General features: G+C 38.1%; 5 protein-coding genes across 5 annotated transcripts in view; 3 read left to right on the forward strand and 2 right to left on the reverse strand.

Moving 5' to 3' along the window:
- The window catches only part of nwd1 (NACHT and WD repeat domain containing 1), a 14,315-nt gene extending 283 nt beyond the window's left edge, over window positions 1–14,032 (reverse strand). Inside the window, exons 1-19 of the mRNA XM_084723837.1 lie at window positions 13,825–14,032; window positions 12,573–12,658; window positions 12,377–12,493; window positions 11,632–11,986; window positions 10,246–11,557; window positions 9,619–9,822; window positions 9,374–9,527; window positions 9,076–9,193; window positions 8,565–8,729; window positions 8,276–8,473; window positions 6,753–6,875; window positions 6,461–6,666; window positions 5,584–5,847; window positions 4,450–4,540; window positions 3,705–3,853; window positions 2,885–3,158; window positions 1,981–2,534; window positions 1,325–1,430; window positions 1–61 (exon numbers count right to left, since the gene is read on the reverse strand). The exon at window positions 1–61 is cut by the window's left edge and continues 283 nt beyond it. Coding sequence (XP_084579963.1) covers window positions 1–61; window positions 1,325–1,430; window positions 1,981–2,534; window positions 2,885–3,158; window positions 3,705–3,853; window positions 4,450–4,540; window positions 5,584–5,847; window positions 6,461–6,666; window positions 6,753–6,875; window positions 8,276–8,473; window positions 8,565–8,729; window positions 9,076–9,193; window positions 9,374–9,527; window positions 9,619–9,822; window positions 10,246–11,557; window positions 11,632–11,986; window positions 12,377–12,493; window positions 12,573–12,658; window positions 13,825–13,972 — 4,685 coding nt within the window. The 5' untranslated portion in view covers window positions 13,973–14,032. The remainder of the gene's footprint in view (window positions 62–1,324; window positions 1,431–1,980; window positions 2,535–2,884; window positions 3,159–3,704; window positions 3,854–4,449; window positions 4,541–5,583; window positions 5,848–6,460; window positions 6,667–6,752; window positions 6,876–8,275; window positions 8,474–8,564; window positions 8,730–9,075; window positions 9,194–9,373; window positions 9,528–9,618; window positions 9,823–10,245; window positions 11,558–11,631; window positions 11,987–12,376; window positions 12,494–12,572; window positions 12,659–13,824) is intronic.
- Window positions 14,033–32,242: 18,210 nt separating this feature from the next.
- thop1 (thimet oligopeptidase 1) lies at window positions 32,243–48,974 on the reverse strand. The gene is made up of 14 exons (XM_084723838.1): window positions 48,842–48,974; window positions 45,811–46,017; window positions 42,856–43,004; window positions 42,420–42,527; window positions 41,987–42,089; window positions 41,598–41,755; window positions 40,660–40,795; window positions 38,901–39,043; window positions 38,579–38,802; window positions 38,290–38,491; window positions 35,247–35,433; window positions 35,029–35,157; window positions 33,967–34,103; window positions 32,243–32,545 (listed from the first exon to the last, which is right to left on the reverse strand). The coding sequence occupies exons 1-14, from the start codon at window positions 48,852–48,854 to the stop codon at window positions 32,384–32,386; spliced, it is 2,058 nt and encodes a 685-aa protein (XP_084579964.1). The 5' UTR covers window positions 48,855–48,974; the 3' UTR covers window positions 32,243–32,383.
- Window positions 48,975–50,390: 1,416 nt separating this feature from the next.
- sgta (small glutamine rich tetratricopeptide repeat co-chaperone alpha) lies at window positions 50,391–58,184 on the forward strand. The gene is made up of 12 exons (XM_084723840.1): window positions 50,391–50,549; window positions 51,762–51,918; window positions 53,194–53,297; window positions 53,399–53,489; window positions 53,610–53,709; window positions 54,338–54,442; window positions 54,855–54,990; window positions 55,086–55,148; window positions 55,278–55,315; window positions 55,404–55,616; window positions 56,122–56,245; window positions 57,476–58,184. The coding sequence occupies exons 2-11, from the start codon at window positions 51,819–51,821 to the stop codon at window positions 56,231–56,233; spliced, it is 1,062 nt and encodes a 353-aa protein (XP_084579966.1). The 5' UTR covers window positions 50,391–50,549; window positions 51,762–51,818; the 3' UTR covers window positions 56,234–56,245; window positions 57,476–58,184.
- Window positions 58,185–61,750: 3,566 nt separating this feature from the next.
- Window positions 61,751–65,285, forward strand: LOC146324478 (zinc transporter ZIP3-like). The gene is made up of 2 exons (XM_084723841.1): window positions 61,751–62,017; window positions 62,521–65,285. Exons 1-2 carry the CDS (start codon window positions 61,811–61,813, stop codon window positions 63,265–63,267), a joined length of 954 nt encoding a protein of 317 aa, XP_084579967.1. The 5' UTR covers window positions 61,751–61,810; the 3' UTR covers window positions 63,268–65,285.
- A 2,982-nt stretch (window positions 65,286–68,267) lies between these two features.
- slc1a8a (solute carrier family 1 member 8a) overlaps window positions 68,268–72,089 on the forward strand; it is a 14,063-nt gene continuing 10,241 nt past the window's right edge. The window contains exon 1 of the mRNA XM_084723847.1: window positions 68,268–68,646. Within this exon, the coding sequence (XP_084579973.1) occupies window positions 68,386–68,646 (261 nt within the window). The 5' untranslated portion in view covers window positions 68,268–68,385. The remainder of the gene's footprint in view (window positions 68,647–72,089) is intronic.

Genomic DNA, 72,089 nt, shown 5'->3' on the forward strand with positions numbered 1-72,089 from the left:
TTCCTGAAGGTCACCATCTTGACGACCGGGGAGTAGACGTACTGAACGTACAGAAGGTTTCCTGACGGGAGGAGACAGAACGATGTCAGGTGGATCAGGTTCAAGGATGTTAGCAGCAGTTAACATCTGTCATGCTAATAAAGGAAATATGTGGTTTTACAGGAGAAATCTGTCACATATTTATGTTAAATACTCGCTTCACCTGACAACAACTCTGCAGAATAACAGCTTTAGTTTGTCTGTTTCAGGTCAGTCAGACTTCAAAGTAACGCTGAATGTTCTCTGAATTAGTTAATGTTTGTTTATGAATCTTTAAATCTTTAATAAACTTGTAGAAGATGTAGATGTTAAATTGAGTAAAATGTTAATGGAGTTTGGCAGCAGTGTGTATTTTCAGAGCAATGGGCTTTTTTCTTCAGGATAACAGGCTGGAATCGACAGATAATTGACAGTGGATAACCTATTTTAATATAGAGATACAGTCTATATCTCCAACTATTATCTATTTGATAATATTGAACTGCTGCACGGACACATCATGTACAATTACTCCTTTAAAACCCTGTAAACCCAAATCCACAACAGCCTTTTGAGTATGTAACTTGTGTTCTTATGTACGTAATAGTTAACATCTAATAAATTACTGTTCATCCAAATTAAAATGTTGTTAATCCAAGTTTTTATAAACTTTCCTGATATTTGTTTTGAATGGGACGTTGTTATGTTTGGACATCTATAATGGAAATTACACAATTAATTTCACAAACTAATCCAAAAATAAATAAATAAATAAATAAATAAACCAAACAAAAAAAACACAACAGTTGACCCACCCAAGTGGATACATCAAAACCTGTCAGCTGCTGCTGCACAACGGGGAACTGAAGCCGTTATATTACACCAAACTCCATTGACAAAATCAGTCATTTTAGCTCGTTGGACACAGGAGCTGTTGGTCTGCTGCCGCCTCCATCTGTTAGTGTGTTTGTGTTACTGTGAGACTTTAGTGAATCTGAACTAACACTGAAGTCTCACAGTAACACAAACACACTAACAGATGGAGGCAGCAGCAGACCAACAACTCCTGTGTCCTACGAGCTAAAATGACTGATTTTGTCAATGGAGTTTGGTTTGTTTGAAGAGAATTATACTTGTCATATACAACAGTGGTTTTCTGTCAGAAAGGTCTGTCTGACAGAAAAGTGGTGAAAATAATCTAAATATAATGTACACTTAAACTGATTTGAACTTGAAACTATAAAACCTGAAACGGTAGGAAATCTTCTTCATGACGCAAAGAAAAAAACACCTCATCAGAACGTACCTGTAGCGACGTCCCAGACTTTGACGGTTCTGTCCTGAGATCCTGTGAAGACAAACTGGTCGCTCTCAGAGAAAGCAGCAGAGAGGACGCCCTCGAAGAAAAAACCCTGAAACGTCAACAACAGAAGAAGAAGAAGCTCTCATTATAAACTCCTGTAATTAACATCTATAATCAGTCTGTAACTGTGATGTCTTTAATTATAACTCCTCATGTGAAACATCCACAACATGCCGACATACAAACAGTAGATATGTAATTTATTCAATAAGAAATTAATCATTTTTTGTTTATATATATTTTTTCCAATTTCACTTAATTTATTTCTGCTTCTTTAAGAAAATAAAAGTAGCAGCGAGGTTACAATTTTTTTTAAAGTTTTCTTTGTGTCTTGTTTGTATTATTGTCATCTGGAGAGGAGAAAGTGATTTTTTAAACTGGTGATCTAATTTGGAAAATGACCTGTTACATAAAATCTACATCATTCGTGGTAATTTAGTAAAATCTCTTTTCAAACTCTGGTTTGTGGACCATCAAGGGTCCTTGCGTGGGATGTTGAGGGTCCTCAGCAACAAGACCATGAGAATATTTTAACTTCTTTCATATTTTTCAAAGTTATAACAAAAAAAAAACTGTGTTGTCTGATTTATCGCTCTGACCTTGTACTCCATGGTGTGGTCCAGGACCAGCGGGTTCAGGGCCCACAGTCTCTGGACAGCGTCCTCGGAGCCCACCAGAGCGTGCGTCCCCCAGTTACTGGCCGTCACGCAGGTCACTCTGCTGCGATGAGGCTCCAGAGAGGAGCTGTCGCCTCCGCCGAGGTCGTGGAGCTTCACCTCGCCGCAGCTCGTCCCGTACAGCAGCCTGCGGTCGGACAGCAGGGCCATGGAGGACAGCGGGGCGTGCAGCAGGGACAGGGGGAACCCCTGCAGAGGCCCCTCCACCGAGGGGAAGCTGTCTCTGGTGGTGATCTCGAACAGACACACGGAGTCCTCGTAGGCCACGGCCATGTGCTTCTCCCGAGGACTGACGGCCAGACACAGGACCCGGGACAGACTCTCTGGAGGGGGGATGCAGAGCGTCTCCTGAGGAAGGGACAGCGGGTAGATGAGGACGGTGCCGGTGGTCAGACCGCAGAGCAACAGGCGTTTGTGTTGAGCCAACTCCAGACAGCAAACCTCAGCAGAGACCGCCAAACGCTCGGAGAGAGAACCTGCAGGGAGGAGGAGGAGGAGGAGGAGGAGGAGGAGGAGGAAGAGGAGGAGGAGGAGGAGGAGGAGGAGGAGGAAGAGGAAGAGGAAGAGGAAGAGGAAGAGGAAGAGGAAGAGGAGGAGGAAGAAAAGGAAGAGGAAGAAGAGAAGGAAGAAAAGGAAGAGGAAGAAGAAGAGGAGGAGGAGGAGGAGGAGGAGGAGGAGGACAAGAAGGAGGTTCAGAGCTGCACAGCTGGAAGATCCAGCTGCTCTTTGAAAGTGTAGTCATGTTATTTTATGCAGATTGAAGAAAACTAATCAAACTAGTCGAGACTTTGTTGAATAAGTTTCCTGTAACTTCTGCTCGTCTGACCTGTGTTGTTGTTCCAGCTGATGACCTCCGTGTGGCTCTGCTGTCGGACGTAGAAAACGCGGTCTGTGTCTTTAGTGACGGTGACGTGGGTGCAGCCTGCGGGGATGTGGGCCTTGGGTTTGTGCTGAGTGTCGTACTTCAGACTCCACATGTGGACGCCGGCGGCAGCCGACGAGGCTGAAATCACGAAACCGTTATACAGAAGGACAGAAGTGACGGGAGCGTCTGAGCCACACAGAGTGTCCAACAGAGAACCGGTGGTCACCGACCAGATCTGACAGAGACAGAACGTCCAGAAGAACAGGAACACATGAATACAGCTGAAGTCTGTGTGACGGTCAAACCTCTGGATTTAACTTCAGTAATTTCATTTTTGTAACAAATACGTTTGTTTATCCTGTTTGCCTGCAGCTGCTTCACAGTAAAAGTCCAGCTGGAAGCCAGAAAGAAGCAAGGAGGCAACTGCAAGACTTTTATTGTGAAGCAGCTGGAAGACTTTTATTGTGAAGGAGGGCTGCATCACAGTAAAAAAAAAAAAGTATAAGTCCTCCAGATGCTCTAGAAAAAAATCTCCAGCTGTTTTACAGTAGAAACCTGTCCAGATGTTTCACAATAAAAGCCCTCCAGCTTGTGAATTGTGGATTTCTGTTATTGCTAACTTTTAGCTAACTGGGTTCTCTTAGATTCTCTGAGTCACTTTTCATATTTTTAAATCCAAAACCAAAAGGCAGAATCAGACGAGGTTAAATATGATTTTGATTGAAACAGAAGTTCACCACGTCCTCTACCGTCTACATCTACTGTCTTCATGTTTAGTTACTCGTATGAGTTGGTCGGCAGCTCCGGAGGCGAGCAGCCGGCAGTCCGATGAGACGCACACGGACAAAATGCTGTCGTCGTGTTGGAGGTCGAGGAATCTGTGCACAGAGTCTGTGTCGATGTTGAAGAGACTCAGAGTCCGATCACTGCCTGCAGGGGACAGAGACACAGATCAGCTGGAAGAATTTCATCTCAGTGTTCTTGCTTTCTTGTTTTGGCCTAAAAATACTAAAATGGTGAAAACTGAGCTGTTAAAAATGAATAAAAGTATCTGCTTTGTGCCTCAAAGTAATTTTATATTGCATTGTTTTTTTCACTTTACGCACAAATTAATAAATTAATTACATTTTTGAACTTTTTAAACTAAAATGTATTGGAATAATGTGTGTGGCTTTCCATGATTTTTTCCAGTTGTGCTGCAGGTTCTGTGTCACTGGAGGAAAAAATCCATAACAACATTTCATCATATTCGACACAAGTGGTCTGAAAGAAAACTAGACGTCTGCGCCTCTTGGCTGTTTTCAGACTTTAGAAAATCTGTTCTGTGACGGGAGACTTTGGCCAATCACAGGTCAGTAAGATAATTGATTTCTGAGTTTCATTCTCAGGTTTTATTTTGACCCTAAGAAAAAATGCCAAAAATAAACTCCCTTCATCAGTTTTAAAGAAATGATCATAGATCAGAAAATGACAAAGACATTAAGAATCACTGAAAAAGTATAAAATGATTTAAAAACCACCTGTACCTGCTATCAGGATTTTTTCATCTTCAGTCACTGAAAGCAAAGCAGGAAGCAGAGGAAACTCGACAGCTGTGTGTTTCCCCGTCCTGCAAACCTGCAGACAGGAAGGAAAATATCATCATCAGGAGTTTTGATCCTGTTTAACACAGATAACAAATAAACATGCTGAGTTTTTAATGTTGACCTGACCTACCAACATTTGACTCTGATGATTCAATTTTAAATTCCACCGCAGCGTTTTAATTTAAATAGATACAAAACTTAACATAAAATAAAGAGATAGAAATAATGAAGCAGCTTTTAGTTTCTCTGCTCCTCACCTGTGGAACAAACTTCCTGAACACCTGAAACTGTCAGCTCATTTAAATCAGACCTGAGAACAGTTTCCTGCAGATTTACAGTGAAGCAGATACACAACTTCTTGTTAAAACAACCTGCAGTTATTGTTTTTATATTAGTTTTATATTTTATATTTGTCTTTTAAATAGAACTTCGGTTATGTTTTAACTTTTTATTGGCCCGCTCTTAGCTTTTGTTTTTCTGATCTCAAATGTAATTTTAATGTTCTTTTAATGTTTCATTTGAATGTATTTCTGTATTTCTTGCCTTCTCTACTTTTCGTTGTTTTTATTCAAACACAGTTTTGCACAGGTGGACTAATTTAAATTTGAGTTCTTCATTTGTACGTAGTAAGATTAAGGTTCATTATTTGAATTGAATCACTTTTTTTGTTTGGTTTTAAAAAAACTTTTTCAAAAAATGTTCATTACAGATTCATTAACATTATTTACATCATTCAAAGGGAAAAATGAAATAAATGATTTTACAGGAAAAATGACCATTCTCAAAATAATTGATAATTAACTTTCAAAACTAATCAATCAGACTGATAGACTAATCAATTATACATTTAATGTGTACTTGTATATTTTCATGTATTTTGAGTGCAAAAAAACTTGTAGTAACTAAAGATGTCTGATGAATTTCGTGCAGTAAAAAGTGTAATATTTGAGATGTAGCAGAGTAGATGTAGAAAGTTTCATCAAAAGAAAGCACTAATACGAGTACCTCTAGTTTGTACTGAAGTACTTGAGTAAATGTACTTAGTTACTGGATGTCAGATGGATGTAAATATACCTGATAGAGGAATCCTTCTTTAGAAACCAGGAGCACTTTCCCGTGTTTCGGTAACGTCACAGAGTTCATCAGAGTCAAAGACCTCTGAGAGTTTTCCAGCTGAGTCTCCACAGTCTGAGTCCGACCGACAGGACTACAGATTCTGATCAAACCAGAGTCACACAGAGAAACTACAGATTCTCCCAGAACTCCCAGAACCACCGAGCCTCTGTCAGCACTGCTGCTGCTGAGGAGCTGAGCGCCGTCCGGCCTCCACACCTTCACCTGGAACGACGAGGACAGACACAAAGTGAAAACTCAGCTCGATTACACGTTATTCAAGTCACGGCCTCTAACGCTGTGATGAAGATGAAGGTTCACTGTGAGGAAGAGACGGAGCAACACTGAGACGGCGGCTGCTGCAGACATGCAGCACATGGAAGATGAGATTTCTTGAGATAATCACCCCTTTATGAAAGTGGAGGGAGGATGAAAATAAACGTCATGTTTAGACGACATGTGACGACCATCAGGAGTTAATCCACCCTTGTTTTAACCCCAGGCCTGTATTTGAGACCCGGCTTTTATTTGAGGAAATTCAGTATCACCTACACCGTGGAGGTTCTGGTCTGACTGTTCTGACAATCTGTGTTTGACTGCTGCGTGGATGTTTCCAGTGAGCTCAGTGTGGTCGACACCAGGTCATATCAGGTCGTTAACTTCACGTTACCCGAACGCTCTGAAATCTTGTTCAGAATATTTCTGGTCCCTGAGCTTAAACAGACGAGTTCAACCGCTACACAGAAAAACATCAGACTAATAGTTGTACGACCTGCAGGAGAAGACGTAGTAGTAGTAGTAGTAGCAGCAGCAGCAGTATTAGTCGTAGTATTAGTACCTGTGTACTGGTGTAAACAAACAGCAGCTGGCTCTGTTCAGACAGGTGGAGGTGTACTGATGAGGGGGCGGAGTCATCAGGCACCGCCTCCTGAATGCAGAGAAGCTGTTGGCCGTTCATCAGACTCCACCTCCTCAGAGAGCAGTCAGCACCCAATGAGAGGCAGTGGGCGGAGCTGTCAGTCACTTTGACACGCAGGACTGGACCTACACGACACAGAGGACACAGGAAATGATAAATATTTATTATTCTTATTAATATTAGTAATATTCTTTAACTGACACACACTGACCTGTGTGTCCCAGCAGTGAGTGAATCAGTTGATGGTCAGCGAGGCTCCAGACCGCCACCACGCCGTCATCTGAACCTGCAACCAGAAGCTCCGCCTCCGCGCTGATGTCCACACAGAGGACACCTGAAGACAAAACGACAGGTAAAAACCTGCTGCTGCTGCACCTGTCACACCTCACACACCTCTGACTTACAGCTCACTGATTAATATAATATAATAATCTATAATATAGGACAGAAATGACACTCATTGACCTCAAGGTGGCGCCGGAACGATAAAGTTGTTTTCCCAATTATCTTGAAAACAGTTCAGCCTGGACTCAAAATTCTTTCACTGTTTTAATCATTGAATTCATCTTTTCTCACTTTGTCTTCTGCTTTAAAAATGTCAACTTTTATGACTTTTTCTTAGTTTTATCAAAATCCTCTTTTTGCAAACTCCTCCCAGACCGCAGAGCAAAACCGTCCTGAACATGAGTCAGCATCATCGCCAGACTCTGCTGATCTAAAGTTATCAAAGGAGTTTTGATTTTTTGATCAGTTTGGACTTTATGAGACAATCTTTTTTTATTATTATTATTATTATTTTTAATCAGAATATCATGGGCTTTAGATTGAGGTAAGATGCTGATTCCTGCATCACTGTATCCTGTCAGTAGTACATGAGACGGATGAACAGGTGATAAAATCAGGTTCGTCTGTCTCCACGTGAAGAATCCACCACACCTGAACAAAAACAACCAATCAGAAACAACCTCCATCACAGAATGTTGGTATTTGACATCACTCTGACTCTGATTGGTTGTTTTCATTTCAGCCAAAATGACAAAAAAAAAGAAACTTTACAGAAGTTACCAACTGCAGCTGCAGTAAAGGAGAACAGTTTCAGTTATTATCTATAATTTCAACTGAATATTCATATTTAATATTTTGGGGAAACACCAAGAATAAATGTCCATTATGAAGTTCTTCATCATCAAAATTTAGTGTCAAATTACAGCATTTAATTTCTGTTATGACACGTTAAAAAAATAAATTAATTTTACAAAGTTTTGTGTTGTTATTAAACAGATTTCATTATATTATTACAACACATTATATCTACTTATACCTCAGAAATGTCATTACTTTACTTAAACCACCTAGTGACCACATAGAATAACTTATAATCACATTACAATGCATTATAACAGTTATTATAATACATTATAAAATTATTATAATGTACTGCAAATATAAGACTTAAAATACACATGATAATATACGTGATCCTTGCTAAAAATGTCAGTGAGTAATCAGCTATTATGAAGTATTTTAATGTTAACTTATAAGTCTTTATAAAATGCTTTAATGTCAAAAAGCATTATGAATTTATATATTCTTATAACTATAATTATAAAGTGCTATAAGCAGATTATAACACATAATAAAAGTGTGTCTCGTTTGAAATCACACTCTTTGAATATTGAATTTTTATATAAAATAAATAATTCAGTTTGACTTTAACATCATAATATTTCTGACCTCCCTGCAGTCCACTCAGTGAGTGTTGCAGCGCCCCCCCTGGCTGCTGCAGGAAACTGCACTTAGGAACGAGGATGGGCTCCGGACACGTCAGTAACCACTCCTCACACTGGCTGCACAGCTGGCCAATCACAGAGGGGAAAGGCGTGGCCAAGGAGCAGAGTCTGGCCAACAGCTCCGTGTAAAACAGAGACATATCTGCAACAACAGGAAAATCATTTATACACATTTTTACATCAACTTCTTATTTATTTAGAGAAATCTGTGACATTTCCTGAGAACAACTGACCCATGTGACCATCCAGGAAGTCCAGACTGGGTTTCATCAGGATCAGAGTGTCTCGCACCAGTCTGGTCTCAGTGCAGTCCATGTACTGGGAGCACTGGTCCAGGTCCTGGATCACACTGGACACTCCACAGACTCTGCTCTTACAGTAGAGCCACTCAGCGCTGCCTGAAGAACACAACAGGAACACGTCAGATTAATCTGCTGCAGAACAGAGAACGTCTGACTTTAAATATAAAGATTACACCCAAAGTGGCCAAAAACATTTAGATATTTTTCATTTCTCTGTCTGTGTTTCCTGTGCCGCGGCTCAACACTTCAATATTTATCTTCATGCTGATATTTTTGAAGGTGGTGATTTGTGCATCGCTGTAATCAATCAGAACATTATGGTTAAATGTTTGTAATTTCATAAACAAACATCTGTCCATTATGATTTTCAGACATTTCAGACGTTTCTTTTATTAAAACACAGTAACACTGACATCACACTGAGCGTCCCCCCACGTCTCACCGATGACTTCCTGTCGCAGCTCGTCCCACAGACCAGCGTGCAGCAGGTGATAGGGCAGCTCCTGGAGCTTCCTGACGTTAGCCAATCCTGGAGCAAACCACAGCGGCTGGGGCGGGACCTGAGACACCACGGAACCAATCAGAACACACGGTCAACAAAGAGGTCAAACACAGTACAGAGACATTAGTACTATCAAAATATACTTAAAGTACCAAAAGTAAAGGTACTAACAACACAGAGTAGAAATACTCTGTTCCCAGTAAAACTCCTGATGGAAACCATGATGAGTCACTGTTACCTTTCTGTCAGAAAGCAGCAGCGACAGACCGGGCAGAGCCGCCGGCTTCAGCTTCCCCGACCACCGACCCAGGAAGTACTCTGCCAGGATCCTGAGGCTCCGCCCCCGCCGCTCTGATGTCAGATACCGAGCTGAAACCACCTCATACAGACACCTGCACGCACACACACGCACACATACAGACTCTCTCTCAGAGACCTGACCTTTGACCTGCGTGACTCAGATCTTTGACATTTTCTCGTTACCGGTTGTTGAAGCCGATGGTGGTGACTCCGCCCCTCCAGCGCTCCTCCAGCTGATCCTCGAGATCCCGTTTGAGTTGAGCCCAGAGGAGGGGGGGCAGCCGGATCAACGAGGGGGTCGGAGGGAGGGAGTACCTGTACACCTCACTGATGACATCATCGTCCAGGGACATGACGTCACGCAGCTCAGCCTCCAGCAGACCTTCTCTGTGGAGTCACATGACAGCAGCTTGTTTTAACGCTTGAACCTGAAGGAGATGTTTTTCACTCTGTGGACATGTCCTCATGTCCTCATGTCCTCATGTCCTCATGTCCTCAGCCTGATGAGGCATCTGGTAAAAACTTTGTTTTACTTATGTTCATTTTTTTGTCCATTGCAGAAAAACAATAATTAATGTGGTGAAACACTGAAGCTCAAAGTCATTTTCAGTTTATTGCTATTTCTTTTTAAATTAAAATAAATAAAAGGATAAATTTTTCTGCTGAAATCTCAAAAAAAAAAAAACATCTGGTGGAGAAAAGTGCTATCTGAGTTTTTATGCTAATAGCTAGTTAGCATTAGCAAACAGTATTAACACTTTATTTTAAGGGATTTTTGTAAATCTGTCAGCTGCAGGACGATCCTCTCACCTTGCCAGAGTGATGTATCCTAAGGCTCCGCCCACCAGCTCCTTCCCATGTTTCTTCTCCAGCATCAGGAGGAGCTGTGACATCATTTCCTGTGTGTTGGCGCCCAGGTGTGTGTCGGTGAGCGGGGTGAAGGACGTCCAGCGTCTGGCTGCAGACAGGATCAGTTTGAGGTGCAGAGGACAGCCGGTCGGTGTGAAGCTCTGCAGGACGGCTTCGCTCTGCTCCGGCGTCAGCGTCCGCCGAGACGCTCGCAGGAACGACTCCATGATCTGTTTCCCATCGTCACGAGACAAACGCTCAACCTCAAAGAAACTTGCCGCTGACTCCAGCTTCAGCCGCATGTTAGCAAATGCCTCGCTGTTGGTATCCATGGAAACCACCAGGTGGACATTGGGCGGGATGCTGGCGGGCAGCCAGCGCAGTTTGTGGGCGTGGTGTCGGTCTGAGAGCTGATCCAGAGCGTCCAGGATGATGAGCACCGTGTTCCCACGCTGCGATGCCTCGGCAAGGACATTCGCAAAAAAACGCCGCAGCTCAAGGTAAGTGTTCGCTGTCAGTGGTGAGGGCGGAGCCAAACCGCAGGCCAGACAGATCTGGAGGCAGACGCTGCGGAGGACGTGGTCAACGTCAGGTCTGTGAGGATGGCGAGCCGACAGCAGCCTGATCACCACCACCGCCCCGCCCTCCAGGACGCCGCGCATCTCCTGCGCCAGTTTGCACAACAGCGCCGTCTTCCCCATCCCAGCAGCCCCATGCACGACCAGTGGGCCGTGAGGGACGGTGATCGACTCCCACATGGCGAGGCAGAGTTTACCCAGAATTCCCTCACGGCCGTAGAGCCCTCTGCACAGCTCAGCGCTCAGAGCGGTGTGCTGTCTGACCTCCTCGATCACCCAGTCTGACGCTTCCTCCCTCTCTTCATCGACGCTCCCCCAAACGTTTCTCCGCCTCCCGTCCACCGTCGTGTCCACCGCCGCTCCGATTCTCGCCTTCATCTGTGAGACAACCTGCTCACAGACGGCGTCCAGGTACTGAGCGTGCTCCTTGCGTTTGGGGTCGATGTTTCCTTTGCAGAGCTCCACGCAGTGCAGGTTCAGGATGTTCTGCGATGTGGCGTAGAGGCGGGACTTGAGGTCGGCGAGGAGACCCTGAGCTTCGGCATCCAGCAGGCCGTCAGCAGTCAGGTCCATGTACTTGGCGAGACGTTTGGGGCCATCCCTCACCCTCTGCCGGGGAATCTCCCGGACAAAGAGCAGAGGGGACGCGTGGCGGTCGTCCGTCCAGAGACCGTGGTGGAACTCTCGCTCTGTGACTGTGGACGAGAAGACGAGGACACTCAGACAGACACTCGAAACAACAGAGGACAGACTGTGAGACGTCTCTGACCTGATGTGAAGAACTCTTGTTTCTGCTCGGCTGTGATGTCCCCGGCCACCTCGGCATCCGCAGCAGCTGAGCGTAGGAGCTGCAACAGTTGGGTCTCTGTGAAGCGCCAGGACAGGACGTCGTTGTCTCGCTGCGGGCCGCTCTCAGGTCGGAGGTTACTGTAGTGTGGGAAGTGAGCTACGATTGGCTGCAGGACGTAGGTGGGCGGGACAGCATTGTTGTCCTTTAAGAACCACTGACTCAGCTTCTTGACGCCTTCAGGATTTTTGGACAGTTTGGACAAAAAAGCTTCAAACTGTTTCTCTGGAATGAGGTGAGGAAGAGCGCGGTGACCGTACCTGTTCCCCAGCAGAGCCTGTAGAACCCAGGAACATAAAGAGAAGACGAAGAACAATTAAACTCATTATTACATGTCTACAATTTTACTTTCAGTCCAACAGTAATCTGTAATGAAAAGATCTCAGAGGTTAACATCCAGAACACAGGAAATATCTTTGCTTTGGTTCAAAACACAAACAGGAAATGACACGCAAAAGCAAAAAAGGCGTTGTGACTGCAGCTCAGACAAAACAAAGCATTTGAAGGTGTCACTCAATTTTCTGATCTTCTGCCAAACAGTCAGGGAAATATTACTGAACGTATGTGAAACACATTACCACGTACATTTTCACAGAAAACCTTTGATATTATTTAAACAATGTGGGGAAAAATCTGAACGATAACCAAAGAAAGACGAGAGACTGACGATGAAGTGTGGACCGGCTGAAATCCTCCGACAGGTCCTGATCTCCTGCAGGAAGAGCTCGCCGGCCTCGTGGTCTCCAGACGAGACGCCTCGAATCCCCCAACGCAGATCCACCATCTGGACAGGATCAATGAAACTGCACTTATCTGACTATCAATAACTGGATTAGTTTGTCTTTACATTAAGAGAAACTGACCTCAAACACCAGCCCCAGACTGCGACAGAAAGCAAGGACTTCTGGGTAAGCTTTCTCCAGCAGAGCTTTCCTCTCACAGCTCATATCTGACCACAGAGACACACACAGTCATACAGAAAGTTTTTCTCAACATTTTAGTTGTTAAATCTTATTCAATCAATAAAAGCACATTTTTATTGATTCATGTTTTTGCATGACACAGCTTTGTTACCAGATTTTTATTTTCAATTTTTGGGTTCAAACCATTGACACATATAAAGATGGATGACTCCTTAAAACTGAGTCCAGAACATCTGTATCGCCCCCTGGTGGCTTTTAAGCTTTTTGGATGTCATTTAACACCGTTTAGTTTTTGTAACGTAACAAGATGAAAACGTTTTGAGTTTTGGCCATTTTCATAATGATTGTGAAAATGTAAACTTGATTGTTACGGCGCCACCTTGAGGTCAATAAGTGAGGATTTTTCGTTGCCTGAGTAGTGGGTGGAGTTTGCAACCAACCTGCCAATTTTTGTGAATTTTTGTGTGACAGTTTTTTCTGCATGAACACTTTTAGCGGAGTATCCAGCTGAGTTGTTGCCTGGTGTTCAGAGTAACAATGAGAAGAACAGTTATGTTTGGACACACTTCTCATTCAGTGTTTTTTCTGTATTATTCATTTAAAGAAACAGAGAAGAGAAAAAGTGTGCAAAGTTCACAGTGTTTAAAAGGTGGTGAATCTGATGAATCTATAAAATCAAAGAGCAAAAAACCTGTAAGTCGACAAAAATAACGACGTTATCAAATCTTTGACTGCAAGTGCAGAAGACAGTGTGAAAGAATGTTTCTGCTTTTTAAGAATCTAAAATATGAAACATTTTGCTTTGTTTTATGATTTTAACAATATTGAACAGAGTGTAAAAGTAAAAACTGCACAGAAGCGTCTGAGCCTGGAACGACTGTCTCTTTCATATGACACTTTCTGCCCTGAAAATATTACTGTTCTCATTTTTGTTGAATAAATTAAACATACATTTATGATACAAGTGCAGATTTCAGCCTTGTGTTTCAACAGGGCCAAAAAACTTCACTGCTGATAGTTTCATGCTCAAATGTGGTTTCTAATCCTGCACAAATATTTTCTACACACCTGCAAAAATGATTTCTTCACATCATTTCACAAGTTCAGCATCTTATTGATCTTTAATTATTGACCCTAAAATGTTCCAGCTCAGAGTCGATCGTTATGTTGTGTGGAGTTAATCTGCTCTGACCTGTGAATGTGGAGCTGATGAAGACTCTGATCATGTTGGAGCTGCTCTTCATCCTCTCAGCTCCGTCTGTCCGTCCTCTCAGGACGTCCCGTAGGTTCACATCTCCTCCTCTTCCTCTTCCTGCTGCAGCTGCTGTACGCTCGGCCATCGTCCTCAGACCACAGACCTCCTCTTCTTCTTCTTCTTCTTCTTCCTCCTCCTCCTCCTCCTCTTCAGACTGCTGCAGTCGTCTGGTGTTCCTCCCTCTGCTGCTCTTCAGTCTGTTTGTCGTCCTCAGAGAGTTTCCTCCACGACAACCGTGAGCTTCTCGTCCCACAAGAGGGGACGCAGCAGAGACTGTGATAAACACAGACATGAGATACAGCTGAGAACATCAACAACAGAGACCACTCGCTTCTTATTTCTACTGTACGTTTTTACACATACACAATGTTTTAATACAGACAAACACATATTCATGAATTTCCTGAATGAAACTGATTAAGATGCTGAAGTAAAAGTCTTATCTGAGACAAACTGTCAAAAAATAAATGTTAGAAATCATCCAAAAAAAAACAACAACAAAACAAAACAAAACTGTTTTAGCTGCTTCACTGAACAGTTAATTGACTTGAACCAGACTGATAACTTTGGACTTAAAGCTCCACCTCAGGACTGATGGAGGCCAGTTTGATGACAGGGACTGAAGTCACACGCTGGTTCAGTTTTACATGTTGCTTAAGTTCTCTAGTTAACTGATAACTGCTGCTAACTGTGGTGCCATCAGCTAGTTAGCTCAGTTAGCAAAGATGGGAAGTAACTAAAACACAAATACTGTGTTACTGTACTTCAGTAGAGTTTTCAGGTGTTTGTACTTTACTGAAGTATTGATTTTTCTGATTTTTTACTCCCAAACTTTCTATTCCTTACATTTTCAAAACACGCTTGTTACTTTAGTTTTAATGCAAAAATAAATAAATACATAAATAAAAAGACATAACAACAAAAACAACACAACAAGATGTAACAAAACAAAAAATGCTAATGCTAGCTAAAGCTAATTATGAGATGAAAACCTTTCATATTTTTGGCACCAACTAGATGTGAAACATGATGCAGTTTAAAATATCAGCTTATTAAAATCTGCTGAACACGTGTTTAAATTTTTACATTGATATCTCATCGCCTCCATAAGTTAACGCAAATTTTTGTAAATGAGCTATTTTGATAAAAACTGATTGGCTCATAAAATCCAAATTGATAGATGAATCAAAATTCCTTTGATAACTTTGACAGAATTAAGAAAAAAATCATAAAAATGGATATTTTTAAAGCAGAAGACTAATTGAGAAAAGATTCAGATGAACATTTAAAATGGTGAAAGAATTTTGAGTCTAGGCTGAGCCGTTTTCAAGATAATTACAAAAACGAAAACTTGATTGTTGCGGCGCCACCTTGAGGTCAGTAAGTGAGGATTTTTCGTTGCCTGAGTAGTGGGTGGAGTTTGCAACCAACCTGCCAATTTTTGTGAATTTTTGTGTGACAGTTTTTGCTGCATGAACACTTGAAGAAGGGAGCAGATCATAATGTTGCCGACTGTAAAGAAAATCATCTTTTCCTTTTTGGGTTTCAGGTTCTTTACCCTCTGGACTGGAGAACACACACAACGTTCCTGCTCAGTGTTGAACTCACCCGACAGTGTTTACTCAGCAGGCCTGTGGGAGTCTGGGGCCCCTGGGGGGGGGGGGGGGGGGGGGGCGCCACTCACAGCTGCAGCTCAGCACTAATTATACTGAAGACGAAGGCCAAGATGACGATAATGAGGATAACAAAGCTACTGTGGAGCTGGAGAACATCTGCGGCACCTGCAGACAGTTACAGTCCTCTGACATCATGTGACACACACACACACACACACACACACACACACACACACACACACACACACCACACACACACACCCACACACACACCTCAGACATCACACAGGGCAAATTCAATTCATGACTTTTTTAATCCACTAATTTTTGTGTTTGTTTGCATCAAATGTTTCTTGCAAACTCACCATATGAAGAGATGAACCTTTATAAGATGCAAAATAACAAATGACTCTAACCAATAATGTTGAACCTCCTCAAGCAGACTAAAAAAAACTTTTACAAAACACATCTTTGACTGAACTGAACTGTTTTAATTTCTAAACTCAACTGTTAGCTTAACTAAGTCAAACTGTTAGCTAATCTGCACCAAACCAAACATTTGAATCAAACTTCACTGTAATCAGTCCAATACATTTAAACTCAGAAGTGTTAAGTGCTAAACTGTCTGGTTATTCCATTAGCTCAGTTAGCTTCAGTCAGGTGCATATTTTTTTAAAGAATTTTACAAGCTGCTCTGCAACTAAAATGAGCTACAGGTGTCCCAGGATCAGGACGAGGTGTGGACCAGACTGCATGAAATTAATAACAGGTGTCACAAGATGATTATTATCAAAGTGAGAAAAAAGAAAAGAAACAAAACTCTGCTACTCAAATATCAGTTTGTTTTTCAGACTTTAATTTTGGCTTTAATCTTCTGAGATACTGCAGTTTTATCTCTCCAGATAAAAAATTAAATTTAACCAAATGATCTGAGTTTAAATATATTGAACTGATTACAGTGAAGTCTCAGTAAGTCCTGTTATATGGAGGCTTAAATTAATGTTGACCCTCATAAATTAATGTTTCAATGGAAATATATAGAAGCCCATTTCTCAAAATAATGACTTATCTTAAAATGATGACAGTATTACTTTATTTTGATAGACTTACATAATCTTCTCTCCATCACATTGGCAGAAATGAGCTTCCATAGAATAAACTGAAACCAAATGAATAAATCAGTCTATAAACAGATTTTTGAGGGATGAACACTAACAGGATGTAAAATGAGCCGCGTCATGTTTAACCCTCTATGGTACCATGTTGCCCTCAGGCAACAAACCCATTTTTGCCCTGTCACATCTCCACAATGCATCCCTTTAAATGATGCGATACTTTAAAAAAGAGGTAAAACCATAGGGAACCATTAATAATGCTTTAAGTTGTCACATGACCTCCAGGAAGCGATTTTGAAACCCTTCTTGGCGGGCTTTTTCTAAGGAGACAGCTCTGCTATCTTGCTGCAAAAAAAAGACTCTCAAAAAGTTATTTTTTGTCCCTTTTCCACCTGGAAAAAAATGTCTTCATACTAATAGGTGAGTAAACTTTAAGTTTTGATAGTTTCATGCAACTTATTTACTAATTTAATAGTGGATACTTGTTAAAATGCAGCTGTTGCCCTGAAGCAACAACGTGCCATCATGGAAAGTTGCAATGTTGCCTGCAACAGTGAACCATTATGGAATCACTATAGCAAACACAACACTGACCACTGGCCTATTTGGGTGGAGAAAAAGGGCAGATGCAGATACCCTGGATGTAAGAGTATAGTGAAATCACAGTGCACAAAATGTGTCACCTGCCTGTGCTTCACTCCTGAAAAAAACTGCTTCATGGAGTTCCATAAGCACTGAGCAGCAACACCACAAGTGATGGCAACACATGTCAGGAAAGACACAGGAGACTGACAGAAAACATGCACTGAAATGAAGCAGTGATGATCAAACACTGGAATTTGTTGTTTTTGTTTTTCAAATGGTTATGGTAATGGCTATCTTTGTTGATTTAAGTAGTTTAAAGTTTTATACTTTACACATTTATTTCAATGGGTTGTTCCTAAATGGTACAATGTTGCCTACAGGCAACATTTAGCCAAGAAACTTTTTAAATTCTTTTTAAAATTCTTTTTAATTTAAAATTTTTAACTTAAAAATAAAAATAAAAATTCTTCAGATTATGTTTATTTAGTCTATTTTGAGACATAAAAACACATTTCCCTCACTGGCATTATAATGTGTACCATAGAGGGATATGACCATACATACATACATACATACATACATATGACGATACAAACATACATACACATACATACATACATACATATGAGCATACATACATATGAGCATAAATACATACATAAATACATATGAGCATACATACATACATACATACATACATACATACATATGACCATACATGCATACATACATACATACATACATATGAGCATACATACATACATACATACATACATATGAGCATAAATACATAAATACATATGAGCATACATACATACATACGTACATACATATGAGCATACATACATATGAGCATACATTCATACATATGGCCAAACATATGACCATGCATACAAACATACATACATATGACCATACATACATACATACATATGACCATACATACATACATACATATATACATACATATGACCATACATACATATGACCATGCATACATTCATATGACCATACATACATACACACATACATACATACATATGGTCATACATATGACCATGCATACATACATACATACATACATATGAGCATACATGCATACATACATACATACATATGACCATGCATACATATGAGCATATATACATACATACATATGAGCATACATACATACATACATACATACATATTACCATACATACATACATACATACATACATACATATATATGACCATAAATACATACATACATACATATATATATATGTATATATATAAATTCTTTTTATAATTCTTTTTAATTTAAAATTTAAAATGAATTGTGACTTCTTGATGTAATTGAATATTTTTGAATATGTTTATGAAATAAACAATGTTCAAATTGGAAAAGTAATGTTATTTTTCACTTACGCACCATTATGGTACAATGTTGCCTACAGGCAACGAACCCCAAAAACTTCCAAAAATAAAAATAAAAATAAAATTAAAATTTCTTCAGATTATGTTTGTGTAGTCTATTTTGAGACATAAAAACACATTTCCCTCACTGGCATCATAATGTGTATCATAGAGGGATATGACCATACATACATACATACATACATACATACATACATACATACATATGAGCATACATATGAGCATACATACATATGACCATACATGCATACATACATACATACATAAATACATACATACACATGAGCATACATACATACATACATACATATGAGCATAAATACATACATACATACATATGAGCATACATACATACATACATATGAGCATACATACATATGAGCATACATACATACATATGTACATACATATGAGCATACATACATATGAGCATACATTCATACATATGGCCAAACATATGACCATGCATACAAACATACATACATATGACCATACATACATATGACCATACATACATACATACATATGACCATAAATACATACATACATATATACATACATACATACATACTTATGACCATACATGCATACATATGACCATGCATACATACATACATACATACATACATAAGACCATGCATACATTCATATGACCATACATACATACACACATACATACATACATACATACATATGATCATACATATGACCATGCATACATACATACATACATACATATGAGCATACATGCATACATACATACATACATACATATAACCATGCATACATACATACATGTGACCATACATACATACATACATACATACATACATATGAGCATACATACATATGAGCATATATACATACATACATATGACCATACATACATACATACATAAGTACATACATACATACATATGACCATGCATACATACATATGACCATACATACAAACATATGACCATGCATACATACATATGAGCATACATATGAGCATACATATGACCATACATACATACATACATACATACATACATGTATATATAAATTCTTTATATAATTATTTTTAATTTAAAATTTAAAATGAATTGTGACTTCTTGATGTTATTGAATATTTTTGCATATGTTTATGAAATAAACAATGTTCAAATTGGAAAAGGAACGTTCTTTTTCACTTATGCACCATTATGGTACAATGTTGCCTACAGGCAACGAACCCCAAAAACTTCCAAAAATAAAAATAAAAATAAAAATAAAATTTCTTCAGATTATGTTTATTTAGTCTATTTTGAGACATAAAAACACTTTTCCCTCACTGGCATCATAATGTGTACCATAGAGGGATATGACCATACATACATACATACATACATACATACATACATATGACCGTACATACATACATACGCATACATACATACATACATATGACCATACATGCAAACATACATACATACATACATACATACATACATACATATGAGCATACATACATACATACATATGAGCATAAATACATACATACATATGAGCATACATACATACATACATATGAGCATACATATATATGAGCATACAAACATATGAGCATACATACATATGAGCATACATTCATACATATGGCCAAACATATGACCATGCATACAAACATACATACATATGACCATACATACATACATACATACATACATACATACATACTTATGACCATACATGCATACATATGACCATACATACATACATACATACATACATACATATGACCATACATACACATGACCATACATACATACACACATACATACATACATATGGTCATACATATGACCATGCATACATACATACATACATACATATAACCATGCATACATACATACATACATGTGACCATACATACATGCATACATACATATGAGCATACATACATATGACCATACATACATACATACATACATACATACATATGAGAATACATACATACATATGACCATGCATACATACATATGACCATACATACATACATATGACCATACATACATACATACATACATACATATATATGACCATACATACATACATACATATATATATATATATATATAAATTCTTTTTATAATTCTTTTTAATTTAAAATTTAAAATGAATTGTGACTTCTTGATGTTATTGAATATTTTTGCATATGTTTATGAAATAAACAATGTTCAAATTGGAAAAGGAACGTTCTTTTTCACTTATGCACCATTATGGCACAATGTTGCCTACAGGCAACGAACCCCAAAAACTTCCAAAAATAAAAATAAAAATAAAAATAAAATTTCTTCAGATTATGTTTATTTAGTCTATTTTGAGACATAAAAACACTTTTCCCTCACTGGCATCATAATGTGTACCATAGAGGGATATGACCGTTCATACATACATACATACATACATACATACATACATACATATGACCGTACATACATGCATACACATACATACATACATACATACGAGCATACATACATATATACATATGACCATACATGCATACATACATACATACATACATACATACATATGAGCATACATACATACATACATATGAGCATAAATACATACATACATACATATGAGCATACATACATACATACATATGAGCATACATATATATGAGCATACATACATATGAGCATACATACATATGAGCATACATTCATACATATGGCCAAACATATGACCATGCATACAAACATACATACATATGACCATACATACATACATACATACTTATGACCATACATGCATACATACATACATATATATATGACCATACATACATATGACCATACATACATACATACATACATATGACCATACATACATACATACATATGACCATACATACATACATACATACATACATACATACTTATGACCATACATGCATACATATGACCATACATACATACATATATACATACATACATACATACATACATATGACCATACATACATATGACCATACATACATACACACATACATACATATGGTCATACATATGACCATGCATACATACATACATACATATAACCATGCATACATACATACATGTGACCATACATACATGCATACATACATATGAGCATATACATATGAGCATATATACATACATATGACCATACATACATACATACATATGAGAATACATACATACATATGAGCATACATACATACATATGACCATGCATACATACATATGAGCATACATACATACATATGACCATACATACATACATACATACATATATATGACCATACATACATACATACATATATATATAAATTCTTTTTATAATTCTTTTTAATTTAAAATTTACAATGAATTGTGACTTCTTGATGTTATTGAATATTCTTGCATATATTTATGAAATAAACAATGTTCAAATTGGAAAAGGAACGTTCTTTTTCACTTATGCACCATTATGGTACAATGTTGCCTACAGGCAACGAACCCCAAAAACTTCCAAAAATAAAACTAAAAATTCTTCAGATTATGTTTATTTAGTCTATTTTGAGACATAAAAACACATTTCCCTCGTTGGCATTATAATGTGTACCATAGAGGGATATGACCATACATACATACATACATACATACATATGACCGTACATACATACATACACATACATACATACATACATATGAGCATACATACATACATACATATGAGCATACATACATACATACATATGAGCATAAATACATACATACATATGAGCATACATACATACATACATATGAGCATACATATATATGAGCATACATACATATGGCCAAACATATGACCATGCATACAAACATACATACATATGACCATACATATGACCATACATACATACATACATACATACATACATACATATATACATATGACCATACATACATACATACATACATACATACATACATACATACATGTATATGACCATATATACATACATACATACATACATACATATATATATAAATTCTTTTTATAATTATTTTTAATTTAAAATTTAAAATGAATTGTGACTTCTTGATTTTATTGAATATTTTTGCATATGTTTATGAAATAAACAATGTTAAAATTGGAAAGGGAACATTCTTTTTCACTTATGCACCATTATGGTACAATGTTGCCTACCTCTTTATATGCATTTCTGTAATGTTTTAAACTATTTATTGTCCTGCTTTTGGCTTTTGTTTTTAATTATCTCAAATGCAATTTTAATGTTCTTTTATTGTTTCTAATTTAATGCATTTTCAAGTTCTGTAAAGCACCTTGAATTGCCTTGTGTATGAATGGTGCTATATAAATAAAATTGCCTTGCCTTGCCTTACAGGCAACGAACCCCAAAAACTTCCAAAAATAAAAATAAAAATAAAATTTCTTCAGATTATGTTTATTTAGTCTATTTTGAGACATAAAAACACATTTCCCTCACTGGCATCATAATGTGTACCATAGAGGGATATGACCATACATACATACATACATACATATGACCGTACATACATACATACACATACATACATACATACATATGACCATACATACATACATACATACATACATGTATACATATGACCATACATACATACATACATACATACATATGACCGTACATACATACATACACATACATACATACATATGAGCATACATACATACATACATATGACCATACATGCATACATACATACATACATATGAGCATACATACATACATACATACATATGAGCATAAATACATACATACATACATATGACCATACATACATACATACATATGACCATACATACATATGAGCGTACATACATACATATGTAGCTCAGCGTAAGTTCAATCAGGAAGACCTTCTATTACGCTGCCTTCATTCACAACTTTCCTTTACTCCGCCTCTCTCCTCCTATTCCCTCTAATCAGCTGTTTGTGGGCGTTCACCTTCGTCTTTATCATCCATTCAGATTTTGCCACGGTCGCGATAGCCAGTCAATTTGCTGCTGCCAAATCTTTAAATTGCCTCTGTCTTTGCTCCATCAGTTGTCATTCAGTCAATCGCGCGACCCTCCTCCACCCCTCTCTCCTCCAGTCACTGGACCCAGGTAGCAGAAGATGTTCACCTCGATCCTCCCTGACGCCCTCTCCTCCAGCCTTCAGGTCCAGGCAGCAGGAGTCCAGAGCCACTTCACCTCACCAGTCTCTGCTTTGCACCTCATCACCACCACCACCACCACCAGTGTCTAGACCCCGGGGGGGTTCTCTTCACTACAGCTTCATCACCCCCATTTATATATACATATTGTTTCACCTCATTGGGGTCTAACCGCCAAAGACTGTTCATGTTTCATATATCATGCATGTGCCAATAAACCATTTCTCTTTTACTCTTAGTCTCTCCTGATTGAAATGAGCATACATACATATGAGCATACATTCATACATATGGCCAAACATATGACCATACATACATACATACATACATACATACATACATACATGCATACATATGACCATATATATATATATGACCATGCATACATACATACATATGACCATACATACATACATACATACATACATACATAATTATAATCATACATGCATACATATGACCACACATACATATGACCATGCATACATTCATATGACCATACATACATATACACATACATACATACATATGGTCATACATATGACCATGCATACATACATACATACATATGAGCATACATGCATACATACATACATACATACATACATATGACCATGCATACATACATACATACATGTGACCATACATACATACATACATACATATGAGCATACATACATATGAGCATATATACATACATACATATGACCATACATACATACATACATACATACATACATACATATGAGAATACATACATACATACGACCATGCATACATACATATGACCATGCATACATACATATGACCATACATACATACATATGACCATACATACATACATACATACATACATACATATGACCATACATACATACATACATATGACCATACATACATACATACATACATACATACATACATGTATACATATGACCATACATACATACATACATACATACATACATACATGTATACATATGACCATACATACATACATACATACATACATACATACATATGACCATACATACATATGACCATGCATACATTCATATGACCATACATACATACACACACACATACATACATATGGTCATACATATGTCCATGCATACATACATACATACATACATACATACATACATATGACCATACATACATACATACGACCATACATACATACATACATACATACATACAAACATACATTCATACATACATATATATGACCATAAATACATACATACATACATATATATATATAAATTCTTTTTATAATTATTTTTAATTTAAAATTTAAAATGAATAGTGACTTCTTGATGTTATTGAATATTTTTGCATATGTTTATGAAATAAACAATGTTCAAATTAGAAAAGGAACATTCTTTTTCACTTATGCACCATTATGGTACAATGTTGCCTACAGGCAACGAACCCCAAAAACTTCCAAAAATAAAAATAAAAATAAAATTTCTTCAGATTGTGTTTATTTAGTCTATTTTGAGACATAAAAACACATTTCCCTCACTGGCATCATAATGTGTACCATAGAGGGATATGACCATACATACATACATACATACATACATACATACATACATATGACCGTACATACATACATACATACATACATACATACATACATACATATGAGCATATACATACATATATACATACATATGACCATACATACATACATACATTCATACATACATACATACATACATACATACTTATGACCATACATGCATACATATGACCATACATACATACATACATACATACATACATACATACATACATATATATGACCATGCATACATTCATATGACCATACATACATACACACATACATACATACATATGGTCATACATATGACCATGCATACATACATACATATGAGCATACATGCATACATACATACATACATACATATGACCATGCATACATAGATACATGTGACCATACATACATACATACATACATACATATGAGCATACATACATACATACATATGAGTATACATACATATGAGCATACATACATACATACGTACATACATATGAGCATACATTCATACATATGGCCAAACATATGACCATGCATACAAACATACATACATATGACCATACATACATACATACATATGACCATATATACATATGACCATGCATACATACATACATACTTATGACCATACATACTTATGACCATACATGCATACATATGACCATACATAAATACATACATATGAGCATACATGCATAAATACATACATACATATGACCATGCATACATACATACATATGAGCATACATACATATTAGCATATATACATACATACATATGACCATACATACATACATACATACATATGAGAATACATACATACATATGACCATGCATACATACATATGAGCATACATACATACATATGAGCATACATACATACATACATATGACCATACATACATACATACATATATATGACCATACATACATACATACATACATATGAGAATACATACATACATATGACCATACATACATATATGTGACCATGCATACATTCATATGACCATACATACATACACACACACACATACATACATATGGTCATACATATGTCCATGCATACATACATACATACATACATACATACATGTGACCATACATACATACATACGACCATACATACATACATACATACATTCATACATACATATATATGACCATACATACATACATACATACATATATATATAAATTCTTTTTATAAATCTTTTTAATTTAAAATTTAAAATGAATTGTGACTTCTTGATGTTATTGAATATTTTTGCATATGTTTATGAAATAAACAATGTTCAACTTAGAAAAGGAACATTCTTTTTCACTTATGCACCATTATGGTACAATGTTGCCTACAGGCAACGAACCCCAAAAACTTCCAAAAATAAAAATAAAAATAAAATTTCTTCAGATTGTGTTTATTTAGTCTATTTTGAGACATAAAAACACATTTCCCTCACTGGCATCATAATGTGTACCATAGAGGGATATGACCATACATACATACATACATACATACATACATACATACATATGACCGTACATACATACATACATACATACATACATACATATGTGCATATACATACATATATACATACATACATACATACATACATATGACCATACATACATACATACATACTTATGACCATACATGCATACATATGACCATACATACATACATACATACATACATACATATGACCATGCATACATTCATATGACCATACATACATACACACATACATACATACATATGGTCATACATATGACCATGCATACATACATACATATGAGCATACATGCATACATACATACATACATATGACCATGCATACATAGATACATGTGACCATACATACATACATACATACATACATACATACATATGAGCATACATACATACATACATATGAGCATACATACATATGAGCATACATACATACATACGTACATACATATGAGCATACATTCATACATATGGCCAAACATATGACCATGCATACAAACATACATACATATGACCATACATACATACATACATATGACCATATATACATATGACCATGCATACATACATACATACTTATGACCATACATACTTATGACCATACATGCATACATATGACCATACATACATACATACATATGAGAATACATACATACATATGACCATGCATACATACATATGAGCATACATACATACATATGAGCATACATACATACATACATACATACATACATATGACCATACATACATACATACATATATATGACCATACATACATACATACATACATACATATATATATATATATTTATATTCTTTTTATAATTCTTTTTAATTTGAAATTTAAAATGAATTGTGACTTCTTGATGTTATTGAATATTTTTGCATATTTTTATAAAACAAACAATGTTTAAATTGGAAAAGGAACGTTCTTTTTCACTTATGCACCATTATGGCACAATGTTGCCTACAGGCAACGAACCCCAAAAACTTCCAAAAATAAAAATAAAAATAAAATTTCTTCAGATTATGTTTATTTAGTCTATTTTGAGACATAAAAACACATTTCCCTCACTGGCATCATAATGTGTACCATAGAGGGATATGACCATACATACATACATACATACATACATGTGACCATGCATGCATACATACATATGAGCATACATACATACATACATACATACGAGCATACATACATATGACCATGCATACATTCATATGACCATACATACATACACACATACATACATATATACATACATACATATGGCCATGCATACATACATACATACATATGAGCATACATACATACATATGACCATGCATACATACATACATACATACATGTGACCATACATACATACATATGGCCATGTATACATACATACATACATATGAGAATACATACATACATACATATGGCCATACATATGACCATGCATACATACATACATATGAGCATACATACATACATACGACCATGCATACATACATATGACCATACATACATATGACCATACATACATACATACATACATACATACATATGAGCATACATACATACATATGAGCATACATACATATGAGCATACATACATACATATATATGAGCATACATACATACATACATACATACATACATACATGTGACCATGCAACCATACATACATACATACATACATACATACATACATACATACATACATATATATGACCATGCATACATACATATGAACATATATACATACATACATACATACATACATACATACATGACCATACATACATATGACCATACATACATACATACATACATACATATGACCATGCATACATACATATGACCATGCATACATACATATGAGCATACATACATACATACATACATACATACATACATACATATGACCATACATACACACATACATACATATGAGCATACATACATACATATGGCCATGTATACATACATACATACATACATATGAGAATACATACATACATACATATGGCCATACATATGACCATGCATACATACATACATATGAGCATACATACATATGAGCATACATACATACATACATACATACATATGAGCATACATACATATGAGCATACATACATACATATATATGAGCATATATATACATACATACATACATACATGTGACCATGCAACCATACATACATACATACATACATACATACATACATACGGCCATACATATGACCATGCATACATACATATGAACATACATACATACATACATACATACATACATACATGACAATACATACATATGACCATACATACATACATACATACATATGAGAATACATACATACATACATATGGCCATACATATGACCATGCATACATACATACATATGAGCATACATACATATGAGCATACATACATACATACATACATACATATGAGCATACATACATACATACATACATGTGACCATGCAACCATACATACATACATACATACATACATACATACATACATACGGCCATACATATGACCATGCATACATACATATGAACATACATACATACATACATACATACATACATACATGACCATACATACATATGACCATACATACATACATACATACATATGACCATGCATATAGACATACATATGAGTATAAATACATACATATATACTTATGACCATATATACATACATATGACCATACATACATACATACATACATATGACCATACATACATATGACCATGCATACATACATACATATGAACATGCATACATACATACTTATGACCATACATACATACATACATACATACGACCATACATACATATGGGCATACATACATACATATGACCATGCATACATACATATGAGCATACATACATACATATGAGCATACATACATACATACATACATATGACCATACATACATACATACATATATATGACCATACATACATACATACATACATGTATATATAAATTCTTTTGATAATTCTTTTTAATTTGAAATTTAAAATGAATTGTGACTTCTTGATGTTATTGAATATTTTTGCATATGTTTATGAAATAAACAATGTTCAAATTGGAAAAGGAACGTTCTTTTTCACTTATGCACCATTATGGTACAATGTTGCCTACAGGCAACAAACCGCAAAAACTTCCAAAAATAAAAATAAAAATAAAAATAAAATTTCTTCAGATTATGTTTATTTAGTCTATTTTGAGACATAAAAACACATTTCCCTCACTGGCATCATAATGTGTACCATAGAGGGATATGACCATACATACATACATACATACATACATACATACATACATGTGAACATGCATGCATACATACATATGAGCAGACATACATACATATATACATACATACATATGAGCATACATACATATATACATACATATGACCATGCATACATTCATATGACCATACATACATACACACATACATACATATATACATACATACATATGGCCATGCATACATACATACATACATATGAGCATACATACATACTTATGACCATGCATACATACATACATACATGTGACGATACATACATACATACATATGACCATGCATACAAACATACATACATATGACCATACATACATACATACATATGGCCATACATATGACCATGCATACATACATACATATGAGCATACATACATATGAGCATACATACATACATATATATGAGCATACATACATATGAGCATACATACATACATACATACATACATACATGTGACCATGCAACCATACATACATACATACATACATATGGCCATACATATGACCATGCATACATACATATGAACATACATACATACATACATACATACATACATACATACATACATACATATGACCATGCATACATACATACATATGAGTATAAATACATACATATATACTTATGACCATATATACATACATATGACCATACATACATACATATGACCATACATACATATGACCATGCATACATACATACATATGAACATGCATACATACATACTTATGACCATACATACATACATATGACCATACATACATATGAGTATACATACATACATACATACATATGGCCATACATATGACCATGCATACATACATACATATGAGTATACATACATACATATGGCCATACATATGACCATACATACATACATACATACATATATATGACCATACATACATACATACATACATACATACATACATATATATTTAAATTCTTTTTATAATTCTTTTTAATTTAAAATTTAAAATGAATTGTGACTTCTTGATGTTATTGAATATTTTTGCATATTTTTATAAAACAAACAATGTTTAAATTGGAAAAGGAACGTTCTTTTTCACTTATGCACCATTATGGTACAATGTTGCCTACAGGCAACGAACCCCAAAAACTTCCAAAAATAAAAATAAAAATAAAATTTCTTCAGATTATGTTTATTTAGTCTATTTTGAGACATAAAAACACTCCAAACATTTTTTCCCTCACTGGCATCATAATGTGTACCATAGAGGGTTAAAGGAAGTAACAGATGAGTCGTTGTTGTTTTTGATGAATCTGTTTGTTCTGCAGTTTTACCTTCAGGCTGTTTTTTTATTTAAAGCTGTGGACCTGCAGCTCTCTGAGGACGTTACATCAGCTGGGAGACAGACGACACCTCTGTACCTGTTCACACCTCAAACTCCCACCTGAAGCCTGTCTGCTGCTTCACCCGTCTCTTCTACCTCACATTACTGGGGCCAGGAAATCCTTATATGGATTATAACAGGTGCGAAGCAGCAGATGTTAACAGCTGGGGGTACAAACCTGTCAGTGTGTATGTGGCTGCAGAGCCCAGTGATGGAAAGTAAGTAACTTTACTCAGGTACTGTTGTTAAGTACAATTTTAATTTATTTTGAGGGCAATCTGTGTTAGGTTTGTGTTTTATTTTGAAAAGAATCAGTCCCTTTCGGGTGTTTGTTTTATTTTGAAAGGAACTGGACCATTTGGTTTATTTTAAAAAGAAGTGGTCTGTGTCAGGTTTGTGTTTTATTTTGAAAAGAATTGGTCCCTTTCAGGTGTTTGTTTTATTTTGAAAAGAATCAGTCTGTGTCAGGCCCATTTTATTTTGAAAAGAACTGGACGATTTGGTTTATTTTGAAAAGAAGTGGTCTGTGTCAGGCTCGTTTTATTTTGAAAAGAACCTGTCCATGTGTTTTATTTTGAAATGATCTAGTCCACATCAGGTTTGGACACTGAGGACGTCCTCTTCCGTCCTCTCATGTTTTCATCATCAGTTACTCAGACACACATCAGGACGTCGCCTCAAATCATTTTATTTACTGATCGTTTTTTTCCATGTTGCATCATTTTACAGTTTTTTTCTAGAAAACTTTAGTCCGTTGTTCTCTATGAAAGGTGTGTGTCGTTGCTGGGGGGCGGAGCCTGCTGCTGTGATTGGTCAGCAGGGACATGGCGTGCTGGCGTCCTGCTCCACCGTTAGTCCTTTGCTCAGAAGGAACGCTTCCTGTTTGGGCTCCCGCCCGAGGAACTTCCTCAACATCTCGGAGGCGTCCTCGGAGCCGCCGGGCCGCAGGATGAACTTCCTGTAGTCCAGACCCACCTGGAGGACCAATCAGGAGACAGCAAGTCACAGTCAGTCAAAATTTACACAGAGGTCCTGAAATCAGTGTCTCTGTCCTGATTCTGTAGGCTAACCCTTCTCGTAGCTTCCAGTCTTTGTGCTAAGCTAGGCTAACTCTTTCCCCCTGCTTCCCCTGTTTATAGTAAGCTAAGCTAACACTCTCTCTGTGATTGCCAGCCTTTGTTAGCTTTGGTAGCTAAGCTAACACGTTCGCTCTGTTTCCAGTCTTTGTGCTAAGCTAGGCTAACTCTTTCCCCCTGCTTCCCCTGTTTATACTAAGCTAAGCTAACACTCTCTCTGTGATTGCCAGCCTTTGTTAGCTTTGGTAGCTAAGCTAACACGTTCCCTCTGTTTCCAGTCTTTGTGCTAAGCTAGGCTAACTCTTTCCCCCTGCTTTCCCTGTTTATATTAAGCTAAACTAACACTCTCTCGGTGTTTGCTTCCAGCCTTTGTGCTAAGCTAGGCTAACACTTTCCCAACATAATTCCCATCTCAACATAATGACTTTAAATCTTGTGAGTTAATAAACGGTTTATACAGTATATTAACTGAGTAATTAAAAATAATCTGTAATAATCGAGGCATTTGTTGACAGATGAATGGAATAATCAGCTCAGAACAGGTAAAGAATCAGAGACAATAACAGATGAGGACTGAACTCCTCGGCTGAAGGAGCTCACTGTGAGCTGGACTGGAACCTTACCTTGAACACTGCTTCATCATTCAGCAGGTTCAGTTTGATCTCTGAGGACAGTCTGCAGACCTGAACCCAGACCAGCTGAGAGGTCTGGACCCTTCATACGCCGTTCGTACAGAGGAAAATTAAAGCGCTTTTCAAAACTCTGGAACCGTTTATCATCACATCTTAACTGAGACTCCAGGTGGAACTTAAAAAACAGCCTTTTTAAATCAGAAGTTGTTCTTTAATGACCTGCCTGGTTAAATTAAGATAAAATAAAAAAATGTTGAAGCATTTTTCAAGAAGTATATTAAAATTCAAGCATGTTCTGAAACTTGAAAACATTAAAATTCAGGGATTTCAGCATTTTCCAAACTTTGAAGACTTTGTAGAAACCCTGCTCTAAACAGAGCAGCACATCTGATATTTATCATTTAATAATTACATTTATAAACCAACAGTGTGTTTTAATCTCTCTGACACACAGGAAGTCAGTGTTCTTTAACTCTTCAGATGTTCTTCAGCTGACAGTCAGATGATTTTATTAAAATGTTTGTGAGCTCTGATTGTCTTTGGTCCAAAAGAAAAACGATTAAAAACCATGTCTCATCACTTTTTATCTTTGTTGTACAGAAGGACATTTAAGAAAATCAGTCGCTAAATTTTGCCACCCATCACACACCCCTCCTCGTGTTCCGTGTTCCATGTTCTGTGTTCTGACCTTGGGGTTCATGATTCCCTCCTGTTTGAAGCGTGCGAAGAACATGTCCATGGAGAACACCTCGCTCCACAGGTAACCGTAGTACTGAGCGTCATAACCGCCCGCCAGGTGGCCGAAGGTCGCCGGCATGTTGGTCCCTGTGGACAGAGAGAGAGAGGAGGTCAAAGGTCAGACAGACGTCTGTGTCCAGTACATTTATGACCTTATATTATCCTTACAAATGTTTTATCAACATGTTTCAGATGAAATCTTCACTGAACACATGGAGGCTCATTTCCTCTGATTCTGAGTCACTGAACTTTTACAGAAACTCAAAACAATGAAAAAACTATTTAAAGAAGATTCTTTATTTATTTCAATATACTAGCTCATTATTTTGAGAAAGTTTCTCATATTGACTTACAGGATGTCTGTTTTAGTGCGAACGATTATTTTCACAGTCGATTAATACGTTGATTATTTTGTTGATTAATTGATTAGTTGTTTCGTCTACAAAATGTCAGAAAATAATGAGAAATGTTGATCAGCGTTTTCCCGAAACAAAGGTTTGTTTTGTCCAAAACTAAAGATCATCAGTTTACTGTCAGAGAGGAGTAAAGAAACCAGAAAATATTCACATTTAAGAAGCTGAAATCAGAGAATCTGGACTTTTTTTTTCTTTCAGTACTCAAATCAATTCATAGATTATAAAAAAAACAGTTGAAGATGAATTTAAAAATCAATTAATAATTGATCAACTGTTGCAGATCTATTCTCTTTCCATCATTGCTTCAGCAGAACAGAGCAGTGTTCTAACAGGCTGTGGTTTCACTGTGGTTCTCTTTTGTTCCACCAGGTGGAACCCTTTCTGTCTGATGAGGTCTCTCTCTCTCTCTCTCTCTCTCAGGTCTGAGTGAAGTTCAGATCAGAACTGCCACTTAAAGATCAATAATTCCTCTGATTTAAATGTATATTTATCAGTTTAACAGAGCAGAGGTCATGTGACAGGAAGCTGCTGTGCTTCTGTTTTCTTCACTGTATACTTTTGTAAATATTTGAATAAATAATAAATTAAGAAGTGACCTGGTGACGCGGGGATCCCCAGCACCTCCTGACTGAGGCGTCCGTACTCCTCCGCCGGGTCGACTCCCGTCCTGGTGTGCAGAGCTTGATCCACTTTAGCCAGAACGATCTGCCTTAGGTTAAACAGACCTAAACAGAGAGTCACCGTTACCAAGGCAACAGCTAAACAAGAAAAAAAAAAAAAAAAAAAGAGGCACGACTTCCTGTTGAGTACCGACCGGTGTTGGCGAGGCGGGACTTGATGAGCTTGTCGAGCAGCTCGTCGGGGATGGGGTTGCCAGTCTTGTAGTGTCGGGACATCCTGAGCAGAGGCTCCCGCTCCCACACCCAGTTCTCCAGCATCTGAGACGGAGCCTCCACAAAGTCCCGCTCCACGTGAGTCCCGCTGAACATGGCGTAGTCCGCCTGTAAACACAGGGACATCAGAAGCAGCTGGACACACATTCTCCTGAGGACAACTGTCCCGCTCCATCAGTTTGACTGTTTAAAGGGACATTTATTTAAATTATCTAAACACTGTCGCCTGTTTATTTGAATAAAACCTGTTGAACAGCGACTCAACCTCAAAGTCTGGTCTTTTTATTTGTCTCAACTGTCTGTCTGACATTTTAATTGCACAGCTGAGGTTATATAATAAAGAATCCCAGCAGGTGAGTCAGAGTTTGTATTTCTGCACATGTTGAAGCAGAGAACGAGAAGCTGCAGGGTTTAACAACTTACATTTATGATCTGTTCTTTATGATCCAAATTAAGACCTGTGTCACACTGACAAAAAAGTACAAGTTGTACAGTTTTGCGTTAGTGCTTCTTGTTTCCATGCTGGTTTTCTCTTGTTGTTGTTTCACAGTGATTCATTCTGATTTCTTCCTGAAAACATTTAAAAGCAAAATTGAGGTTAATGAAACTTTAATCACTTTATAATTCAATCACTCTTTAAGACCTGCTGTCAGAGAAATAATCTTATTTAAGACATTTTCAGGTCTTAAATTCAGACTATACAAAATATAGAAATAATATGAGAGATTTGTCTTAATTGTTAGTCACTTATTTTCATGCAGTGTTATTTATTTCATATGAAAATATGAATATTGAAAGTCAAAGTGATGAGTTTGAGATGAGTGGTGATTATATCTCTCCTAATGAAACACTAGACTGATTTTTAATATGATATTTTGAAGCAGGATATTTTATAGTTGTATTTTATCTGCCTTATGTTCGTATCAGCACAGACAGGACAACATGTCCTCTGATACTGATTATAGATGCTCTAACTGTGTCAGTATCACAGAAGCCTCTTATATCTGCATCTACTTGGATTATTTTGACTCTCTAAGACTTTTTTGTACCAAATGAAGAAGTTTTATTAAATATAAAAATATGATGTGTAGGACAGGATGTTTCTGCAGCGTGATATTTAATTTAAAATGCTAGCTGTTTTGTATCTAACACATACTGCGCCTCATGTAATTTGAAATTTGCTGTAGGCCATAATGTGATTTCGATAAAATGTCAATGAATTGTTCAGCTCTGCTCTGAAACCAAAAACACAAGAGAAGTACAGTGCGAGGACTGGACTTCAACAGCAGAAAACTGTTTAAAAGCTGCAGTGTGGTGAGATGAAGTACTGACAGGATGAAGAAATCAGATTTTTAAATGTTTTTAAATAAAGTTTTTATGAGCTGCCAAACAGAAAAACTGAGACCCAAGTGGAGGCAGACGTGAGTCCTCAGCAGGACGAAGGAAAGACTGTGAATCCTGACTCTGTAGACAGACTGTGGAGGTGAAAGGCTGGTTTTAATCTTTGTTTGGTTAAAAGATGATCTGACCTGCTGACTTCATCAGATAAATGTAAATATCAAAGTATCTGACTATAAAATCAAGAGGAGACGGGACACTGAGATCTACAGACCATATGGAGTCTGTCAGACCTCTTCATGTCTTGTAGACACAGGCAGGGTGCAGCTCTTATTTACATACTGTGCTGCAGTTTATTTTCAGACGATGACTCACTGCGCTCCGTCTCCACCCGAGTCCTCGACAAACAAGTTCCCACAGTGCTGATTAAACCTCTCATCACCCGGTAAACCTCTGTCTCACTGTCTACCAGAGGTTTTTACTCTGTGTGTGTGTGGTGGGGTTCCAGTCAGGATGTGTTTTACATCAACCAGTGATGGATGAGAGCAACCCACCCAGGTACTTTGCCCCGTGTCATGCCCCACCCCTTTTTGGGTGAAAGCAACCACTCTTATTTGATTGGCGGTTAATACAAATTCAGACACAATCGTCTCACTTGTCATTTACTCAGTGACATCATGAACTAACCTGTGATGGAGAGTTTGACACTGACACACAAACTGACAGGTGCTGCCAGATCCAAACTACAGCAACATGGAAATATGAACTCTGACTTTAAAATTAGCTTATTTCAACAAATCACACAGAAACGGCGTGAGAACAGGCCAGAATACGACACCACATGGTAAAACTCTGCACCTTATTACAGGGAGGCTCCGTCATCAGCAACTATGATTTCCTTTAAACAGAATCCACTGCAGCTCATCACACAATCAATGCTACTGTTCTTACCCGTCAAAATAAAAGCCCCACAGTGTCACTGCTCTACCAGCTGCTTGATCAGTGCGATGCTCGTGATTATTGTTTGGCCTTTTTGGAATTATTGATCATATATCGTACAGGTGTTTAACTTATGGCACAAATATGATAATGATCGTACATCTGCAGACACTGCTGGACACTTTTACAGTGCTTGTTTTCAACCAAAGGAGGGGCGTGGCCTATGGCTGCTCTCTTCCAATGATTGGCTCGTCAGAGTTGAAGAGGGAAGTAACCATACGACAGAGTCGGCTACAGCCATGATTCTCAAAAGTCAAATAAATAAACCATGGTAACTGAAGTACACATGAGCTGTATTATGACAACGAGTGCCATGAAAGCCTCAGTCTGAAAACTTTGACAAGGGAACCACCTGAGAGGCTCCTAAGTGAAGCCGTTAGCTGAAGGAAATATTTAAGTTTAGGGACAAATTTAAGGTGTTTTGTGCAACTGAACACAGAGCTTTTAGAGCTAACATTAATTAGCTACAACTGATAAAACCTCCCAGAGACAAACAGTTTAATGAATGTTTGTCAGCTGGAAATAAGAAGCTGCTTCTGTGTTTATCTTGAGTAGAAATCTGCTGTTGCAGGTGAATCCGGCTCAGTTAAAGAATCTGTGTGCATGTATCAGAGTTTATGAGCTGACCTCGGCACAGAGTTGGTGCATGACGTGTCCAAACTCGTGGAAGTACGTCTCCACCTCGTCGTGCTGCAGGAGCGACGGGGCGTCGGCCGTCGGCTTGCTGAAGTTGGCCACCATGGCGGCCACCGACATCTGCCGCGTGCCGTCGGGCAGTAGACATCCGGGCTGCAGGCCGAAACAGGCGGCGTGACCGTACTTCCCCTCCCTGCACAGGTTGGACACGAAAGGAGACACTGAGGACCCGACCACACCTTCACTCTGAGGACACGTGGCGCTCTCTGCAGCCTGTTACCTGGGGTAGAGGTCCAGGTAGAACTGGCCGACCACCTGACCACTGCTGCGGTCCTTTACACAGTACAGAGTGACGTCCGGGTGCCAGACTGCAGCTCCGTCCACCAGCTCGAAGGACAGACCGAGGAGCTCCTGGTAGATGTCCAGCAGACCCTGAGTCACCACCTCCATTGGGAAATACTCCTTCAGCAGGTTCTGATCCACCGCATACTGAGTCTCCTCCACCTGAGAGGAGGAAGAGGAGGAAGAGGAGCAGATTCAGGACTTTACTGAGCTGTGTGAGTGTGTGCAGCAGCAGGTGTATCTCAGGTGTGAAGCCTCACCTGGGTCATGAAGTAGCGGGTGTCCCAGGCGTACAGCTCTCCTTTGAAAGGCAGACTTCTCTTCTGACACTCCTTCTCCTTCAGTTTGAGGATGACTGCGCGCTCTTCATCGCCCAGAGGCTTCAGCTTACGAGCCAGCTCCTCTGAGAGACACAACAGAGAGAAACATCAGACACAGAGTTCATCTTTCTGTTCTCTTCATTTCACTCCTGGACGCCTCACAGGAGAAATGAAACACTGAACTCAAACCTCCGATTAAATTACAGAAAACATGACACCAAGTGTTCACGTCAGATCATTTCTGTCCAACTTTGCATTATTTCAGAAAATAAAAACAGCATTTTGCTAAATATCTACAACATGAGACACTGACACTGTGTCGTCATTTTGAGTTTTGTAAAATGTCAGTTTTTCCACGTTTCCTTCCAGTTCTTTTCCTCAGTTCCTCTTAGACTGACAGTATTTAAGCCAAATATCTGACACTTTGTTCAGAGAAATGAAAGTATCAGACAGCACAGAAAGATCTTATATCCTCACGTTCCAGTTACACACAGACACTGATTTTGTAATTGTGATGTGAGTTAAGGAAAGTATCAGTTTTACATTATTATTCTCATTTTCATTTAAAAACACATTAAAATGAGTATGGAGTGTCATGTTTTCAGGGATCTGAACTAAACAAAGATATTTTCTGAAATCTAGAGAATGATGTTGTTTGAAATGGGATTTTGTCACATAATTCTCTTTTAACAAATACTGCACATCCTGTGATTTGAAAATTGTTGTTGACCATATTTAGATTTTGAGAAAATTTTGGTTAATTGTTCAGCAAATTCACAAAAGAATTGTGCATTTTGTGCAGCTGTGAAACTGAAAACAGGAAAGAAATCCTGCAAAATGAAAGAGCAGGTGGAGCTCAGAGATGATTAGAATACTTATAAATAAAATTAAATTCTCTTGCAAATCAAAGTTCTTTCAGCTGCTTTGAATCAAATGTAGTTTTTTGTCATCAGCTACTTCATTAAAACTTAAGAACAATTATTACAGGAACGACTACAGAAAAATGCAGATCAACATCGAAAAGACGCAAAACAAACAAAGTACACGCAGCTGCAAAACTTCATGGGCGTGTTTGGACTGTAGTATCATTATCATTCATATCGTTTTATATTTTATATATATGCATATACATATACACACATGTACGTGTGTGTGTGTGTGTGTGTGTGTGTGTGTGTGTGTGTGTGTGTGTGTGTGTGTGTGTGTGTGTGTGTATTTGGTGAGGGGGTTGAGAATTTCTTCAGTGAACTTGTTGTACAGGTTTTCTGTTCTGTTTGAAATAAAAATCTGTCTATCATGATGAAAACCGTCTATATACATTTTATATTCCTTTTCTATATGTCTACTTCTATTCTGTGACAGTATATATGTATAATATCAGTATATTACTGTTTGGTAAACAAAGCACAAATGTTTTATTATCTATTATTGCCATTTTGTCTCTGTGTATATTTGGTGGACTGTACAGACTTTTGTGCACCTTTTTATATTTTTCACTTGATATTTGTTCTTCCATATGTTCTGCCAAACACCATCTACAACTTAAATACTAACCTCTTTTCCCCCATTTTTCTTTTCTATATTTATTAGTCTGTCTGTTCGGTCCTTGACATAAAGCTGAAACGATTCTTGAGCGTCAGGTGGGACTTCAGAGTTGATTTGTCTGAGGTTTTAAATAAAGTTTATTCTCAGGACTCACCCAGGAAGCTGGCCACCTTCTTTCCAGATTTGGCCATGTTCATCTCCAGGACGAAGTCGGCGTGGGTGCTGAAGCCCAGCAGAGAACTTTTCTGAGCCCGAAGCTTCACCAGCTCCTTCAGGATCACAGAGTTCTCCTGGAAACACGACAGACGGACTTTAATGAAGGACTACAGGTCACTGCTCCTGGTTCTTTACCCGTCAAACTTCTTTTTAATGACGCCACCATTTACACAGATCTCACATATTAACTGGCTGAGTACAGTGTTGTTATTTCTGACAGACATTTAGTTAGTTTAGTTTTATTGGCACAATAAAAACAGACAATATAAAACTATTAGAAATGACAGTAGCTGCAGTGAAGAAGGAGCACACCTCTAAAAAAAACAGCATTATTGCTCAGCAAGAAAGAACAAACAAACAAACAATAAAGAAGATTTAATACAAACTATCTCAAAATATACATGACAGAATAAACTATAACTATAAAATTACACACATTAAAAAAATCCTGGAGCAAAAAGTGATAAATTCAAGAAGGAAAGAACAAACAACAAACAGCTGGATTACAACTAACTGGTGTTTCATTAGCATCAGAACTGAGGATCAGTTTCTCAATAAACTGATTGTTTGATCAATAAAACATCAGAAAATTACTTTTGGTTTTCATCCAACAGACTAAAATCTCAAAATATTATATAGAATATAAAATGAGATTATAGCAGCACATTTTAGCTGCTGGACCCATAAAATGTTTCTGTCATTTCAGCCTGAAAAACAAATGAATCAATCAATCAGCTGATCAATTAATTGACTGATGATTCATTCAGAAAATGCTAAAACAAGCTCATCATAACAGACAACACTTTTTTTCCCTCATATTATCCTGACTTTTGTTTTATCTGTCCCTCATGGGGAGCCGTAGTTTCGCCGTCTCACCTCCTTGCAGCGGGAGTTGAAGGCCTCCTCCAGCTTCCTGCGGGTCTCTGGGACGAAGCACTTCTTCATGGTGGGGAAGTAATGAGGATACTTCAGAGTGACCTTCAGCTTGTCTCCGTCCTGCTCCAGAGAGCTCAGGAAGTCCTCAGGGAGACCGCCTGAAACACACACACACACACACACCTTAACGATTTCAAACACACACACACAGACACAGACAGACACACACACACACAGAGACACAGACAGGCACACACACACACACAGAGACACAGACAGACACACACACACACACACACAGAGACACAGACACAGACGAGAGAGAGAGAGAGAGAGAGAGAGAGACAAAGGAAGACAGGGTGGGACCGTCTGAAGGTCCACAGACTCACCCAGCTCGTCTCTGCTGAAGGACAGACTGGTGGTGTCCTCGTTCAGGTTCTTGTTGAAGTCGATGCACAGGTTACTCAGCTTCTTCTTGATGGTTTTTATCTCCTGTTGGAGCAGAAAGACGACGATAAGATTCAACAAAAATATAAACCAACATTTTGTTTTTGCTTCCATTTTTAAGATAAGATGTTATACGATACAAAATGTTTTTTACGTTTGAAAACTGGTCACCTGTTTTCCTGTGAAACTCCAGCAGAGTTTTGTGAAATAAAAAAATAAACCCAACCTTCAATCGGCATGAGGGCGAGTAGATAATTTTTATTTTTGGGTGAACTATCCCTTTAAGGAATAAGGAGTAATTTGGATCAGTGGTGATCTCGAGGTTAGAGAAGTGGTCTTCATGTGTCTGGATGAACAAAGGTTAAAATGGGTCACCTCTTGCGTCTCTTTGGGAAGGTGGAGGCCGTTTCTCTTCCCCAGTTTGATCAGTCGCTCCATGTAACGCCTCGACTCTGCAGTGAGGCTGTCGGCATCGATTTTCTTCTGCACACAGAAACAAAAAGAAAACCTTCAGAAACCAGAAGAACCAAAACTGAGCAAGATGTCATCAAGTCCTGGAGTTGAAAGGAAATAACAGGCGCTGAGACTGGTCTCTCGTTTTCTACTCAAAGACACAAAACAGCTGTAAAAACATTCAGTTTATGACTTTTTATTTTGCAGCTGCATCAGTTTGATTTTTGATTGAACAAAAACAATTTAACTCACAAATATATTCCTCAATGACAACAAATTAGGTTCCACTACATTTTTTTTAAACGTCATTAAGTTTGGTTGACTCATCTGTGTGCTGATTGGACGGCAGTCAGCTCACCTCCAGAGCGACGATCCTCTGGTAGACGTCCTCCCTCATGCTCATCTCCACGTCGAACTCAGACAGACGCTTGTCGGCTTCGGTGCTCGCCGCTCGCACCTCCTTACAGGGAGACACGTGCTGCGGGAAGTCCAGCATGTTCCTCTGGACTGAGACAGGGGAGGCGGGGTCAGACAGGAGAGACACCACAGCCACGTCACAGTGGGTTTGATGGAGTTCCTAAAAAATCTTTACACATCGTTTTTCTCCTTTGATTTTTTGGCAATAATAAAATGACAAAAGAAAATGTGCAAACGGTATCAGCTCATTTTTTATCTACAGTCTCTGGGGAGATTCTGTACAGAAATTAAAAATATTTTGTCCATTTAACATGAAAATAGTATAAATAGTATAATAGTATATTTGTACAGTTTATCAGAGAAACTTTAATGAAGGTGAAGGTTTTATAAAGTAGAGAATCAGTCTGAACTGACCACAGTGACACAAACTGTAAAATATTTCACTAACTGTCTAAACCTTGAAATGCCTCCTGTCAGCAGCTCAGGACCTTTAATAAAAACCTTCCTCATGTTATCTCGGTTCTCTTGGTTCTTTACAAACACACAGGTTTGTTTATTCATGACGATGAATGACATCATCTCATCGAGCCGTTTCCTCAAAACTTCACTCAGGAAAGTTTTACTGTTTTACTCCGATGTTTTATAGAAGAAATGATTAACAGGAAATAAAAGAGATGATAGAATAATCCATATTAACATCTTACAAATGAAGATATTGCTGTTTGAATACCAATATCAGTATCTGATGCAGCCTAAAATCCTGGACGGAGTTTTTTAACCTGAGTCACAAAGACAGTGATCATATGACAGAGTTATATTTATATGGATCATATACAGGATTAGTTATATACAGCTGTCAAAAAATATTACATTCAGCTTCTTAAATGTGAATAATTTCTGGTTTCTTTCCTCTCTGACTATAAACTGAATATCTTTGAGTTGTGGACAAAACAAGACATTTGAGGACGTCGTCTTGAACTCCCACCAGGGAGGTTTTTTTTTCCCGATCACAGGAAACTTTTACACAAATCATCAATCATTCTAACTTTCCTAAAGTTCAACTCTGAAACGAACACATTTCTCATTGTTATTGACATTTATCAACGCTCTGTGCACTTATATATTTAGTAATTTTGTGCTGTTTTCACTGTGATAAAGATTTTGCTTCCTTGTGGAATATTCCTCTGGTGACCTTCTTCATTTACAAATGAAGCTAATTTTGTTAGAATTTTTTAAATCTGAAGTTTTTTGGTGAGATAAGGAAGAGAGTGCACTTTTTTTTTTTTGCAATTTTCACTTGCTTCTGCAATTTCACTGCAAAAAATCCCTAAAACAGCCTGAAAAGTCCTGAAGGGACTGATTTTATAGACCAAACAACCTGAACTTGTATTAAATTATCTGAATATATATTTTATGTGACATTATATTACACATATATGACACTATATATATATATATATACATATATATATACATATATATGTCTTACATTATTATTACTGTTATATTACTATGCTATCATATCATTATATTAATGTCATAATATATATTTATGGTACCTATTACTCTACGTTATTTTGTATTATACATAACCATACTACTATGATTATTATTATCATAGTTGTCAGCATCACTCTGCTCTTACACACCACTTTCTTAATGTGTCCAAAGTTCACTGATTTTTCGTGTCTACTGCATCTTGTGCATCCAGTTTATTTGTGGTTTATATTTTGTGTATTTTGTCTTTGTTGTACGTACTTTGAGTGCTATGACAGTTTAATTTCCCTCTGGGGATTAATAAAGTTATCTATCTAGTAGGGCTGGGTTAAAAAAAAAAACTTGATTAATCAATTCAAGTGCAGTTTTCAAACATTTCAAAATAAAAGTCTCTAAATAAAAACATCTAAAAATGAAGAATTCACAACGTAAAATAAAAGACTTTTTTCAAGGGAGGCGTGGGGCGATGAGGGTCTCTGCTTTGGGATCAATTCCTAATTTATCTCTCTCTCTGATTGATTAATAATGATGATAATAATAATCCAGCTCTGAGTTTATTTCCCTCTTACAGTCTCACTCAACAATGATGAAAAGATTTTAAACTGTTGATAAACTGAGTGTTCAGAGTTTCCACCTGCAGCAGCAGCAGCAGCAGCAGAGGTGTTGGAGGTGTTTTCAGGTGTTTTCAGGTGTTTTCAGGTGTTTTCAGCGGCCTCCACACACTCGCACACACAAAGCGTGCGTCTCTATTGTGGCAGCGGCAGCAACAGCAGCAGCAGCAGCTGGTTCAGCTTCTTTCTCTACAAACTGCTGAGTTGATCGGTCTTTACCATCACACACTGATTCTGCTGACTCACTGTTTTACTGCTTGGATCACAATGGACAACCAACCTGACCTGCTGCTGCGGTGGTCAGGTTCACGCTGTGTTTCAACTCGCTCCATTCAGGTTCAACATCAGTCAACTGAACGCACGCAAAGAAAGATCTGGAGGCTAAAATTACATAATTCCTGCTGTCACAATCTCGTCAGCTGAAAATTAGGTCCAAACATGTGAAAACAGGTGGGACGTCCGTGCGCTCCACCTGTTTTCACATGTTTGGACCTATTTTTCAACTGGTGATCAATCTGGCAATAATTTTTCCACTAATTGATCAGTTGTTTGGTTGATAAAATGTGAGAAAATGTTGAAAAATTCATCCTGTCACAAACATGTGAAAGCAGGTGGAGCACACAGACATACGTCAGGCCTAACTTGAAAAATTAAAAAGAATCGACTGTGCTGGATTTTCTGTCTGATCAAAGTTTGAAAGGAAACGTACGGTGGCCTGGAAGGAAAGAAATCCATCTGGGTGCTTCTGAAAAACTCTGACAGCAGTCACATTAAAAGATAAATCTCACCAGTGTACTCAACCTCCACGTCGGCGAGGGCCTTCAGCGTGTTGTCGAAGGTGACGCTCTCGAGGTCCAGCACTCCGACGCGGTCGTACACCGCCTTGGTGTTGGCGATGAGCTCATCGGAGAGCTGCTGGATCAGCTCCGGAGTCAGGTCCCAACGCAGACGGTTCTCAGCGCAGACTGGCGCCGGGCTACCAAACACCACCTCACCTGAGATGGCGGAAGGCAATGGGACAGGTGAGGAGAGGACGGGACATGAGGAAAGAAGATGGGACAAGACAGGAAACAAGACAGGTGAGCCAGGGAAGAAGTACACTGAAGTTTTACTTCATAAAAGTAGGAATAACACTCTGGAAAAATAAAGATAATTACCTTCATCTCATGGACAATACTGATAAGTAACTGATAATTTGAGTTTTCAGGTATCTGTGCTTGAATATTTAGTTTTCTGACAACTTTTTATTTTTACTCCTACATTTGAACATAAATATCTGCTCCTCCTACTCCTTATATTTTCAAAACAGGCTTGTTACTTTAGTTGCAATGTTAAAAGTGAAACAAATGTAAAAAAATGTAATGAGACAAAAACAATGTTACAAGATGAAAACGACATAACAAAACAAAAGATGTAACATGAGGAAAACTGTAAAGACGTAACAAAACAAAAACAAAGTAAGAGATGACAAAGTAAAAGACGTAACAAAGCAAAAACAAAGTAAAAGATCTAACAAGATAAAAACAACATAAAAAGTGCAACAATATGAAAAAGACATACAATACGTATTAAGACAAAGTGCTCTAATAAGATGTAATAAGGGGAAAATTATATAAAAGATGTAATAAGACAAAAACAACATAGAATGTGTAACAAGATAGAAACAACAAGACAAAAACAAGATAAACGATGCACTAAGAGGAAAATGACATCAAAGACATAACAAGACGTAACAGGGAGGGAGACTCGACCGCAGAGAAGTCCAGTTAACTTTGCACAGTCAGTAGAAATGTCCTTCAAAGGACAACTTTTTACTTTTATACTCTGAGGACATTTCAGAGCCTGAACTTTTTCAATTTTACTGCAGTAAACAAGTTGAATCAGTACTTCTACTTACACACAAGTATCTGTGTTTCTACTCGTGATTACAATATGATCAGTGGAAATGATCATTTTTACATTACAATTTTCATTTTTACTGAAAAAAAAAAAAACACTACTAAAATTGTGATGAAATGACATTTGTTGGGGTCTGTTCCAAAAAAACAGGACAGGACATCTGTAGAAATTGCAATTTTGTTCTGGTTCTGCGCTTTTGATAATGCACTTGGCCATATTGCAATTTCAATATTATTGTGATTATTTGTGCAGCCATAATTATCAGAATAATAAATAATAAATTAAATTTCCCATTGTTGGCCCTGAATTTATTGTGCAGTCCTACGTATTTTATGTTTGTGTTGATTTCTATAATTATTTCATGTCTTCAAGCTTCAGACTAAAGTAAAACGTATTAGCTGCACTGATGAATTGTTGAATTATATTTAAATTGTCAGTGTAATAAATTTGTGTGTTACTCCTGATTTGTTTAACATGTTCCTACATCTTCCTCCCATCTTATTTTAGCTTTTACATCTTGGTTGTCTCTGATCTAATGCAGCTCATCATATAAAATTGTATTAACACAGCTGTTATTCTTGAATATTATTACAAACCCCAATAAAAACACTTGACTTATGAGAACCTTAGAGTAACTTTTCACTCTGTCTTACATCTAACACACCAGACACCACTTTAATTTAATCAGAATTCCACTTTTGCACAATCCCAGGGTGCTCTTCACGCCAAAAACAGATATAAAAAATGATAAGCAGCAGGGAAAAAAGTGTTGTTTGGTGGTTCAGCAGTGTGCCGAATTCAGAAACAGAATATGAACATTTAGAAAAGTTATTCAGTTTCGTTTAATGCCATAACGTATTTGACAACAAGCAGTTTTAACTTTAAATTGACAGATTTTTCAAGGGAGTTTCATATTTTTGTGAGTTTCGGGAGATTGGCAAGATTAAAGTGTAGTGTAGATTACAGATGGATTACAAATTAACGTTAACAGCCTCCCGACGCTTTGTATTGTAAATGCCGAATTCATAGAAATAAAAATTACAACTCAGAAAAAAAAATCCAGTTTTGTTTCACGCGGTAATGAACTTGACAACAAGCATCTTTAACTTCAAACTGACAGATTTTTAAATGGAGTTCAGTAGATTTATGATGCGGAGTTTATAAGCGGAATTATCATTATCATAAAATTACTTTTAACGTGACCAGTCTCCTGAAGGTTTCTATTATTACTGTATTAAAAGACCCACGAGCCAAATTCAATTTACAAACCTCCCATGTTAAAGTTAAAGCTACTTGCTGCCAAATACTGAAAGAACAGAAAAAGTGACTATCTTTTTAAAATGCTCATATTCTGCTTACGAGTTCGGCACACTGTTGGTCCTCCACACAAAACTTAACCCCTGCTGTTTATCACTTTTTATGACTGAGTTTGGTGGAAGAACACACTGGCATTGTGTTGAAATTCTGAGTAAACTGAACCCATCGGGTGACCCGCGCTGTCAGTTTGAGGTTGTAGTAAAGGGAGAACACATTTCTCCATAGTTAGCTCCACGTACTACAGTAGTTAGCTAAATGAATAAGCAGCTAACAGCTAACATGCAGCTTAAAATAGAAAGCCCAAACTCTGGACAAACGCGCTACCGTTACAATTATCTTCATTTATATAAACCGAACCCATGGCTAACGCTGATGTAAAATATTTTCCAGGTGAATTTTAATTAATTGACTCAGGTACCAGGCTGCAGGAGAGGAGCTACACTAGCTAACGTTAGCGCTCAGACCGGCGTGAGCTAGCTTAAATCAGACTCAGTGAATCAAAGCTCATTAACTGTAATGATCACAGAGGAAAGATGGCGGCCACAGAGCCGATTTCACATTAAAATGATTCCGTCACATTAAAAACACCTGAACGGGACTCACCTGTCGGCCCCATGGTTCAGATTAGTGTTCGTTAGGTCCGTTTAGTTAACTGACACACAGCAGCTCAGTCTGTGTAGGAGGATTAAAGCCGCTACAAGAGAAAACTACACTTCCGGTGAGACATTTTCAAAATAAAAACCTTGGTTTTAAAAAAAAAAGGAGCAATCCGCGATGAAAATGTAAATAAAAGAGACCCACGATCAGAATAAAAATAAAGTAATAAACGACATTATCACTCCAGAAATGAGTAATAACCTTTCTTAAATAAACTGACCCCATATAACAAAATTAGCAAAGTTATTCAATATTTTCTAACATTTGTAAACATAACAAACATTACCAAATAAAAACACAACCTTGCAGCTATATATCTGATTGCACCTGTCATTGTCTTCTTCTTCTTCTTCTACTACTACTATATTATTATTATTATTATTAGTAGTAGTAGTAGTAGTAGTAGTAGTAGTGGTGGTGGTGGTGGTAATAGTAGTAGCAGTAGTAATTTAACAATACATATACATATATATATATATATATATATATATATATATATATATATATATATATATTTCACAATGAAAAAATGCTCAATACCCTACCCATCTGTGACAATATCTATCATGATATTACATTGTTAATTACTTTATTTTATTATTTCTATTTAATATTTTAAAAGGACTGCTACATATTGTTGCATCATTTTTTGTTCTGCAGTTGTACATTTTAATCTATTAAAGCATTTTAACATAAAAGTAAAAAGTTTTCTATGCAAACAATAAATGCTGTACACATCAGATTTATTATTCAATGAAGGACATTTTTTAAAATAATTTTGCATTTTTTTTTGCATTTAACAGTAAATACTATATTGGGATCTCTATCATGGTATTACTGTACCTTGAGTTTTTGCAGAACGATGCCACTACACACCTTATTTTATTGCTTTGCATATTTGTTTTTCTTTTTTCTTATTTTATTTTACATCTCGTCCATTATTTCGCCTATTCTGTTATCCTAGACATATTTAATCAAAATCATTCATTTAATTCATGTTATACACATTACAATCAAAGCTTTACTGTATTTTTGAGACTGATATCCGTGTTAGTATTTGGGAATTTTAAACATCTGTCAGATCTAAATTTAGCTAATATTTTTCATTATTATCATAAATGAAATAATTATTAAAGAGGCCATATTATGCTTTTGGTATGCAAGTACAGTTTGTATGAGAACATGAAAGCATGTAAACCTATTCTAGTAGAAAATAAAAGTCTGAGTCTAAAAATCAACCTGTCACTGCACTCTGGTGGACAAACTATGTAATGAAGACAGTGTTTCTAAATAGTCTCGAACACATTTGTGACATTTCTCCACCGGTTTTTAATTCTGGGTTTTCAGGTTATCTAATCTGTTTTTTTTAAACTGTTATAACACCTATTTACCAAAGTTTATCTTGTCATATCACATCTGGTCTTAATTTTAAAATGTTAATGCTTTTATTCTGAAGGCAAAATTGCCAAATTTCTGTATTTTTTGGTTTTTGTTGCTGCTAACTTGTCGCCGGATAACAACCCGGCGCCTTAGCGTGACGACGTATCTTCGCGACAAGCTAATTAGCTAGCTGAGTGACGGCTACGACTAATCGAAAGAGCGGAGCCACCGTCAGCGAACTGTTACCGGGCTGATCCCGACACAGAGACAGCAGGTAGGAGACACTTCACCGTGCCATCGGGTCACATTTAACCGCAGGACAGTTTCACACAGGCGGGCAGCACCGCTGGACTCTGCGGGATGTGAGCAGCTAGCCGGCTAGCCGTTAGCATCGTGCTGCCGTGGTTTGGAGAACACGTCACGCCAAACCTCTTTTAAAACTCTGGTACTTTTCAACATGACACTGCCACCGAGTAAACGAAGGGCCGGTGGAGCAAAACATATTTGTATTTAATCAACCTTTAGGAACCACATCGTCAGTTCGGCACACGATACACACACCAACCGACACAATTACAGCGTCTAGTAGCGGGCTTCGTGCTGCTAAGCCTAATTCTATCATTTATTTTACACGTAAGGCAGCGTTTAAACTGGCAGATGTTTGACTGGAGATTCGTATGAACTTATTTTACAAGTTACAATACGCAGAAGTGGGCGCGAGACAAGCCGTTGGTTTACTTTCTGTTGTCATGCTAGCAGGCTAAGCTAACAGTAAGCAGCTAACTTTGTTTATAGAAAATGACGTGAGGTTCAGAGTGACCTCTTCAGCTGGTTTTAAAATGGGACTGTAGCCTGTAGCCACAGCTAACAGTTAGCTAACTGGCTGCTTATTATGTCAGCTGTTGTCACAAGTTAATTATTCTGTCATGATACAGATGGCTAGTGTTAGCTGGCAGCTGTTAGCATCACCGTGACATTCATTCTGAGTTATACTTAGCCTGAATTGCTAGAATGTTCTGCAGGCTAATGCTAAACTGCGATACTTACTAACTATGCAACTTCTTTGTATTATCTGCCATGTATTAGTTATGCTCGTATTTGTCATTGATTTCAATGTTGTAGGTTTAATTTAAATAAAAATGTACATGTTATCATTGTATATTGTAATCTTTATCTTTTCTTATTATGATTGTTCTGTGTTTTATTTCTTACGTCTTATTACTGTTATTTTTGTTCATTTTTTTTTCTGTTGGAGAATTCTGGAGCATGATTGTACTTGTATAACTGGTGTGATACTAAACATCTTGAATCTAAAGGGGACTGACTGAACACAGTGTAATTACAGTGAGCTTTTGTGTGTGAACCTGTGGTGGAAGGAGGCAGCTGTTACATCTCATTTAACACACAGTAAAAGAAGTACTTGTTCGTTTTTATGACATTTATTAACTTGACGTAACAACCAGCCTGCTGACTTTCCTCCCTGCAGGGTCTCACCCCGCCCCCCCCCCTCAGTGACCACAGAGAGGTCTGAGCCTCCGTCACCATGACAGACAACAAACGTCTCGCCTTCTCCATCATCCAGTTCCTCCACGATCAGCTCCAGTCAGGGAACCTGTCCTCAGGGGCCCAGGAGAGTCTGGAAGGTGAGTCCTTTTCGAGTCCCTTCCGATCAGAACTATCCAGATTTTGTGAAGCATTTTTTGCCTCCCAGATAAAGCTCGTCATATAGGTTTTGTCCTGGTTTTTCAATGATTTTTAGACAGGATCATTCTCATCCAGATATCACAAGATCTGGATTACGGAATCTAGATTTGCATTTCATTAACACAGACGTGAAAATGTTGGGAAGTCCATCATCACTATTATTTATTAATTAAATGTCTTGCAGTATAAAAACAAATGAAAAGCACATTAGCTTAACTGTTTTGTCACCATACTGCTGTTTTGTTTTTTTGGTCAGAAGACCCTCAGTAAAAATAATAGATCACTACAGTGTCTCTAATTGACTGTCCAGATGGATGTTGTTTTAACATGATCAATGTTACTTTAATGGGCAGGAAATGAAATGAAAGAATGATAAAATACATCCAATGAGCCCTACATGTCTCTACATCCACCTTGAATTCATGCTGAGTCCACCCTTCCAGTGAGATAAAGATAATCCTGATTTTAAGCATCAGAACTATCCAGACATCTGTCTTTAGTTTTGAAATACCAAAATCTGATCTAGATTCTGAGCGTTATTGGATTCCCAAATCTGTATCTCAGTTTTGTAGGATCAGGATCACATCTCCTGGTTTTGAAATACCCAAGTTTGAGATTGAATCCTATTTGCATTATTCTGATCTGGATTAAAGTTTTGAAGTACTGGTTCCTGATAAATAATCACCAAAACATGATCTATAAGAAACAATGCAGTTAGCAACAGTAGTGTGTTTTATCACATTAGCTTGTGTGTGTTCATAGTTTAAGCAGCAGGTTGGTGGTAATTATGCTAATTTGTATCTCCTCTCAGCAGAATGACTGAAAATTATGTCACATCAAAGATGTACTGCTGAACTAAAACATAGAACATGAACTTTTGCGTTCCATATCTGTGCACCACACTGTCTGAGGGAGAACTGGCCATGTTTAGTTTTATAAAAACGAAGGTGAAGATAATCAACCTGTCGAGTGAACTTCAGAATCAAATTTGAAGAAGTTATGAAAGGATGATGGTAAAGAAAAAATGCAAAAACAAGTATTTCTGTATATTAACTGTCTCTAATTGTTGTTAATTCAGTTAGAAACATGATGACAAATTGAAATGAAACTGAGGGAAGATGCTCCACTCTGTATTTTGATTCGATCAGTAGCTCATCGTAGTCTCCTCAGTTTGTTTTGTTCCTTTGTGTTAATGTGAGCTCATCATTTTGCAGTTGCTGTTCAGTGTTTGGAGACGGCGTTTGAAGTTTCAACTGACGATCAGAGCCTTGCCGTCCCCATGACGTTACCGGAGATCTTCGCTGAAGCCACAGCCAAGGTAGACTCTGAGAACCAGGTGATGTGACACTGATGTGTTGAACAGGTGGTCACCTGGCTCAGATCAGGAAGTGTCTGACTCACAATGTGTGTTTGTGGCAGCATCCAGCGGAGTCGCAGGTCAACAACAACTCCACCCGACACTCTCTCACCGAGGAACAGAGAGCTGAGGCTGAGACACTCAAAAGTGACGGTAAGACGACGACAACGATGAGGAGGAAACTCTTCTTCAGACATGTTTGTTAAAGAGGCTGCTGTCGTCTTCGGCTTCTCTTCTTGATGTTATCTGATGTGTGTTTTGTCTCGACTGCAGGAAACGACCAGATGAAAGTGGAGAACTTCTCAGCTGCTGTTGAGTTTTACTCAAAGGCCATCGCCATCAACCCTCAGAACGCCGTCTACTACTGCAACAGGTCAGTATGATGTCAGGGCGCCGCATCAGGCTGAAACACTCACAGCTGTTTAACTTTGGGTAAAGAAAATCATCTGAAAGGAGAAACTCCTGCAGCGTTCACTGAATGTTTAAGGTCTGCAGCCTTTACTATCAGAAGAGACACTTTTGGCCAAAAAAGAAACTATTAATTATTAATTATTAACTATTAATAACTATTGAATTATCTACTTTCCTAGGAGAGTATTCTTTTTTTGGTTTTTGCATCCATTTTTAATAATAACAATAACATTAAAACAATTTGTTGAGGTTCAAGCATTAGCATTAGCTCACATTAGCCCGTTTCTTATTAAATTTGCTTGTGAGAATCACCATTTTACTCAACAGAATCCACCGTTGTCAGCTAGAAAATGAGAATCTGCTTTTGTTTAACTTCTCTGTGGAATCAAAGATGTTGTGTTTCAACAGTTACTTCCTATTTCGATGTTAAATTTGCTGCAGTTATCACTGTGAGCATCATGTGCAGTGCAAGAATGGCAAGCTTGACAGGCATAGAAACAGTAACTAAGGAGGGTGGGGCTTAGTGAAGGGTCACTTGGATGGATGATGAATGAGAATTTAAATGTTGGTTGTGTGTTTTCTGTGTGCAGGGCTGCAGCGTACAGTAAACTGGGGAACTACGCCGGAGCAGTGCAGGACTGTGAACAGGCCATCAGCATCGACCCCAACTACAGCAAAGCCTACGGGAGGATGGGGTACGAAATAACACCTCACTGTTTCCTTTCTGCTTCAGCTGCAGAGACGTTACGAAACACTGCAGACACAGAACATCAGTGTGCATCAGAGCAGCTGCTCTCTGAATTAAACATGTTTTACAGCAGCTTTCCCTCTGAAAAGCAGCAGCTTTTCCAAACTTAGAACATCCAGGCTACTTTCAGTCTTCTGTTTTCTCGTCACAGGGTCACGTTCTCTGTTAGAAAGTGAAAAATGGGATAACTTTGTAAGAAAACTTTGCACTAAGATGTGGAGAGTTTTCAGCTCAGAGCAACAAGAGAAAAAACATTAATTTATATAATTTTGTATTTGAAAGACCTGAGAACCAGTTGTTCCTGATTGGAGTCGTGATGTGTTCACTGACCAGTTCACTGTCGTCTCTTTGTGTTTCAGTTTGGCTCTGGCGAGCCTCAACAAACACACAGAAGCAGCGAGTTACTATAAGAAAGCTCTGGAGCTCGACCCCGACAACGACACGTATAAAACCAACCTGAAGATTGCAGAGGAGAAGATGGAGACATCCAGTCCAGTAAGACCAGAGGAGACCGGGAGAAACTGGTATTTTCAGACCAGTGATGCAGTGATGGATCTGTCCTCATGTCTCTCTGTGTCTCTCTGTTTCAGACAGCGGGGATGGGAGGAGTCGATCTGGCTGGTTTGCTCAGTAACCCCGGCTTCATGAACATGGTGAGCTCTGACTTCCTGCTCGGTTCATCTGTTGGTCTCTTTAAGTCAGGTTCAGACTGTCTCCTGTCTGTCTGTTCAGTGAGTGTTAATAAAGTTTGATTGAAGATGTGTCTGTCCGTCTGTCTGCAGGCGTCCTCTCTGATGAACAACCCTCAGGTTCAGCAGCTGTAAGTAGAGTTTCAGTTTCCCTCAGTCAGGGTTTTCTTCCTTTCTGGTTAGTGGAGGTTCACTTCCTGTCTCCTCTCTGTCCTGCAGGATGTCGGGGATGATGTCGGGAGCGTATGGTGGGATGGGAGCAGCGGCAGCAGCAGCAGGAGGAGGAGGAGGAGGAGGAGGAGGATTGGGAGGAGGAGGAGGATTAGGAGCAGGAGCAGGAGCAGGAGCAGGAGCAGGAGCAGGACTCGGAGGAGCAGGAAACACGGCGCCTGGAGCTGCTGGAGCCGGAGATTTATCAGGACTGATTCAGGCGTACGTACCTCAACAGACTGATGATACTGAAAAGATTTACATTATTATTATTTCTTTCACAAAATCTCAGGTTCATTTACAGCAGGGGGTGTCAAACGTACGGCCCGCAGGCCAAAACCGGCCAGCCAGAGGGTCCAGTCCGGCCGCTGACTGTCTGTATCTGATCTGTTGACTTTCTTCATCAGCAGGATGTTTTATAAATCAAACTCTCATTCTGTGTTTTTCTCTTCATATTGATCCTCCTGTGATTCAGTTTTCACAGCAGCAGAGAAGCTGCGTGTGGAGGAGACTGTTGTTAATGACGGAGTTTATTACAACACAAACTAACGTGAACACTATTTTACTGAACCACAGAGCCTCCCAGCTGCACCGAGGACTGCAGAAGTTTGTGGATCTGAGTCAAATATGTAAATGAGATGTAAATAAATGGTGTAATTTTGTTGAAAACCTGCTGGTTGGTTTTTAGGTTCAGGGGGTTAACAGCTGTTTTCTTTTTCTGTTTCAGAGGTCAGCAGTTCGCTCAGCAGATGCAGCAGCAGAATCCTGAACTCATCGAACAGCTGAGGAATCAAATCCGCAACCGAACGCCCAGCGCTGGAAACGAGGAGCAGCCATGACACTCACATACTGTAAACACACACACACACACACACACACACACACACACACACACACACACACACACACACACACACACAGGTTATTGATGAGTTTCCTCATTACAGTTGCTCCCATTCAAGAACTGAAGGATAAATGAACATAGAGAAAATATAAGAATGAAATAGAAATTGTAAGTATGTAAAAAGATTAAACTACTATATACGACAATATATAAAAAAAAACTAAATATGAGGTGTAAAAATATGTAAACTACACAGTATACAACAGTAGTACACATAATGGTGTGAACCAACAATAAGGCTGAAGATGTGCGACGTGTGTGAGAGGATGCAGGTATTATTAATAAGGGTATATGTTGATTTAAATGCACAGTATAAATAAATAAATAAATGCAGTAAAGACTCATATGTATCGCTCTATTGAATTATTACTATTGTACAGAGTATGAATTATTGCACATGTAACCATATTTAGGTCAGTGTTGCACATAAGAAGAAATGAAATATAAATAAAAATCAGTTTCTGAGAGTTGATGATAATTACTAGATTAATTTAAAATCTCAAGTTGTATTCAAACCTGTATTCATGTCAGCAAGTACTAGTCCAGCGTTTCCCAGTTTCCTACAGACCAAGGTCAGGAAACACTGCACTAACCAATCAGAGGCAGGTGGAGGAAAAAAATACACTGTAATAATTCTAATAAGTTATTAAAAATCACTCTGGCGACTGCACAAATGTCAAAAACTGGGGTTTGATTTGACAGACGATTTTTTTAGGGTATAGAATTAGACTTTATTGGTAAAATGAGTGCATGTGAAGTAGTGATGTAGGAAATTAAATCTGAATTAATATATTTTTGTACTGTATGGTTGTTAAAAGGAACACAAATTTATTGTGTTATTTTTGTGTTTAATGAACTCAGAAGGAGCAGAGAATCATATTTTCTTCCTGTGGAAGAACAGAGTTCAGATCTACAGCTGTAATCCAGTTTATAGAATATGATTAACAGCTGTTTGCCTGTAAGATGTCAGGAAATTTATTCGCAGGAAATATTCACATTTGAGAAGCTGAAACCAGAGAATTTTGACTTATTTTTCTTAAAAATGGACTCAAATTGATTAATCGGTTATCAAAATAGTTGGCGATTAATAATGGATTAGTTATTGCAGCTCTACTGTTCTTCTGGATTTTATTTTGGCTCCGGTGGATTGATGTTTCATTTCCTCTCTGTGTTTCAGGTCGGACAGGTCTGTGTGTGAAGGAGGAGAAGAGCCAGTTTGGATCATTTATAACTCGAAGGACTTAAAGGAAGTTGTTTTTTTCTTTGTTCCATCACTGAATAATAATTCCTGCACGAGAGAACGAGACAGAGAGAGAGAGAGAGAGGCCTCCCGCTTCATTCAGGAGTCACGTCACCGAAAAACAACAACAAACACGTTTGTCCTGCGGCTCTGTGTGGTTTTTAGGAAGAACATTTTGACTTCAACGCTTTAATATCAAACACAGATTCATTCTAATAAATAAATAAATAAATAAATAAATAAGTCATGCTCTGATAGGAACATGGAGCCCAGAGTTTAATACAGAAGCTTGAAAGTTCTTCTTAAAACTACATACTGTAACTTTAAATACATTTTCTGTCCACGATCTTGTTTGTGTTGGACCTGAGAGAGTGTGTGAGAGTGTGTGAAAGAGAGTGTGTGTGTGTGTGTGTGTGTGTGTGTGTGTGTGTGTGTGTGTGTGTGTGTGTGTGTGTGTGTGTGTGTATCAGGATTAGTGTGTTCACTCGTCGGTCACATGGAGCTGTGAGGAGGCAGCCGGGAGGCAGAGAGCTGTTCAAACACCGTCTGAGGATTAAAAAAGAGCATCTCAACATTTTACACCTTCCTGTCTGATGTCTGTTGATTCACAGCAAATAAAAAAAGTTTGTTTCCACAGAGAAAAACACACTGACATGATCCACTCTGATGTGTTTCACCTTTGTTCAATAGTTCAGCTGCTAATTATCAGTCATGGAGGAAGTAATCAGATCCTTTACTTCAATAAAAGTACTGATACCACACTGAAAAATACTCTGAAAAATACTCAGTAAAAGTCCTGCATTCAAAGTATAATCACACTTATTTAAAACATTGTGGAAATATGAAATGTTCGTTTTTACTTGGAAGAATTGAATTACAGAAATCTGCAATGTATGTCCAGTCTAGATATTAAATGCTAATAAATTATACTTTAAGATAAAGATGAGATAAATTTTATTGATCCCACACTGGTGAAATTCACGTTACAGCAGCTCAAAAAGAACAGGCAGAAAAAGGGCTGAGTGATAATAGAATGCTTATAAAATAAAGACAATTTGAAAAAAAGATAGCAGACTCCCGCACACTGTCTCGCTTTCTAGTGATTTATTGAATATCCGACGTTTCGGTCCAAACGACCTTCATCAGGTATACTGGCCAGTATACCTGATGAAGGTCTGACACGACCTTCATCAGGTCTTCAGAACTTTTTCTTCCGACGCACCTGTCAGACATTTCAGGTGTGCAGAGACCTTCTCAACATTGCTTGCATATAAAAGACAAAATAGAAAAAAAATATAAAAGAAAATACATTTTTCAAAACCATGTACTAAAGACTATATACACACATATAGCTGTGTCATTTTAACTGGACAATTAAAGGGTTTAAAGATGTCCTCAACTGAAATTTGACAAGGAGAAATAAAGTTTTACATATCCTGAACTACAGTTTCTGCTAGTAGAAAGGTTACGATAAATCTGAGGGTAATAAAATATATTGTGACTTTCAAAACCAGAGTTAAAAGGTGCTTCACAAAATAAAGACACAGAAACAAAATAATTTGAAGGGGCATCATGCACAGAATATACAATAAAAATGAGGATAGAAAAGATAAAAGATATTAAAGTATTTAAAAATATATAAATGCTCTCCTGATTCAGCTGCTTTTATGTTGAAGGGAAGTTTGTTAAAACAGTAAAAGTCTGATTTCTCTGTTATAAGCCTAAACCTGAAAACTTATATTTACGTTTATTTGAATTACTGCAGTTGCATTGTTTCTAGTAATAAGTCTAATTGTAGATATCTGAAATATTATTTTTACTAGTTACAGTGGATGTGTGGATATTCAAAATGACATTATTTCTGGACTGTCTTTTCATGTTGGATATCTGAAATTAAAAGTTATTTAGACAAATAACAATTGGATTGGATATCTGAACTCTGGATATCTAAAATGTAATTGTGGATGTCTGAAATAAAAAACCCAATAAACATGGAGAGGATGACGAAGGTGGATATCCAAAATATTCTGTTTGATTTGGAAGAAATGAATTACAGATATTTACAATACATATCCACTGAGTATAATCTCAAGTTTAGCATTTTATTTAAGATAATATAAACCTTTATTAATCCCACAAGAGGAACATTTCAGTGTTACAGCAGCTAGGTGGATAACAGAATAGAAAGAAGCATCAACAAAAATTAAGAAAAAGTAAAAAAAAATCCTTGTTTACATGCAGTAAACAAGAGGATTTTTTTTTTTTTTTTTAAAAAGGAACAATATATACAATAGAAACAGAAACAGACACAATAGTTAAATTTACACCATTGCACTTACAAAATATTAATATTCCACAGTTGAGATGTAATTACACTTGAGTGAATGTTATTAATGTAATGTTTGAGTGATATTACACAGTAGAAAATGATTTAATATTTTTCAGAATACGTTTTTTAATGCATTAAAATAATATACATATGATACATATGTAAATATAATACATTAATTTTATATTTAAAAAATACCGGGATTGTTTCTGTTCCTGATACGTCATTCGCAGCTCCACCACTCAGCGCCGAGGGGCCCCATGACGTAAAGAGGAAGTATTTTCATACACCTGCTGCAGAGACATCAGACGGATGATCGGACAGGTAAACACTCAAGTCTGAGTGATGTTTTAAAGGTTTAATGTGATCGTGTTTAGTTCAGGGCGCTTCTTTTACTAAAAACACACTGATTAGAATATATGTTTACTTCAGAAGAGGAGTTTAGCTGTTAGCCGCAGTTAGCATCGTTAGCTAAGAACTGAACGACGGCTAGCTAATGTTAGCAGTTCCGTCAAGCTAGCCGCCATTAGCCAGAACACGAGCAGAAGTGTGATTATTTTATCTCTAAATTAAACTAATTTAATGAGCCAGAAGTTGAATCAAACGTGTGACATCATTTGATCATAAATATTAAAACGATTACTGAAAGCTTAAAGCTATAAATATTATAATAGTAGTTATGAACGATGTATGGCGATGTTTTATTTTGAAGGTACTCACAGGAAGCGGGGTTAATGTCGTTGTTTTGACCCCGTTGGTTAACTATAGTAACGAGATCAACATAACGGTTAAAAACGGTTAAAAAAAACAGTTAAACTAGTCAACCGGTTGATCAGTTTATCTCAGCAGTGATGTGACGTTAGTTAAACGTTATTTATACGTCAGTAACGTAACAAACAGCGAGACCTCAGGAGGAGAAAGTACCACAGTGAAGCTGCTGGTGGGAAAATGAAACACAGACCGCAAAGTCTCTTTATGATACTAAAAACCTGATAAATTTCATTTTCTATGATATAAAACTGTAAAGTTTTCTCGGCAGCAGTGACGTTAGTTTTCTATTCGGTGACGTCAGGTAAATCAGCGGAGTGATACATGATGCTGTTCAGACAGTGATGAAGGAAGTGTTTCCATTATCAGTAAAAGTAGGCCGAGTGATGTTACACTGGATTCTGTGAGGCTTTATTTATGGGATATTAATGATTGTATGTAATTTTTTGTTGTAGGGCTACAAATCACTATTATTTTCGTTGCTGATTAATCTATCAATTATATTCTCAATTGGTCAATTTATTGATCTTGTCACAATCATGTCAGTTGAAAAACAGGTTCAAGCTAACATGCTAACACACACTATGTTTCCAGTCTTTCCTCTAACAACTATTTTAATTGTCAGTGTTGATAATTTTCTTAATTAAGTAATGAGTTGTTTGGTCCACAAAATATCAGAAAATGGTGAAGAATATTGATCAGTGTTTCCCAAAGTCCAAGATGACGTCGAAGATGACGAAAATATTCACATTTAAGAAGCTAGTATCAGAGACTTTTATGTTTTTCCCCCTAAAATGACTCAAACTGAATATTAGATTATCAAAATAGCTGGTGATTAATTTAGTAATTGATTATTCGATTAATTGTTGTAGCTGTATTCTGTTGTATGTTCTACCTCCCTGATTCAGATTCACTTTGTTCTCTGTTGTCTGTAAGAATGAAGAATCTGGCTGAACTGGTTTATTCTGTTTGATACCGTACTGTCCTGTCTCAAACTTTAATGACAGCTGTCTGTGATGATGCTGACAGGTCAAACTAACTGACAGTGTCTCTGTCTGTCCCAGCAGGACCAGTAGAGACCTCCCAGTAGAGTCCAGCAGAGAGCAGAGGTGTGTGTGTGTGTGTGTGATGAGGCTGTGATCGACGCTGTAGTGTGAGCTGAGCAGAGCTTCAGGATGGACATCCTGGTGGCCAAACTGCTCGGCCTGCTGGGACTGTTTGGCCTCATGCTGGCTGGTGTACTGGTCCCAGTGCGCCTCCTGCTGGTTGACTATGACAAGGCACACAGATACAGGAGAGCTCTGTCTCTGTGTAACTCGTTCGGAGGAGGAGTTTTCCTGGCAACGTGTTTCAACGCTCTGCTGCCTGCAGTCAGAGACAAGGTAACACACACACACACACACACACACACACACACACACACTCTGAACTATGACTATGACTCCTGATTGTCATAGGGATGTCCCGATACAACTTTTTCACTTCTGATACGATATCAGCATGAATCATACATACTTTTATTACTTATTTTGTAGTGTGGAATGTTAGAAAAGGCTTGATCAAGTGATGTTACTCAAACAGAGAACAATAGTCAGCAACCAGAGTCACCTGGAGTGCTGGAGTGGAAAATGGACTGATTATCGGAGCGCTTATATCGGAGATTTTAGATGCAGTCCAATAAAATCCGATACTCGTTTTTTGTCGTTCACAAATTGTTACAGTTGTAATATTAGTCAAAATAATGGTAATTAGATATTTTTAAAAAATCATTCAGCCCTAATCAGAAATGATGCAGATGGATTTGGATTCTGAACTGATCTCAGGATCAGTAAAGTCGTCTGACTGCAGTCATCAGTTGACGCTGAGTCTGTTTGTCTCTCCTCAGGTGTCCAGTGTGTTCCAGCAGCTGAACATCAGCAGCGACTATCCGCTGGCGGAGACAATGATGATGGTCGGGTTCTTCCTCACTGTCTTTGTGGAGCAGACCATCCTCACCTTCAGGAAGGAGAAACCATCCTTCATAGACCTCGAGACCTTCAATGCTGGCGGCTCCGAGGCCGGCAGCGACTCTGAGTACGACACACCCTTCATCTCCTCTGCGCGGGGCTCACCGGGCAGCGGCAGTCACCGTTCCCACGGACACCAACACGGACACTTCAGCCCCGCTGAGCTGGCGGGGGCTGGGCCTCTGCGACTGGCCAGTCTGGTCCTGGCTCTGTCAGCCCACTCTGTGTTTGAGGGTCTGGCGCTCGGCCTACAGGAGGATGGCGCCAAGCTGGGCAGCCTCTTCCTGGGCGTGGCCGTGCACGAGACGCTGGCTGCTGTGGCCCTCGGGGTGAGCGTGGCCAAGGCGTCACTTGGCATGAAGGACGCCACCAAGCTGGGCGTGACGGTGAGCCTGATGATTCCTTTGGGGATGGTGGTGGGGATGGGCATTGAGTCAGCTCAGACGCTAGCGGGCGGCGTGGTGTCGGTGGTGCTGCAGGGACTCGCTGCCGGTACCTTCCTGTTCGTCACCTTTTTCGAGATTCTGTCTCGAGAGCTTGAGGACAAACAGGACCGGCTGCTCAAAGTGCTCTTCCTCATCCTTGGGTACACTGCGCTCGCCGCCCTCGTCTTCATCAAGTGGTGACACACAGAAAGTGCACAGACACACACACACACAGCAATACCAAAGAAAAACTCCACACAGTCCAGCTGTGACAGGAAAGAACATCTGCAGCAGCTGGATGAACCTCAGCCAGCTGTGATGAAGAAACAGAAAAATAAATAAAAAATTTTTTTTTTCAAATGAAACTTAAAGTAACGTGATGCCCCTGAACACCTCGTGTTTGCTGTTCTTCGGTGGTTGAACGTCTCGCCTGCTGTTGTGACGAACAGATGTTCTCCAGGTGTGAGACGAAGCTGCTGACAGATATCATCGTTAATAATACAGACAGAAGGCAGAGTGCTACTGAAATAAAACACCTCAAGTTTATTAATGTGAAAACACTGAAAACGAGAGATTCAGAAATCACATTTCTGACTAGAAGGACCTTTAATGTTGTCGACAGAAGTGAACTATTGTAGATAAGAAATATACATCGATTAATATATTTTATTGCCAAGAAATTCATTTTTTTCATTTCTCAATACTTCTTTTGTAAACCAAAAGTCCAGTGGAATAAGTGCTCAGTACCACAGTGTAGAAATACTCTGTTACAAGTAAAATTCCTGCATTCACAGTTTTACTGGAGTAAAAGAACAATAATATCAACATTAAAATATTAAATATAAGGGTGGGCAATCAGGAGTTTTGGGAGCAATCACGGATCACGGGGTCTATTTATTGTGTAACATTTATTTATTAAACTATTCTTATCATCACTGTATACTAAGATAAGATACATTTTATCAATTCTGTTCCAGGGAAATTCACAAAACTTTTGCGAACCAGCCAGGAGCTCCTACAGTGAGTTTATAACAGTCTCTTATGAACAGTCTCAGTTTAATCCTGATGCCCCATCTGACCTACATAAGTTAACAAGAACATCAGAAGAACAGAAGAGTGTCTGTTTCTGTGTATTTATTTTTAATATCTGACTCCAAACTGTCAGATTCTGCTTAAATCACATAAAACGAACCTTGTTTACATTTTCACAGTCGTATATTAGCCAGTTAAAAAGAAGCAGAAGGGGATTTTTAATAAGATAATTTTATTTTTGACATTATATCTTGTGCAGTACTACTTCTGCCCACAGGGGCTCCAGAATCAACACAATATGAAAGTTCCTTGTTGTAATTTTAAGTATGAAACAATTGATGACAGAGGTACTCGGGGACCTGTTGTACAAGAATATGGTTGATTTTGTTGATGACAATTTGAAAATATTTTTCGTAAATAGGATTTTTAAATGCTGCCTATGTTGAAATGATTCTGATTTTAGCATTTAATTATCAAAAATGCTAGTGACAGATGTAGACTGATGTATTGCAATAAAGGAAAATAAGAAAAAAAAAATCTTTATTATTTTAAACAACCTTTGTGGCTATTCGAATACAGATTTTTGAGTTTTTATAAGGTGCACCTAAACGCACCATGATGTTCCTGTCTCACAAACAGCAGAAGACAGAAGCAGTGCAGATTTTTATTAGTTTGGTGCAAATATTTACCCATCAGTGTGGTGGAGAGCTTTCCAAGATTTAATCAATAAACAGAAAATGTACCCATGTGCAACAATTTGTGGGTGTTGATTCCTGACCTGCTGCTTTGACATGTGATCTGTTCTTCTGATTGGCCTTTATAGAGATCACCAGTAAAACTATTTAGTATTTAGTGAGTATCGGCTGATAATCATCGGTGGCCGATCAATCAGAACTCATACAAACATCTCTTTTCTTGATAAACCTGCTGAGTTTCTGTGTGATATAAGAAGTTGTTTCCTGCAGTGAGATGAAGCTATAAACCTCAAATACAAACACTGGAGCCTTTTAAAATCAGACGGTCAGTAAACATTCATGTACATGTAATCTCTTATTTTTTCAACTTTCCCATCGCTGTTGTGTTCATGTTGTGATCTCAAAGTTTTGTATTTATGGTGCTTTGTGTCATCTCATCATTGTCTCATATTTATCTTGTGTTTAGTTGAAATTAAACAGATTATAATCAAACTTTTTATTTTCAAACAAAATCTTGATTTATTTTACACAGTCCAATATTCACTCTCTTGTAACTCTGGTTTTGGTCTCCACCACCTCCAGAGGGGAAATCTGTGGCTCTTAGTGCTGCGCGTGAAGATGAGTAGAAGGCAACAGGTGCAGAGAATTAAAGCCCTCAAAATCCATTTTTAAATCACCTTTGCATTGGGTTATGTAGAGGTGATGAGTTTGACCTTTGAAATTGACTTTTTGTTTTTTTACTTTATGTCATATTCAGCAGCCAGCCTCTAACTGTGTCTGTCAGATGTGTAAATGTCATGATTTTTGTGCGTTCGGTCCTTTTGTTGTGGCTGTGGTGGATAAATGAGTCAAACACACAGTTTTAACACCAGCAGGTTTGTGTCCTGTGTGACAAAAAAAAAAAAAAAAATCACTTTTGACTTATTTGTAGATGTACTTGACTTGTTTCCCCTTTTCTTTTGTGTATTATTTTCAGTTTCCAGAAGGAGTTTGGTTTTGTTTAGGGAAAGGTCATAGTTAAGGTTAAAATAGAAAGCCTTTCTGGTAGAAAGATGTGATGGTGAACTTCTCCCCTGTGCTCCGTGGTGTTGATGTGTTGGGAACCGTCTCAGCAGAGTTCCAGATGTTTTGTTCTATATTGTTCTTGGAATTAAGTTGACAACACTGACTGAACATCCACATGAAGAGTGGTGTGTTTTCTCTGTAAAGCAGGGCTGCTCAAAGTGGGCCAAAGGACTGGTGTTTCAGGAGTGAACTTGTCAGATGAACCGGTTCAGATGAGCCTGGTCTCAGTTTGTTGGTCTGTGGACTCGACCTGCAGGTGAATCAAGGCATCTCCGCTGCTTCCTGAACAATCAGACCTGAATCCCAGCGTGACGCCAGCCGCCTCTGATTGGATTAATGCAGATGCACCAGTTTGATTGTTGACTGACACACTTTAGATCCTAACGTCAGGATCCAGGACTGCTGCAGACCTCTGACTTTAATCCCACAGTACAGGTCGGCTGTAATGTGATTAATCAGAGCTCCATCACAGATTACAGACGTGGAACTCAGGCAGTTTAACTTTAGTTTAAGTTTAACTACGACTAAACATCAAATCTGTCCAATCAGAGTTGTTGGCATGTTTTGGGTTCATCATCCAGTTAAATTAACAGATTGATTCCAGTCTCCTGAATCACTGGAGTGCTGTAATCTCACAGTAATCTGTAATCTGAGTGTTGGGATCAGAAACTCACTCTGGTCACAAACCATCTCCTCCCACTCGGATTAAAACTTGTTTAAACACCTCAGCATGTTCGTGAGTGGTAGATCCGACCTGCGTTTCCTTAAGTTGGAAATGAGGTTGTTTTGGCATTAAAGACTGAGACAACAAAGAAAAACCACTGTCTTGTCACAAATGGTACTGCAGTGCTCCTCAGTAAAACAGGTGAAAGTAATTTTAAGTTTTTATTATGTCTGATTTTAGGGGGTGCTGCAGCCCCTGAGCCCCCCCACCTCCTGTGTCCCTGCATCTCACCAACACCAGGTCACCTTCTTCCATCACTCCATGGTCCAGTTTTGACATTCAGGTGGCCGTTGTAGGCGCTCTGTGGTGGACAGGGGTCAGGATGGACACTCTCGTCCTGTGCAGCCCCCCATACACAGCGATATCTGATAACCTTTTCTACCAGCATGGAACTGGCTCCATTCCAGTTCATGCACCTAACTGTTAACCAAGAATTTCCTCCAAAAATAAGTTGGTTTGAAAACCGAGAAGTTTTCAGCTGAAATCAAAAGATATCAGGTTTTCCTTGCAAAATAAACTGTGCGTGTCTTTTCTACACATCTCCATTGATGATGCATCCTTGATTACAATGATTCCACTCAAAGCTGGTGTAAACGCAGGTCGCTTCACCGGGTCACTCGCTCTCTGTGCATCACACTGTGCTTCCACCTGGAAACTCCACATATTCACATATTTTATTTTTACTTTCAGTTCATACTGCAGCTGCCTTTACAAAGTATGTACAGTTGCATGCACTGTGCACACAATCAGTACATACTACTTCATCCTAACACTGCACCTTGAACTTTGACCTTTTCTCAAACATCCATCGCACTTTCATCTGTCTGACGCATCATCTGCTGAGCTGAGGATTGTGGGCCTCTGGACAGGTGTCACTGTAACGACATGATCAGTGTTATTCACTTCACCTGTCAGCAGCTTTAATGTTGATCCTCATCATATATTGTTTATTATTGTATATATTCTTGTCTTTTACTTTCTAATATCATCAATAAAGGAAAACATAAAATAAAATGCATTTAACTTAAAGCTGACTGATCCCATCCTGTCATCAACATAGTTTTTGATGACAGGATGTAATGTGATCGATCTTTGCCAAACCTGGTTAGTTCTTCTTCTTCCACAGCTACTGAAAGGTCTGATCAGCAGCCTGCAGTATCTCCTCTTATAGCACCATCTAGTGGACATGAGAGGATCTGCAGCTGAACACACATCATCATTATTTTTCAACCACAGTTGTGAGTGTGTCAAAGTATGGGCTGAGATTAGGGTTAGAAATATCTGTATAGTTTGTAAAATGAGTGTTGTTTTGTGTCATTTCTTGTACAATTTTTTCCGTCAAACAACCAAACCCTTCCTTGAGGTGATTTCTGAACTTTCCAAACTCTCACCGGCTCTTATTTAAGCCCATCAAGTTGAACCTCAGTGAGTCCAACAGGTTGGTGTAAACCTGCAGGATCCTCTGACCCTTTGACTCAGACTCGTCAGCCAAAAAGAGTGAAACGGAAACAGGACCAGGACCAGCTCCAGGTTGCACCTCCAGCAGCAAGACCAGATGCCACAACAAAGGCGTGTGAGGTGTTATTGCTCCACTGTAAGCCTCTTACAGCCTGTAAGTCTGCCTGCCTGCCTGCCTGCCTGCCTGCCTGCGACCAGCCCCGCAGCCTGCAGTTGGCTCCGATCAGGCTGTGATGAGTTAATCCCTCTGTGGAAAAAAAGGTTAGCCGTCTTTGGCTCTGTCTCAGGTCTGTCACCCTGCCAGACGCACCGAGAGGAGGAGGACCGACCCCAGACTTGGCCGGCATGGAGGAGCTTCTGTTACCGAGCGGCGGTGGTGCTGAGGAGGAGGTGCGCTCCGACCACAGTTCCTATGTTCCAGGAGACGCAGGGAGGACGATGGGGGACCAAGTGAAGACTTTCATCCAGGTGACGGTGAAGGGGGACCTGAGCAGGAACGTGAGGAATTTCTGCAAGAAGAACGGGCTGCTGACGCTGTCTGTCATTGCTGTGCTCACTGGCTGCACGCTGGGATTCATGCTGAGAGGAACCCAACTGTCCACACAGGTACGACTGTCCACACTCACCTGTCCACACAGGTATGACTCACCTGTCAGGATGGAAGGTTGTCATCCTGGACTTTGAATCAGTTTCAGATTAATTTAAGAAAGGTCCAGAAACTTAAAGCAGATTTGTGCATCAGGACTGTTTTTTTCCTCTCTTTAATCATCTGATGACCCCTCAGATTTATCTGGTGACCCTTTAGAGTGCCCCGACTCCTATGTTGGGAACCGCCACCTTAAGTCTTCAAATTCGTGCAGACTGCCGCAGGGATTCTTAACATTTCCTTTAAATTCCCACCAAACTTCTGTGTCTTTTCTTCAGGACTCACATCCTGGGAATTATATTTTCTTCTGATGATTTAATGTTTGAAAAACATTGGTTCACTCATTTAAACTTAAAATTTCTGCTCCATTGTCAATAGTTTCCTTTAAATTTGATACCTCAAATTCTGCTACTGTGCAACTTTCTTCAAATTTATCATCAGACTCCTGCATTTAGAGTTTCTTTGTCTTCTCCTTTTCCATCTGGTTTCACCTGCTCTGACGCCTTGTTCATCCTGTCCTTTAAATTTTCTGCTGATATTTTCCTGTTGGCTTTTCCATCCAGACTCAACCTGCTTGGACTTTCTCCCTTGTTACCATCTTTTAAATCAATCCTTCCCAGAGACTGAGTCAGTACAGGAGATTTAAGTCCCCAACTAAATAAATACATAAAAGACTATGGAAGAACTTTTGCAAATTTAAGATTTATATCTGCAGTAGACCTTTTACAAAGCATGTAAAACTGTTTTACTGATGAGAGCCTGTTAAATCTGTCCAAATGCATTATAACGTTGACTAAAATGTCTTAAAATGTTGTTTTTCTGATAAAAGGCAATTAGCCTCTTTGAGCTCCTAGTTTTGGTTTTCATATTTCAAGCTGGTGAACATTTAGCAAATAAAGAGGCAGATATTTCCTTCAGGAGTTGGTGGAGACCAAAATGCAGTTAAAAGAGAGTTAGTATGGCCTTAGATTTTATAGCCTGAGGTCATGTTTGCCAAAATTATCAACAGAATGTGAAGAAACACATTATGTCTGAGATATATGTTTACTGTGTTAAAGAGATACTGAAGTTAGTATGCTAACCAGCTAGCCCCGGCCTGTAAATTGTAAAGCCAAGGTGAGCTGTGTGAGTTCTCTACATTTCACAAGCTCTCTGAGCCTTTTTAGCCTAATAAATAAACAAAATAAACTCACAAAATGTCAAAAAATTAAATATTCTCACACCTATGTTCATCATTAAACAGAAAAATACAACCTCTCACCTTTCATTCACACATTCTTTGGCCAGATTGAGGTCAGCTAACTGGGCCACTAGCTGCACCGCTAACTGAGCTAACATCAGCTAGTACCCACAGTCATGTAAATCTTCTGCAGTATAGTGAGCAGCAGTTAGCAGTTATTCTAAAGACATGCTGCCCCCTATTTGTTACACATTTTATACACCATTAAATATTTTGGTTCAGATTAGCTAACAGTTTGTCTATCAGTTTAGCATGTCAATCACACTAACCAACAGTACAGATAACAGTACAAACAGTTTAGTTCAAGTGAATTAACTGTTTGTTTTAGCTGCTAAAATACTTAATTTCAGATTGAACTTAAATATTTTGAGCCAGTTTCCAGGCACAGATGCAAATGATGCTCTCTGTGTGACATGTTAGCTACAACTGCTGTGTAAACCGATGATTCAGAGTCTTTTTGCTGCTCTTTCTGTTAGATAACATTCAGTTTATTGGCTATTAAAATATTTTGAATTATGTCACCAGACAAAAGAGTTTGGTTTTTGTTTTTAACTGTTGATTTTAGCTAAAAGAGTTTAGCTTGAAATATTTCAGTTCAGGTTTCATCTTACTGGATGTGGAGGAGGCTAGCTTTGCTAACATGTTAGCCACAACGATGTAAGATGATAATATGTCAAATATTGTCTTTACAGTTGATTCTAGTGCCAGGACTGGATAGGTCACTACTTTGTTTGTATTGTGCACAAAGACACACACTAATACCACCCAACAGTTTGATGCTACAGAGAAAAGACACGTAGCACAGTGCTAACAAAGGCAAAGAAGAACATGACTGTTAGCAAACATGGAGATAAACAATGCAGATTTCAAATATAAATATATTAGAAGATGTGGCTGTGCAAATGTTGATAAGGAAGGAAATGCATAAAGAGGTTTAGTCTGAAAGACTTTAAATTTCCCCTTCAAGCCAATTGACCCACTAATTCTCTGCAGGTTCACACTGTTCTTGGAGTTCAACAGAATCAGGGAGCATTAAGAACCTGAGATCACAGCCAGTCCGGATCCATTCATTAATCCTTCATTAACTTTGTCTTCTGTGTAAAAGTTAACACATAAAACTCAGGACTGCAAAAAAAACACCGATGCTCTCTGGTTTTATTCTGGGAACCTTTAGGAACCTTAAACATTACTCATGGTGGGAAGCCTCAACATATTTAATTTTGTCCACTTTAGAACAGAAAAAGGAAATGAAGACTTTTTAAATGCAATTTAGGCTCTGATACAGCAGTAATCAGATACTTTACTTGAGTGAAAGTACAAACACCACATTGTTAAAAGTAGAAGTCCTGCATTCAGAATGTGACTTCAGTAAAAGGATTTTCTGAGGAAAATTGACTTAATATATCAAAGTAAAAGTACTTGTGCATGTGTGAGTCTTGTAATTATTATAGAATATTATCTTATTTATCATTATCACTGATTCATTAATGTCTTGGCAACATTTACTGTTTCCTCAGTGTCCCTAAAATGAACAAAATCAAGCTGAAAGTTAATTTAGCAACAGCAGACTCTGATAATATTCAGTTCAAACCATTTAAATAAATAAATATACAGAACATTTGAACTGTTAGTTAAAAATAGTTCATTATCTCTGTAAACTGTCTTTCCAGGAAGAACTGATCTGTGTCAGGAGATGCCGGCTGAATATAGACAGAGGACAGAAAGTTGTAGGTCAGTGGACCATGAAGACAAAACTTTCTTTTATTTCTAAAGTGAAATGTGTCGTCTGTGTTTTGGACAAACTGCAGCATTAAAAGGTCCTCCAGTGTTAAAGATTTAAGCATCTGTCACATGTTCTGCTCGTGGACAGGAGGGAGAACGTAAACTCAGTCACCAGAGGATGTCACACCAGCAAATGTTGGGATTTTTCTTTCTTTGCCACAATAAAATATTGATTTTAATAAATTAACTTTTACAGTTTACAGTATTAAAAGTAGAAAATTGTTTATTGTTTATTTTGTACTGTATTGAAACTGCACAAAACAGGCCTGAAAGTTTCACCTGATTCATTTTTTTCTCTCTCTGCAAATCAATCCATTCCAGCGCACTTTTGCACATTTTACACAATTGCACATTTTGAGTGTGCATCTCCTGTACTGAAGC

The sequence above is a fragment of the Lutjanus erythropterus genome, chromosome 7, assembly GCF_056507025.1.
Source record: "Lutjanus erythropterus isolate fLutEry1 chromosome 7, fLutEry1.hap2, whole genome shotgun sequence".
Classification (NCBI taxonomy): domain Eukaryota; kingdom Metazoa; phylum Chordata; class Actinopteri; order Lutjaniformes; family Lutjanidae; genus Lutjanus; species Lutjanus erythropterus.

Bases quoted from the DNA above. Each gene is read 5' to 3' on its own strand.
- thop1 (XM_084723838.1), bottom strand. The intron at 42,528-42,855 runs GTGAGCTGACTG...TTCTGTGTGCAG, and splicing joins AGAGGATCGTCGCTCTGGAG to AAGAAAATCGATGCCGACAG. The intron at 38,492-38,578 runs GTAACAGGCTGC...CAACCTGTGCAG, and splicing joins TACCTGGACCTCTACCCCAG to GGAGGGGAAGTACGGTCACG.
- sgta (XM_084723840.1), top strand. From the start codon at position 51,819: ATGACAGACAACAAACGTCTCGCCTTCTCCATCATCCAGTTCCTCCAC. The intron at 53,298-53,398 runs GTAGACTCTGAG...TGTTTGTGGCAG, and splicing joins TCGCTGAAGCCACAGCCAAG to CATCCAGCGGAGTCGCAGGT. The intron at 54,991-55,085 runs GTAAGACCAGAG...TCTCTGTTTCAG, and splicing joins AGATGGAGACATCCAGTCCA to ACAGCGGGGATGGGAGGAGT.
- LOC146324478 (XM_084723841.1), top strand. From the start codon at position 61,811: ATGGACATCCTGGTGGCCAAACTGCTCGGCCTGCTGGGACTGTTTGGC. The intron at 62,018-62,520 runs GTAACACACACA...GTCTCTCCTCAG, and splicing joins TGCCTGCAGTCAGAGACAAG to GTGTCCAGTGTGTTCCAGCA.